This window comes from Sparus aurata, chromosome 12 (assembly GCF_900880675.1).
Source record: "Sparus aurata chromosome 12, fSpaAur1.1, whole genome shotgun sequence".
Lineage (NCBI taxonomy): Eukaryota > Metazoa > Chordata > Actinopteri > Spariformes > Sparidae > Sparus > Sparus aurata.
This window is the reverse complement of record NC_044198.1, coordinates 6,163,410-6,224,357: the sequence shown is the minus strand read 5'-3', so window position 1 is coordinate 6,224,357 and position 60,948 is coordinate 6,163,410. Positions and strand designations below refer to the sequence as shown.

At 43.9% G+C, this 60,948-nt stretch overlaps 2 protein-coding genes across 9 annotated transcripts; one reads left to right on the top strand and one right to left on the bottom strand.

The window, feature by feature from the left end:
- Positions 1-2,126: 2,126 nt before the first annotated feature.
- On the bottom strand, positions 2,127-19,868 carry LOC115592968 (uncharacterized). 4 transcript variants are annotated; one of them, XM_030436265.1, is made up of 6 exons: positions 19,732-19,868; positions 15,699-15,812; positions 5,814-6,339; positions 4,667-4,867; positions 4,138-4,248; positions 3,092-3,370 (listed from the first exon to the last, which is right to left on the bottom strand). In XM_030436265.1, the coding sequence occupies exons 3-6, from the start codon at positions 6,102-6,104 to the stop codon at positions 3,338-3,340; spliced, it is 636 nt and encodes a 211-aa protein (XP_030292125.1). In that variant the 5' UTR covers positions 6,105-6,339; positions 15,699-15,812; positions 19,732-19,868; the 3' UTR covers positions 3,092-3,337. The 4 variants fall into 4 exon arrangements, with proteins under 4 accessions (XP_030292126.1, XP_030292128.1, XP_030292125.1 ...); XM_030436266.1 differs by lacking the exons at positions 3,092-3,370; positions 15,699-15,812; positions 19,732-19,868 and adding an exon at positions 2,127-2,270 and having other exon boundaries at positions 5,814-6,424; XM_030436268.1 differs by lacking the exons at positions 3,092-3,370; positions 15,699-15,812; positions 19,732-19,868 and adding an exon at positions 2,127-2,270 and having other exon boundaries at positions 4,138-4,230; positions 5,814-6,424.
- Positions 8,548-25,675, top strand: LOC115592967 (zinc finger protein 227-like). Of its 5 annotated transcripts, none has more exons than XM_030436260.1 (6): positions 8,548-8,673; positions 13,404-13,609; positions 18,457-19,963; positions 20,727-20,880; positions 21,912-21,971; positions 22,872-25,675. In XM_030436260.1, the coding sequence occupies exons 3-6, from the start codon at positions 19,736-19,738 to the stop codon at positions 24,134-24,136; spliced, it is 1,707 nt and encodes a 568-aa protein (XP_030292120.1). In that variant the 5' UTR covers positions 8,548-8,673; positions 13,404-13,609; positions 18,457-19,735; the 3' UTR covers positions 24,137-25,675. The 5 variants fall into 5 exon arrangements, with proteins under 5 accessions (XP_030292120.1, XP_030292119.1, XP_030292122.1 ...); XM_030436259.1 differs by having other exon boundaries at positions 13,404-13,957; XM_030436262.1 differs by lacking the exon at positions 21,912-21,971 and having other exon boundaries at positions 8,549-8,673; positions 13,404-13,957.
- The last annotated feature ends 35,273 nt before the right edge of the window (positions 25,676-60,948 follow it).

The following is a 60,948-nucleotide window of genomic DNA, read 5'->3' as shown; positions in this document are numbered from 1 at the left end:
ACCGCTAATTTACAGAGTTTTATCAACCTCAGAAACGACCGCGCGACAACAATACACTGCAGTAAATGGATCCAAATATAAACCGCCACCAAAAAGCCACAAATGATGCTCAGAACAGCACCAAACTTCAGCAACAGTACAAATAGGGTCTCAGCACATAGTCTGGGGCATCTAACCTCCGCTAGCTTAGCTAGGGAAGCTATTGGGATGCTAAAAAAAGATTTCAACTCTACTCCATCAGCTTCCGGGTTGGGGAAGTCCCAACGCGACGATTACCGAGTGCGATTAGAAATGCTCAATTCCGTTCTTTCCCCTGTCCGCTCTCGATAATAACTGTTATAAACTGGCAGGTAAGACACATATGAACTTTGATTGCTTTTCCATGGAGTCATAATCATACATTTTCATCCAGGACTTCCTGTCAACAGGAGGCTGCTGCAGAAGAGTGGTAAATTTTGTCAGCTTTTCAGAAGAAATCCAGCTAAGCTAGCGGAGGTTAGATGCCCCGGACTATGTGCTGAGACCCTATTTGTACTGTTGTTGAAGTTTGGTGCTGTTCTGAGCATTATTTGTGGCTTTTTGGTGGCGGTTTATATTTGGACCCATTTACTGCAATGTATTGTTGTCGTGCGGTCGTTTCTGAGGTTGATAAAACTCTGTAAATTAGCGGTCTGCTAACTTGATCTCTCGAGAGGGAGTGTAACACAGTTTCATGGTGTGTTAGACATGGATTAAATTTACACCAGAATATTCCTTTAAACCTTTTCAAAAGTGCAGGAGCTGTTCCACACAAGACAAAATGTACAGACTGAAAATGTAAATTGAGTGACAGTCTGGCATAAAAATGACTTCTCAGACACAGTGCCAGTGTTTCCTTTTGACCTCTAGGGGGTGCTGTTGCATCTCTGCTACACCTGCCAACCCTTCCAGTTTCCATCTTTTATGTAATTCATCTTCTCCCACAAACAGTGACGCCGCTGCACGGTGATACTCTGGACACATTCAAGCTGCTGTGCACTGTGTTCCTGCACTGTGAATTCTCAGAGAAGAATTCACATTTTTCATTCTGTTTTCATTTTCATTTGCTCTTCCCCACTTTGTTTTTTTTAGTTCCTCATTTTTTTGCGCTCACTTTTGCATGATTATTCAACGTCTGTTTCTCACCCTCCGTTTCACCGCGGCCTTTCTTCCTCTTTTTTCCCCTCCCCTCTAAGTGGGCCAGAGTTCGAGTGGTTGGAGGTTTGTTTGGGAACACCAGAGGGGACAGGCTGCCTGTGAGTCGGCTGTCGAGGTGGTGACTTGAGGCCATCCGATATCAGCTCAGTCCTCCTGGATTCGACACATAACCTTCATCGTGTTTGGCAGCAGTACGGCTGTGAAGGTGCAGAGCTGCTGATTTGTGTTTGACGCCACAATATTTCCTGTTTCTCCCTACATATTAAATACTTTACTAATGTAGAACTAGAACTTCTGCTCTCAGGGTTTCGCAATGAGGATCCCCCATGGATCAAAGAATGTAAGCATTTGTCATTATGTAAGGCCATGGCTCTGACCCTTTTAGACCGCACCCCTTATGAACAAGCTGAACACATGTACTGTATGTACAGCGGTGAGCAGCTGAATCAAAAAGTGATTTGTGATTCAAGTACGGACGATGTCTCTGTTAGTTGAGCAAATTGAAAATGTTGTTTTATAGATGACGATTCTGTCTTTGGTCTTGGATCTGATAATTGGACTAATCCATCAACTGTTTATCTCCACAAGCGCCCAACGCATATTTATTCAATTAATCCTTTAGTCTATGAAATGGCCAAAAACAATCTGAAGAATGCTGATCACAGTTTCACAGAGCCCAAAATTACACCTTCAGATTTCTTCTATGGTCCAGCTAACGGTCCAAAACCCAAAGACTCTTCATTTACGATCATAAATGACGAGAAAAGCAGCATTTAGGAAGCTGACACGAACAAATGTCTGACATTTAAATGAATCGGTGACGCTAATCTTGGGTGTCACCTACAAACTGTTGGGATTGTAGAGATCTTCTGCGCTGTCAGGTTGTGTTTGTGTGAAGCACCAGTTTGTTGCATCTTTGTGTTCTATCAGAATCAGCTTTATTGACAAAGCAAGTGAATACAGACAGCACAGGCGATTTAACTCTAAATGGTAAAAGTCCAGCACGAGCTCACTGGATTTGCTGATATCGATCTTCAGGTGACTTTCGTCGCACCATGTGTTGGGGCTCGCTATCTCCCCTCTGAGAGAACCATCTGTAAGTGAAGACAGCAGGTTTCTATTAAATTTCTTAGGAGTCTCACTTCCCTCCCTATATCATTGATTTATGATGGTCAGTAGGGGCATACAACCACAAGGTAGTAATTGTAGTTTTTCTATAGTTTTCTAAAAAAAAAAAGTATTTATGTTTGCAAAACTTTGGAGTGAACAACATTTACGACAGCTCCACAGCTGGCCCTGAGCCCACGTGGAGTTGTACATGTCAAAAAAAACACGAGGTTATGTAACGGCTATCTCACATTCTGTCACGTCAAAATGTGTATAATCACAGAATAGATTTGTAGTTTTATCATAATCTACTAAAAGAAAACTCCACTACCTTTTCTGGACATTAAAGCAATCTTATGTCCCTTTTTTTTTTTTTTGCTGAAAATAACATCTTCAAAATCATATTGATGGTGCAGCATCTTGTAATAGGATGAATGGTGTCAGCAATGCCGCCCCCCCCCCCCCCCCATCATTTGTTCTTGTAACTTCAGTGAGAGGGTAGGTTCACACAAGTTTTCAACACAAAGACTTTCATGTAACTCATATTACTGTGTTCTTTCATGGTACACATCACCTAAGTGCAACCCATCAAGCTGAACTGATTGCAACGCAGGACGAGATAGACCTCGACGGGAGTATTTATTTTTGGATGATGAAACTCGGCTGTGCGTGTTGTGAGTCTGAAGGTTCCTCTGACTTCAGAGTGTGTGTGTTTATTTGGGTGTGCGTGAGCAAAGTGTCTTGACGAGGCGCTTCGCTGCCATCGTCAACCACAATATTGTGGAAGTCAGAGCCACAACATGACGACTCAGAAACAGGGCAGTTTTATTTTTGAACCTTTTTATAAACAGACTCGTACTGATAATAGATCTCAACGCAACCTCTGACACATTTTCTTGTTGCTGTAATTAACAGTTTGTGTTGTAAAGTAACCTAAATGCAAATTGGGACTGCACATTTGCTCATGGCGACGCACATCGTTTTTTTTTTAGTTTCAGAGCGGTTCATTCGGTGGTATGCTGGTGCAGCTGTGCTCATCGGACACAGTCGGAAGTCAGAATCTGCCCTCGGTGCTGCTGGGAGACACCTAAAGCAAACACACACAGACAGGTCGCAAATGAACACACGGAGAAAACTATGAAGCACAGCCATCAGAGAGTCCTGGGTATTGACACTGATTTTAAGGTGCTACTTCTCCTTACTTCTTTAGAACCGATGTTCTGCTGACACCCTGACATCACTTACAGTGACGCTGCCTTTAGTTCCCTGTAGAGTTGAGAATTTTACTCATCTAGAACACATGTCGTTATTTTATTCATTACTTCCACTTTACGCCTCCACCATGGAGGTTATGTTTTTACCAAGTGTTCCTTTTTTTGTTGACTGTCTGTTGGTGGGCTGGTTGATTTGTCAGCAAGAATCCATAAAACCTACTGAGAAATGCTCTTATCTAGTCACGGGGTGGTGGTAGAGGGATACAGGACTGTCGAGTTTAATATTGGAATAAGCTTGACTGCATTAAAGGGGACTGTTGGCAGCCTTGGCAGAGGTTTTCACTGTGTTTTGGAAAATCTTTTTTGGTTTGTTTTCAATGTTTTTGGTTTCGTTGCACGTTTCTTTTTCCATGTATTTTCTAATCTTAGCATCTTTGGATGAAATGTGCCATCATCATTACTTTAAAATGAGACACTAGTACCACAAAAATTATTACTTGCATGTTATAACTAATTTTAAATAAAAAAAATAAATGATAAATGGTAGAAATACTTTACTTCATGAAGCTCGTTTTATGGAGTTTGAAACCATACAAATACATGTCTAAAGTCAGAGATTGAGATGTACCGCACACTATACCTGTTTTTCCAGGTGGTCAATGCACTGAAGGCGTCTGTCAAGCAGTCTGTCCTGGGCTGACACCAGTGAGGTCAGACTGGCGAGCCGCCGGGCCTGTTTATCGAGGACAACCTGCGTCACAACAGAGACATCGGCCCGGGACAACAGTCAACTGTGTCAAGTCTACTGACAAACGTGTCTGCTACAGCACAGACGCTACAAAGAAAACCAACACAAAATGAACACAAAACAAGATTAAGCTAAAATAATTCAAAATACTGTATGGCCAAAAGTATGTGGACACCCTTGTTTTCGGTTTGCCATCTTCAGGTTTCAGTTAGGCCCCTTAGTTCCAATTACAGGAATTCTCCATGCATAAGCATACAGTGATATTTTTAATAGTGTGTTTCCAACTTTGTGGCGACAGTACATACCATACAAACTGCACTGAATACAGCTCAGAATCAGCAGTTTTTATATGTATTTGTGTTGGCGTCGCCAGGACAGATCCCTGTCTGTTTGATATTTAAGTTCTTGGGTCTTAGCTCACCTTCGCGGAGCTGACATGGAGCCGAGTTTGCCCCGCCGTCCTCGGCTCAGTCAGGCTCTTCACTTTCTGGACGATCCGGTTCATCCGCTGCTGCGTGGCTCCCTGCTCCGCCTCCAGATCCTCCAGGCCCTTCTGCAGATCTCTGGCTGCCCTCCACAGCCTGTCCCCTCTGGCATCCATTATCTGCAGGTCCTTTCTCACCTGACGCACACAACGTCACACCACAGTTCTCATCAAAATAATATTCTGCATAGCATGTACCTGATACAGTGTTCTTTCTGGTCATTTACAGTAGTTTTCTTTTTTCTTATGTTACAAACATGCCATCAGATAACAGTCTGGAACGCCTTCAATTCAACTCTGAACATCTCACATACTGTGACTAATAAGATTATTCATTAATTTACCTTACATTGCATTGTTTTTATTTTTTGCATTCTTTTTTTTTAATGTTTCTTAGTTCGTGTTTGTTTCACCTTCGCCGTCACATGTTTGATTTGACTTGAATTTGCCCTGATGTGCAAAAAAATAGACGCAATCCCAATGTTACAAACAGATAAAAATGTTTTTCATTGAAAGCTGCTTTCCGATGTCAGATGTGGACATCAGAGCGGTATGAGGCACTGAGGAGCCTCTGATTTTGTATGATGAGGATTAATTGAATCAAAAATCAATCACTTATTCTTATAATACATTTAGATTGATAGTGCATTTCTAAAATGAAGGAAAGAAAATAAGTTAAAACAATAAAAAAAAAAAAAATGAAAATAAAAAATAGATGAAATTGATATAATAACTACAAACCATTTAAAGATCAAGTCCGGCAAGAGGATACAGGATACGGTGAAGTGTATGTTAAGGTGTTTTGTGCAGCGATCTGTACTTTTAACACTGAACCTGTTGAGTTAAACATTAAATTGGGCAATAAGAAATAAATTATTCTAGAAAAGGGAACTGACTTCTAGAGTTAAAGTGATAAAAGGATTAATCGATCAGAGGATCATAACTGGCAGCTTTACTAATGAATATTAATTATTTAATTCCTACTTCCAAATATGTGCGAGCTGTGGAAAATCCTGTCGGCCTGTACGTCAGAAACCACAGATGTCTGTGTGTTTGTCTGAGCTACTTGATAATTCTTCCTCACCTGCCTGTGAGTCCGTCCTGCCTGTGAACTCTGCTTGAGGAGGCTCTCGAGACTCTTCATAGCTCCGTCCAGCTCTGCTGCCACCTGCTCTCCCTGTTTCTCCAGCCGCCCAGCGTTCTCCTCCACCCCCTGCAGCAGGTGAGCCAGTCCCAGAGAGAGCATCCTCAGCTGGGCCACCGGGACTTCACCTGCCTCCTGCGATGTGGACGGGTCACCTGGTGGAGGGGCTCGGTGGGCCTGACACAGTCCCACCAGCAAAACGGAGAGACGCAGCACCTGGCTCACCCTCATCCTCCAGGATTCGATCAGGTCGAGACTGAGAGTCCCTTTTGAGTCAGTCGAGTCGGACCTTAAGATCTAGATCCTAAAACCTGAGAGCCCAGGACCAGATCTGATCAACATACCAGATCTGTGGCTTCAGACAGCAGCTGCGTAAGAGCTCAGGAGTAGTGAGGAGGTGAATCCACATCTGCAGAGCCTCTCGTATCCTGTCGTGCCTCAGATGTTCCCTGAGGAGGTCTGGAGCCTGACAGTGGTGAAGTATAGAGGGATGAGGTGAGGGAGGAGAGGCCGACAGAGAGATGGGGGGAGTTCCCAAAGTGATGCATGAGCTGTAATATGGGAACATTTATACCGGAACTCCGATATGTCATTTGAGACATTATTTAACGATTACATGAAATATGAACAACATGTTCTGTTGCTAATAAAAGCTAATAAAGTGCATCATTTGAAGTGAGCGCTGCAGGTCCACAGTTGTCACTGCGACACTTCTCCCATCTCTCAAGCGAGCCTGTGTTGAATGTGAACATTAAAATGAAGCAAGAGAGACATCTGCTGGCTGTTTGAGGAGCTGCAATGAATTCCTCTCCTTGTTCTGGGTAGTTAAGAGACATTTTCTCCCTCCACACTCAGCCAATGATTAGTAACAGTTTACCTTTTAAAGTTTCTATTCTCACTAAAGCAATATGTGAATCAGAATGGCTGGTGGCTGGATGCATCACTTTAATTACTTACTTGAAAGATCCCCCATCTTATCACATTCCTAACTATATAACCAATTTTCAGCCCCAGTTTTTAAGACAAATATCTCTGAGGTAGATGCAAACCCGGACCATGTTCATGCTTAAAGTGGCTCTAATTGAGATTTTTATGTTAAAGGTCCAGTGTGTAGGATTTGTGTGTGTGGTGTATCCTCAGAATGTGCCTTTTATATATATATATATATATATATATATATATATATATATATATATATATATATATATATATATATACATATATATATATATACATATATACAGAGGGAGCAGGCCCATCATGTTGCACTGTTTCTACAGTAGCACAGAAAAGTCAAACTAAACACTGGCTCTAGAGAGTGGCCATTTTTTGCACATTTTCAGCTGTCATCACCCCAGAGGGAGGGATGAGTGGTGGGGTATTCAGCTGGTTGCAACCTGTAGCTTCCCCAACAGGTGCCACTAAATCCTAGAGTCCAAATAACAGTGGATCCGATGAATTCCTGTACAAGAAATGCTAAAAACACATTTAAACTCATTATTTAGTTTTTCAAGCCTGTAATTTTATTGTTCCAGTACACTCTCGCTGTTGCATTCCATTCGGACCAAGAATGCAGCTGTTTTCAACAATAAAGCTCAGAACACCAAGTTATGTTGACATGTTTAGTGACTACCTGGCTCACATAGCGAGGCATTAAGCAGCTGGAGAGCCTTCAACAGCAGAATCTGTGTTAATCTGTTGGACAGAAGCGCAACATTAAATCAGTGCTCATGTTGCTCCGTGTGTCTGCTGGGTGTGTTCACTCTTTCTAAAGTTTGCCATGTCAACTTGCTAACGTGAAAATGTGTGAGTTTTGTGATTGTGTTGCTTTAGGTTTGACTAAAACTGTCGTACTTGGCCTTGATGAAAAGTTGACAGAAAAAAAGTCAGCTAGGATGAGCCAAAAATGATGACGATTAAAGGGACAGTTCACTCTAAAATCAGCCTCTCAGCCATGATGAGTGGATGATGAGTGGATGCGCTCGCCAACATGAAACTGCCAACAACAAGGTCTGTAGATTATCTTGAGCAAAAAGGGTCATGATTTAATTAATCACAATCCGAGTGCAATCTAGTTTGATAGAGGGCAGACATCTCAAAAACTCAGCAACTTATATAGAACATGACATATTCTATAATAGACACAATACGCATTTTTGATTTTGGAGTGAACTGGTCCTTTGAATATGACTAAAGATCAAACTAAACTAAAAACAGCTGGCAAAAGTAACCCCAGTACTCTCTCCCACCCACAGGCTCTGATCTCCACAGTGCCCCAGAGGAACACGGATGAGTTCATCAGAGCTTGTTTGTTTCTAGTAACAAAGCTGATGACCACAGAGTAAATCTGCCACGTTCTGTTGGCTGTTTCCTGCTCTATCAATGTTAATTATTGGTTAACTGTATAACTCACTGTACTGTGTAAAAGTACATTTATGTTTTTATGTATTCGCTGTATTGTTCTTTTTTACCCAAAGCGCCACGCCAATAAAGCGTCGTTGAATTCAGTTGGATGGAGACAAAACACGACTTCCTACTCTCAGACTCAGGCTGACAGAGCTGCTTTGTGCCAATGAGGGACAGACCAACAAACTGTTCTTTGAATTGTTTTGGAGCCGGGGCAGGCCTAATGCACAAACGACACTATGTCAACCCATAAAGCCTGATTTATAAAGGAGAGAAGGCGTCAGTCTCAGCCCACTCCTTCTTCCTGGCATTCAGGATTCACGATAAAGCTACAGGGAGGCAGTGTGACTGGGCCACTGCAGGAGGGAGACTGTCTGCCGACCACCGTCTAACAGTAAGTCAGCATGCTTTTCATTCTAACAGACATTTGAACGAGTTCTTATGAGGATTAAAAGAGTTAAGGACTCAGTGTTTCAGAGACGCAATAGCAAATCTTTCAATATTGCCTTCAAAGTCACTTCTGTCGGATCTTTTGTTTCTCCAAAATACTACCTTTTCAAAAACGGAAGCTTAACCTGACTCCATTTCTCCGTTTTCTGTGTATCCAGTCTGTATTGTAGTTGTTTAAGTAAATCAAATCATCATAGAAATGTCCTAATCCGTACAAGACATTATAACCATTCAACTTAAATTGCAAGATTAAAGTAATGCTCAATGACGAAATACAAACTATTAAAAAACAAAAAGCGATGAGGACATAAAAGTAGGGGAGATGTAGTAAAGTAGCAAATGCTGGAACTCTCTGAAAAAAAGATTGCTAAAATCTTCAAAAATCATGTAGACTACAAAAAACTAAAAAAAGATAAGAGTGGAAATGATGAAATAAACGCTTTTAGTTACATGTTTTGCTTTTTTAAATGGAATATGAGAAGAGCTAAATCACCTCCATGTCTGTGAGCTCAGTATGGTGCTGGAGCCAGCAGGCGATTGTCCTAGCTTAGCATAAAGACTGGAGGCAACTGGAAAACACACAACACCTGGATCTGTCCAAAGACAAAAAACAAAACAAAACTGTACCTACCAACACAAAAAAAAGCTCACTCGAAAGTTCACCAATGAACATGTTGTATCTGTAAAGCAGGCATGTAACAACTAGCTAAAATGTGTGCTTTAGCTAATAGTTGGCACCAGGCTAGCTCTCTCACCCCTGCTTTCAGTCTTAATGCCAAGCTAGGCTAACTGCCTCCTGGCTTTGGCTCTGTTACCAAAATAACAGGTCTTTTTTTTCATACAATGTATAAAATGTATTATCTAAAAAGTATAAAAATCAAATCAGATGTGATTGGCTCATTCAGTCAGGCAAGCGACCCTTTACATCTGGGTCGCTGTATGCCACTGATGCCGTTCACTGACAACCTATTAAGTTGTGCTCAAAGTATGAAGGGCAGCCAGCTAGTTAAATATACGAACACTGTGGTGGAGGAGCTAAAGAGGGCTCGATCTAATGAAAAATAGTGGAAACATAAGGGATTCAGAACACGTGCACACACCTGTCATTCTGCTGGCCAGAGGCACTTCGATCTGGACTCCAGACCACCTTGTTTCTCACTAGGAGAGATTCATCTGAAGGGAGTCTTATGATTGCAGCCGGGGGAGCCCATTAACTCAGCTCTCCAGAAATGTGGCTTGACTTGGAGTACGCAAGTTTTTAGTTCTGTACCGGATCTGACGCTTCATACAAGGGTAACAAAAAGGTTTAACACGTCTGCAGTTTGTTGGTTTTCAACTTGACCAACTGAGGGGATCCAGAACAGCCGAAGCAAAACGTGCAAAGCTACTTCAGCATGTGTCATGGATATTCATGTCAACAGTTGTTCAGGTACGGTTCAGGAAGTGGATAAGTCTGGTCTACTTTATGTTGAAATGCAGACACATACGCATCAGTGCCGCTGCAGTTTAGCCAAAACTTTGTTGGGTGCCTGTGCATCTTACATGCGAGATACATCCATTTGTGTGTTTGAGTATGTGTTAGCTGTGTGAGCGCAGAGCGGTGAGGCCATCACACAGGCATGTCTGTGCTGATCAAAGCTCTGTCACATGATCTCGTGGCGCCCACAGGGGCTGCTGATGGCCGCAGGGCTGCTGGTGTCCTGAGCTCAGGTTGCAGCCTTCGGTGCCGGTGGAGAAGGAGAAACAAAAAGCAAGAGGAGCGTTTAAACATTGGTGTTTGGATCCAAAATGCTATGCAGTCTTGGGAAAATCACTGACCATCATTTTTTTAAAAAAGTTTATATAAATGTTAGTCCTGGGGGAAGTGTGAGAAAGTTTTCTACTGTTATTTTTTTTAGACAATATATTAATTTATGAGCTGCTCACACAAATGACAACAATTCATTCATCTGTTTCTTCACGATCCCTGGCAAATAAATCCAATTAAAACGGAGAAAATATTAAAATCTATATAATCCTTTGTATATTCCTCTTTCCTAAAAAGAAAAATTAGGTCAAAGAAAGTAAAACAAGCTCTGACAAAACCTGATGCAACTAATAAGCAAATGAGACACTTTTATTTAATTAGAACAGTAACTTTTACCTGCAGACGCATTCGGATTGGCGGTGTGTGCTGTGCGAATCCAGGAATTTGAACCTGCTCTTCCACCACAGTGCTTTAATGCTTGCTAACACAGCCCCTCGGTCACCAGGTCTCCACCTTCCATAAAGGCCCCACCAAGTCAAGCATGCTTTGACTCCCAGGGGTCAGGAGGTCAGAGGTAGGGAGGCTGAACAGCTGGCGGGGGTCACATGCCATGATCACGCTTGGTATGTCATGCCTCTGCGGATCAAGCATGTAAAGACTGACAACCCCAGCACGCAGGATCGGGCGTGTTATTGTAGTGTGATTCCCATTAGGCAGGCTCCAGCAGATACATGGCACCGCCAACCGCTCGGCAGACCGCAGGACTTCGCCTGGCGCGAGGCCTGTGCATGTCGTGCTCACTTTAGCTCGAAACACGCACAGGCTCCGAACACAATGCCTCGCAGGGATTGAGCAAGAGCTGGAAATTTATTATGCAAACCATTTATGTGACATGTGAAAGTGGGATGAGTGACGGGTTTAAGAGGCAGCGGGGGAGCGCAGCCATGACCCATAAATCATCTGCGATCGGCCGAGGAGATAATTTATTCACTGCTGGCACCTTAATCTTTACGTCCAAGACAGAAACAATCTGGATGTTAGTGTGCCGAGCTGATTATACGCGCACTGTCAGCCCTGCAGGATCCTGTCTTCGCGGGCAAGCTGCACTACACTTGTAAACGCCATGCATTTGGTTCAATACGATCTCTATATGCATCGAATGTGAGGTGCGCGCATCCATCATCGTAAGGGCGCGTAGTATATATATACGACTTGGAAAAAACTGTAAACCATTATTAAACCGTAAATCATCACTGATTAGCTCAGGAGATAATTAATTCACTGCTTGCTCGGCAGTGTATTTCAATAATGTTTACATCCAAGTCAAAGAGAGGCGATCACAAGAACCTACATGGTCGCCCGCTGATTGTGTAAAATGTCAGACATTTAGCCTCAGGCTCAAACCGATAGTGATTACAACGTGGTCTTGGCCTTCTCCAGGGAAAAAAACCTCTTAATTCACAGCTAGCTACTCCACTATGGTCTCTAGCTAATTGCTAGCTTCGCTTTGCTAGCGTTGGGCATGTAAAGTGTAAAACCTGGAGTCCAATAAAGTTGGGACACAGTATGAAACAAAACCAAAATTGAAATGGGCTAACCACTTTTTGACCTGTACTCAGTTGAAAACAGCACAAAGACACAAAATATGTCATGTTTTACCTCATCAACTGAATAGATTTTTGTAAGTAAATTCTTATCCTTGATTTGATGCCAACACTATCATGGTTTTCATTTCATTCTCTTTCTACCCCGTTAAGTTGAGTTTGTATTTAAGCCTGTGCTGGTTGGTCTGCTCTCGTCCTCGCGTCTCCTGCCCTCCTGATTTGCTCCTTGTGGTTTTCTGGTTTGCCGTCACTTTCTGTATTACTTTGTTTATTTCCTTTGCCTGCCAGCTTTTGTCACCTGCCTTTTTATTGTTCACACTGATGAACTGCACGGAATTTTGGACACTCAGCTAATTAAAGCCCGCCTTTTGTTATACTTCCTGCCTGCCTGTGTGTGCCTGCATCTGGGTCCACACCTCTGACAACAATAGCGTGGCGTCAGTGTAAGAGATCAGTGCACTGACTGCAGTGCAGACCTGTAACATTGAAAATGCGCATTATGAAGCGCCATATACAACATCGGAGACACCACTGACCTTGATGAGCAACTGAGGAATATCATTGTTGCATAGCAAGGAAAAATGGGTAACCTTAACTACTGGTGTCCTCAGTTCCCAAAAAACTTGGGGAGGTGACGTAACACAGTGGGACACGTGCCGCTGTTCCAACATGTCGGATCAAGTTGCAGGCATCAAATTCAGAGTGAGAATGGATTAACAATAAAAAAAAACAAAAAAAAACTTCCCTCATATATTCAACAGTGCCACTTGCAAAGTTGCATATACAGTCTAACTATAACAAGCAAAAAGAAAAAGAAGTGGAGCTGAGTTGGGATCAGCCAGCAGCAGCTCCCATAGATAACTGTGTCAGACACCTTGGTCACCTAAGTTAAAAAAAAACCCTGCCTGTGTCAGCTATATTCAGAATATCGAGTGGATTCACAGTGGCATGATATTGTGCAGGCTACTTTTTAGTTTTGCTCTGTCATGCTGGGATTTAGTGTTTTGTTTTGTGGATCATGAATACAGATTACTGCGTTAGATACTGTCTGTCACGCAGGCGCAAAAAATACAATATCAGCCGAAGTCTTTGTGGTATTTTCATCTGCAACTTTGAACACGAGCCACGATGTGAGGTTCATTCAGACAGTCTTTATCATCATCGATTTGACAATGAGGCTGATTTTCTCATTAGTTTACCGAGGACACAGAATTTTAAGTCTACAGCTGTCAAATACTGTCACCTGCAAGGCGGTTCCCGTCATAGTACAGCAACAGTTTTTTTTTTTCTCTTCTCATAAATTTCTCTTCCTTTCGCCCTCAGAGTGCAGCCTGGAGTAACTCCTGTTGGGAGCCTGTGCTGCCAAAAGCAAACTTTTGCTTCTAATTAAGTGAGTTCCCTGCCGGGACCGATAGAAGGCTGTGATGGAAAGCCAGGGCCTCGCTGACAGGTGACACTGCCTCTCTTGTGACTGCACGAGGAGGCGCAGATGGATCCGACCCGATGATGAAACTCTGGAGCTATTGCCGGTATGCGACAGCGGTTTGTCATTACACGGACAGCCCTTCTCGTCATTGTCATTTCATATTTCACAGTGACCAACAGTTCAGGATTCCTGCAGAATATACTTGTTTGTTCAGATTTAATGCGGCGACCTGTTTTGGCCCTACATTATGTTTTCTTGATGTATTACCAGCCGAAGCCTCAAACCTGACCTGTCATACCTTTCTGCTATGGAACTTTTGCCTGAAGTAGGGGAAGAGGGTAGAATACCCCGACCCCTGACTTAACCCTAGGGATTTTTCTTCCTCGATGTGAAGGAGTTAGTCTCTCAACTACAATGTCACTCCATCATCAAGTCATCTGGTTGTTCTGGGGTGAGTATGACCTGTTGTTACTTCAGTCACTTTGTCTCTATGCGAGGACTAAATTACTGCCAGTCTGGGAAAAGTGAGGCATGGTGTAGACACCTGAGAAGGTGAATGGAACATGAAAACATAACATGAAAATAATTGTATTTTTCAAAGTAATTGAAGTACAGCTTAAAATGAGCTAATATTTAAGCGCGCCATTTTTAAGTATATTTAAACACAGGTATAATGAAGTTGAATTAAAATACACTTTAAAAAGGCATACTAAATGTGTATTACAAAGGACATTAAGTATATTTTGCATCAGTACTACTACAAGTATACACACTTAGAAAATGTACTCTTTGTAGAAATACACTTAAATACCTCTGACAGTACTGCGGAATAAGTACATGTTTAGTACAATGAAGCTGAACTGAATGACATCTATTTTTGAGGAGGTAAAAGTATATTTGCAATATCTCGTGTATTCTTAAATCATATATTTCTGATACAATAAAGTATGCTAGTCTTTTGCGGGAGCCCCTCAGTGGTTAGCCGGGCTGGTTTAGGTTTACTGCTCTTTGTGGCCGGTGGGGGGGAAAAAAAAAAAAATAAACACCCAGTGGATGTATCCGGCTGTTTATTGATGTTAAGTTAATGTTAGCGTTCACTATATATAGCTATATATCACTATATCTTTGCGGGCGGTTATGCCGTTTACTGCCGCAGAAGAGCAATAAATCTCTCGTTCATGCACAGTGTCGTCTCTCCAGCAGCCTTTTGTGGAGGACTGATAATGTGTGAGGGGCCACGGTCAACCAGTGTTCTAACTATTTATACCGAAGAACAGCAACTGCTACCACAGTCGAGGGGTCAGCTAATGAAATATACTATACTTCAGATTCCTAGCGGACACTTTTTACCAGGGAACTGGCAGGGCTGATTCGGACTTTTGAGTTCCCACATGCCGCTCCTCTGGGTAATCTCCAGAATGTTTTGGGATATCAGTGCACGTGTGGAAGGGGCTTACTGCAGCACTCCTGTTAACCTCTTGTGTTGATTATGAAACCAGTTCTGGTTGCGTTCAAGCTGCAAACTTTTCACAGCCACCCTGCAAACCAACTTGAGGCGAATGTTAATGTTTTCTAAAAAATATTTCATGAACTTCAGTTGATCGAAAGTGAAATCCAGGTCTATCCCCCTCCCGCATTGAAACGCCAAACAAGGCGAGAATAGGGACATCAAAGAAAGGATTGTGTCATTTTCTCTCGACTCCTCGAGCTTTGTGTCCCAGAATGCCCTCCCACCTGCCGTGGGACTCGGCCACCCAGCAGACGGGGTGATTATCGTTAGTTACTATCAGAGGAGCACGCTGTCATTTTTATTTCAGAGCCAGACTTCCTCGGGCCTCTCTGGAGTTCCTGATATAGGCGTAGCAGTTAATGAGGGAAATACCCAAAGTTAAACCGAGCATGGGAGCCTGAGAGAGGAGAGTGGGGGGAGGGAGGACCGGAGAGAGTGGAACGTGAGGGGGGAAAAAAAGTAGCAGGAGAAAGGAGAGAGATGACGAGAGGAGAGGAGAGGAGAGGAGGGCAGAGCGGTGAGCGTTCCTGGAGGACGGCGAGGTGTCACTGCCGTGGCCGTGTGGGTCTCTGGCATGATGATTTGGGACAGATAATGAAAATCACATTGCCAGGGATTACTACACTGCTACGGTGTCCGCTACTGCTGCTGCTGCTGGAGCTGGAGGAGGATACGGACATACCTGCTTCTTTTTTTTCAGCCAAGGAGAGTGTCACACTTTTCTTCACCCCGCTCGTGGTTCGCTTCACACACGTCTAAGAGAGGAGATCACCAGGCTGCCGGTGTGCGGGTCAGTCTGAAAGAACGAGAGTTTTGAGGCAAGATCGGCGGATTGTCGTGTTTGTGTCGTGTGTCTCTGCTGTTTCTGATCAGGTGCAGAGCTTAGTTGACTGCTGAACAGTGAGTCATAGCAATGTGTTCACAGTGGCTAAGTTCTGCACTTGTGCAGAGATGATAAGGGTGTGTGACAAAAAAAATCTGTTGTTCCCGTCTTACTGAAGACCGATGCAATCTAACTGAGAAGAAAAAGCATATTCAAAACGATTTAAAAGTTTTTCACACACAAACATGAGGAGGTCAGACGATTCTGTGCTCTTAAATTACTGACGTAAATTAAACAAAGAAAAGCAGAAAATCTAGAGAATTAAATAGCAAATGTTTGACTTTTTGCTTGGAAATCACTTAAATGATTAATCGGCTTCCAAAAGGGTTGCAGATTAATTTTCTTTTTTCATCAACTAATTGATTAATCGACTAATCGCTGCACCTCTAACCTAAAACCTTTCGCTCTTGTCGTCACTGAAGGATAAGGCCGGCAGCAATCCGTAGCTTTTTTTTCATTGACGACTTCTGAAAAAGTCCGACACCGATCGCGAATGCGCCCCACTAGTTAAAGCCTGTTGCATCTTCTTCCTCTGTGCTATGGAGCTCCATTGTTGTCCTTAAACCTATTTAAAAAAAAAACTGGAAGACGAGTTCCTGTATTACCATGAACACACACACACACTGGAGTTTACTTTGGCTCGATCCCACAAACACTGCCCTGCTGCTGGAAATACTCAAGTGGAGCACCAAGTATGTCTCCAACCACAGCTGAAATTAGTCGCACGCAAATCCACGATTTCCTCCGAGAAACTGCTGCGCCCTGCTGTTTTAAAACATGACAGAGCCTGTTTTAAAGGCGGGGGGTACTTAAAGATCGGGCTCGGCGCCGAGTGCCATAAACAGGGCAAAACTAACAGAAATTCCCACATTGTACTATTACGTTGCCGGTTTTGGTCCTTCTCGGGGGTTGTTGACAGTAAGTATAATGGAGCGTGACACAGAATAACACCGGCCGTTCCCCCGCCATTCAACACTCTTTCTGTTCAGTGATAGCCCCGAGCTCATGTTAGAGCCCCATGAAGGCTCGATGTAAGCCTCCTGGTAGTCAAGGAGTTAATCCAATCCTCTGGTTTATTTGAAGTCGAGAAGTTTGAGCAGCTCCTAAGTGAAAGGTGTAACTCAACCAATTTTAACACATTAAAGTGTGTATACAGGTCTTTGGGAGTACTAATAGTGCATATGTGAAAAATGTAGAATAAAGCCTTTTATATGTGATCGAATCAATTGCCTTCATTGATGTCATTTCTTTAACTTTCCATACTGGGTCCAACAGCGTCGTAGATGACCAGTGGACTGCTTTTCAAAACCTGTCGCCAACATTACCCACAATGGGACTTTCCCACTGAGTGACATCAGTGAGGGCAATTTATTACATTACATTCAGCTTCCACTTGAGCCACAACCAATGTATGCTACTCTATCACACATGCAGTAATACTTTCCAAGACTTGTAAATACACGATGTGTAAAATTGGTGGTGTTAAACATCTTTGTGAAGCAGAGAATCAAAGGGCCCACGGAGAGAAAACTGTTTTTTAGGTTCTGTATTTAAAATATTGGAGGTTCACTGATAAGGAACAATGTTGGAAATAAAAAAAAATATATTGTATATTTGTCACGTATTGCTAATGAGAGTAAACCAGCCAAACACTGATATAAATGTTTTTCTCCGTGTTCTCTTTGTACGCTCTTTTGTTTTATGAATCTATGTTTTATACAACCTTTTTCGAATTGGGATTCTTCTAAAAAAAAAAAAAGCCAGAAATGAAACTTTGCCAATTACAGATGCTATAACGATTGTAAATTCTAAAATATATTTATGTTTTCAAAATGTATCATTGATAGAGCAGTAACTCCCAATCACGGGTACGAAAATATGCAGTATATCCACACAGCTGTGTTTCGGACGAAGTAATCACATTCATTGGTGTAAGGTAATTTATCTTTAATGTAGCAGAGGCCAAGTAAATGCCAGAACGCCTCAGTGTCCAGTTAGACAGATGCAAAGTTAAAAAAAAAAGTTTTCTGAAGTCATTTAAAAAGGAAATCATTTAGTGCTGGATAACACCCAATAACATCCAATCTAATACTGTATCAATGCCAATGAACTCATCTGGACCATAATTGGTTGGTGTGCAATGCATTCATATTCTCATGATGAAACATTCTGTATAGAGGTATTTGTTATCATTATCTGTCATTATCATCAAACCACATCCACATATTCTGCCAAAGTTTTTATTCCTGCCCTCTGTCTGCCTCTGTTGGCCACATGCGGCATTTCCCTACTTGGAACATCTACGGTTTTGTAACCCCTCTCCCTTTGTTGTGCTAAATTAGATTTCCCTTTTAACTATGAGAAGATTATATTCAAAAACGGGGTTTCTGTTTTTTCTTTATTGCAACTGATGATAACAGATAACATAACATCATAACGCGAAACAAAGTTCACTGGAAAACATTCTGACTCTTTCATGTTTAATTGCCTGCACGATAAAGGAAGTGTGTTTTGCGTGGAAATTAAAAATTCCCGCTGTGTTTTGTTTATTGTGCAGACTTCAACGCGTATCTCATCGGCTTCGAGCGGAGCCAGCAGAGGGCCACGTGTGGAGTGTTCCGACCACAGTCTTGATATTATTCCGTGGAAACATCTGGCCTCCCTCTTGTGCCTTCTGAGCTGACAGCAGTTCGATCAGACACACTGGCTCAGTTCAGCAGGAACAGGAGTCAAGTCAACGCACAGCGTCGCGTCGGGAATACAAAGCAAATGATCTGTGGAGTTTCACTGAGTCTGACGCTCCCGCTGTAGCACTTAAGGAAACATTTACATTTAACAGAGGATCTTATTTCCCTGAAGCTTATGTCTTTGTAACCGTGAGCTTTCACTGTCCTCTAGTGTGTACAATGAGGAATTGCAACCGCACATTGAAGCCTGGATTATACTTTTTTATGATACTATATAATAAAAAAACAACCCCCTGCCTCTGTAAACATAAAAGCCTCAGTTTGCGGTAATGATCGCTTCTTCACACTCTCATAATCAGGTGATTATACATGGAATGGAATCATAAATACACAGTGGACCTTTAACCAAACCCAAATGTTGAAATCAGAAACATACTAATAAACGGACAAAAACAGAATAAAATATGTATTTCTTTGACTTTAGTATGTATGTATATGTGTGCAAAGTCACAAATGTGGTGCTGAACATCATTTGTTTTAAAGTGAGGGTTGAAGGAGTCGCTCAAGAACATGAGAGCTTGACTGGTTATCTCGTCTAAATGAAAGGGGAGAGAATCAAATTTGAGAGAGGAAAGGCCAAAATAACATTTTAAAAATAACGATGTAGATTTGATCAGATTAAAAAGAAAAATAGTGTCTAACCTGTAAAGCTAGTGATTTCAATGTGATAAAACAATATACCTTTTCATTTTTTCTCTGCTTCATGAGTTAAACTCTAGAAAGGATCATTATGTATACAAAGGTGCAGAGAAAAAAAAGGCACCTTTTTTCTCTTAGTTTGTCTCCTAACTAATAAATGAGCAAATTAACCCACTAATAAAATGATCAGAGGGCCAGAATGAGGTAGGTAAAGGGCCACATTCAGCCCAGGGGCCACCAGCTGAGTGTGTCTGTAGGCTGTTTGTTGTTAGGACCCGTCGTGTCCTGTAGGGGGCAGACGTCTTTCTAAAATGCATCTGCTCTCGGCCGTGAAACCCACGAAGAAGATGACAGAGTAACAGGACAGTTGACAACTTGCCCCGCGGACAGAAAAGACTTCCATGTAGGAGCCCCGTAAAACAACTCAAGACTGTCAAGTTACTCACAAGCATGCTCAGCCTGGAGACCTTTGAGAATCAGGTGTCTGCAGTGATGGACACTCTGGTGAAAGCGGCGGTGACGGAGCTCGGCACGCTTCTGGATAAGTGCTCGGCTAACGCCATGGCCGCTCGGCAGCGCTCTGCTCCAGCTCCGGTGACTCCGCTGGAGACCGAGAAGGAGGAGGAGAGCGAAGCGACTGCACCGGAGGGGAGACGGCAGTTTAATGAAGCCATAACGGTAACACACACACACACACACACACACACACACACACTGTTGTCGAGCGCGAGAACGAGCACTTGGCTAACCAGCTAACTAGTTGTGCAGCTGCTAAAAACTGCCTCACTTCAAAGCATGTGAGAAACCGCTGTGCATTCTCGCCTGTTTGGCTTATTACGACACTCAACACTACTCTACCCATGAGCCTTGTCGGTTGTTGCCATGGAGAAGACGCCAGCGGAAGACAGCAGTGCAAGTGCAGAGGACTTGTGTGCAAAGTACTTTTGTGCAGAGGACTTTGGTGCAACAACACACTTTTGCTCAAAGTAATTTCTATTCAGTTTTCTATAAGGTCAACACGTGTTGTTAACTGTTTAGTTTTTCGGTGTCAAGGCTCTCAGACTGTAGGTATTTTCTCTCACAAGAAAGCTGTTATGCCTTTCAAAGTCATAGTTGAAAAAAGGCTGAAAATTGTGAAAAAAAAACCTTTAGAACATGTCCCCAGAGTGAAACACATTACCAGTTATGTCCAAACAACATCCCAACTCACAAAGATGATCCGTAAATGATGACTCAAACAGGAGTGAAGCAGCACATGCTCATATTTTAGGAGCATGAAACACGTCTTTCTTAATAAATTCCCTAAATCACGACGTGTTTATTACGATTGGGGAGACTATTGTACGGCTACTCAATAAAACAGCTCACTGACTAGATTGTTAAACATGTGTAACTAACCACTCGTGTTGCTCTTCATTCCACCTCACCCATGTCTTCACAGACTCAGTTTGCATCCCTCATGGCAGCGTGGGCCAAAGGTGCTGTAGAGAAGATGCTGATGATTTTGAAAGTGTCCATGTGTGAGGCTGAGGACGTTCCTGCTGCAGAGCAGAGGCTGAGTTACAAGACGAAACAAGTGGTCGGGTCCAAAAAGCGTAAGTCAGTTGACGGCTTGAGTGGCTGTGTGTGTGTGTGTGTGTGGGGGGGGGGGCTTTTTACGTTCGCACACTGGCGTGTTTTTGTTCATTAAAATCAAGGTTTTATGATCCTGTTAAGTTACAGAATCAGCATCCAAAAATCCAGGAAGCAATAAAAAAAAGGAGAATGACCATATGTGTCGTCGAGGTATTCAGTCAGCTGATATAATTTCTTCATTAATATCAACAAAATTAACAAATCAGGAAGCTCAGGGTTCTAAATTACTCTGAATTGTAAAGGCTACTTAGTAACAGCTTCCTCTAAAACACATTTCCACTTTCATAATCACAGTAATAATGATGTCACACCAATGTCCATGGTGAAGATTAGAGGTGGGAATCTTTGAACACTTCTCCATTCAAGCTGATTTTGAGTCATTTCCAGTCATGATGTGATAATGAAACGATCACTGGTGCATGTTGACGCATCACTTGCTGCTTACAAAACATATTGTATTTCTAGTGATCACCAATTAAAAACAACTGATGAATCTACTTTTATCACCTTTGCTCATGCTCAGTCACCCTCACCAACACTCAACAAGTAGTCTAGCATAGAACAACAACACAATGTGCATGCTTATGTTGTTTGTTTTACCATCAGAATGTAGAGCCCGGTGTTTGCAACAGGTGACCATGATGACGAGAACTAGTTTTAAAGTTTCCGATTATTTACATTTCTGCCCTGAGATATAATCTTTCAAGTGGCAACGGCAATGCGGCTCTTCCTCCACCTGTCGCTGAGATCCTAGCCTCATTCTGTGTTCCATTTATAAACAGTTAGCAGAGCAGATGTCTTGCCTGGCAGTGGTTCTCATTGTACAGACTCTCATCTGTTAAGCACCATGTTTCCGACCAACACATTGTAGCTTGGAGGCATGCACAGCTTTCTCATTTTCGCTGTAAGATATCTCTGCTGTGCTTTAGTGCTCTAAAAGAATATATCTTAAGGGACTCTCTGAACGCGATTCCATGTTTTGTGTTTTTAGAGGAGCTACATACTGAAGAACCAGCAGCAGCAGCCGACCTAAAAATAGTCATCATACCTGGTAACTAACTGCGTTTTACAAACTAACAGAACAGATGCATCCTGTGTGTGAACTGATCATTTTCCTCCTTTTTCCCCCTTTAAGCCAGGATGTCTCTTTAGATGCATTATTCATTCGACAAGGGAGTCCCTGACAAAAGCAGTGTGGCATAGAAAGCATGTCTAGTTCCTGTACCACATTCACATAATTTGCAAGCACAATAAGACAGGGCCTGTGAGACTTAAATGGCCACGGCCACATTCTTTGTGAAACACGTTTTGAATGTGGTTTCTAAATGCCCAATGTATTAACTGATGTTGTTCTTATAAATCAGACATACTGAACTAGTTGCCCATGGACTGAACGTGGCGATTAAATAAACTCATTCTGGCCGCTTTGGTCATTTTGTTAATAGTAGGCTAATAAGCCTTATAAAAGCAGTTCAATAGGCCTGCTGTAAATTATTCCAAGTCCAGGGTCCTTGGTACAAATATGCAGTCTTGCAGAGTTGCATGCACACATTATACTGGAACTGTTTTTGCCCTTTGTAGCTGTTGCTGCTCTCCTCAAAGTCACTCTGAAAACTAAATCCTCTGTCGTTTTTGTAGTTAATTGTCGTGTTCCACACTGAAGCACTGTTGCCTCCTGAAAACAAAATCTGGTAGTGGTTGCTCCATTGCTGTGTGTCAGCAATGTAAAAAAAAGCGAAGTCAGTGAAGAGGTTCTAAATTGCAAAGGTTTCTTTTTCCTTTACCATAATTAAACTTGTTTCCCTTTTTTATTACAATTGAGTTTTTCTTAATGAGCAAAAGAAAACTAAAAGTGTATTTAAATTGGTTGTGAGTGGCTGAGTTTGTCTGGGTTAATTAAGTAAACCACGCTTTGTTTGAAGTCCCCTAATGAAGCCTGTTTTTGTTTCAGCTGATGCAGCCACACATGAGACTAACTCTGGATCCCCAGAGCTGGCCTCTGATGTAAGTGAGGAAGACGTCGTCCAGAATGATGCAGACGCTCTTAGCGCCACATCCAAGATTAAAAAGAAGAAGACCACAGGGCCATTCAAATGTCCGTCTTGTGACAAATCCTTTGCTCTGAAGTGTTTGATGGACAGACACTACTTGACTCACTCCAAACCTCACCTTTGCTCCGAGTGTGGCAAACGTTTCTCCGGGCTGCGGGGGCTCGCCGCACATTCGAGGCGTCACACTGGAGAGAAGCTTTACAAATGCTCAGACTGTGGGACAGAGTTTGCTTACAAGTCTACATTCAAAAGACACATGCACCAGCACAGCCTGCAGAAACCGATCACTCACGTGTGCAAGCTGTGTGAGAACCAGTTCACCGGGCTGCTGCCACTTCAGCGGCACAGGTGCTGCGCCTTGAAGAAGACGTTCGTCTGCTCGCTTTGCCCGGAGACCTTCGAGTGCAGACAGAGTTTGGCTGATCACGAGAACCTGCATTCCGGGGAAAAAGATTTCGTCTGCGAAATGTGCGGCGAGAGTTTCTTCTCGTCCCCGTCCTTGGCCACTCACCGGGTGACTCACACGCAAAAGGAAAACTGCTGCGACGTTCTCGGCTTCGGCTCCAGCGACTCGAGCGTCCTCAGAAATCACATGAGCAAACACACCGGGGAAAAGCTTTTCTCCTGCGAGGTTTGCGGTAAAGGTTGTAGCCACCAGAGCGCTCTGAAGCACCACATGCTGACCCACACGGGAGAGAGGCCGTACATCTGCGAGACCTGCGGCAAGCGCTGCGGCCACGCCAGCGCGCTGCAGAACCACATGAGGATCCACACCGGCAAGAAGCGCGGGCAGAAGCCGGTCTGCGACGTGTGCGGCAAGAAATTCCGCTGCATGGTCAATCTCAAATATCACATGAGCGTCCACACGGGTGAGCGGCCTTACGCCTGCGATCAGTGTGACAAGAAGTTCAGCAACCCCAGCAATCTGAAGTTACACACGATGATTCACCTGGGGAAGAAGATGTACGGCTGCAACATCTGCGGCAAGAGGTTCACTCAGTCCACCAGCCTCAAGGTGCACAGACGGATCCACACAGGAGAGAGACCGTACCGGTGTATGGTCTGTGGGAAGGGATTCATGTACTGCAGCGAGTTTAGGAAGCATGAGAGGAGTCACCTGCCAGACGGACACGGACCGTCTGAAAGAACTGCAGTCAAAATCTAAAACATTTCGCCTCGGTGCCGTCACTTTCTGCACGATAACACACCGTTCGCTAGAGATCGGGCTGAGCAATGTGAAGATAAACACTGTGAGATGATACAGATTTTTCAGGTCTGTATATACAGAGTTGTCAACCCCTCTGATATCCCTGGCTGTATGAGACCCTTTCAGGCTTTGTAGCCTGCACATCTGGCTATATTCTCTTTAAAAAGGGTCTATCAGTCCGGATTCTGTATCACATTTTGGAACCTGGCTTTAGAGATTCACTCTCAGTTTGACACGAGAGTATACTGAGGTCCAACACTGACGATGGATGATGAGTAGGGTTAGGTACTGTTGACATTTGAGCTGATAAGGTAATGATACCGATATGTGGAATTCAGTACTTGTACCCAACAACTTTTTCCAGTACTTACCTCTCTCTGTAGTAACCGTAGTAACAAAAATGTATTATCAGTTGTAAAATATAAGAAGCTAGCAAAAAAAAAAAAAGCCAAATCCAGTGCAACGCTGGCATTTCCTTGACAGAGGAAGCTGTCAAAGACCTGGAAGTGGCTGGACAGACTGTTTTTACTCTGTGCACTTTACTCAACCTGGATAACTGGACTACAGTGTAGACACTGATGGAATATCAGCACAGTGTTGGACCATTAGCAAAAGGAACATTCCTGCGTTGTTTCCTCAGCCTTATCCAAAGTAGAAGAAGAAGCACCGGCCCTGTCTATAATGTTGTTGTAGCACGGCTTGAATACTATAATAATTGCCAGTAAGCAATTATAAGCTATTACAGTACTATGCAGTTCATGTACTATTGGTTTCATATTAAGGTATCTCACGTACTGTTTTAACAAGCTAAACAGCACGTTGGTGTGTAACTTTGACATAGCCTTTAGCTAAGTTTTGACTAACGCTAGTAGAAATGCTAAGATAATGTCAACCAATACAGTAGAAAAGCCCAGTTATCTTCATTAACAACATTTCAACCTATTAACTGTTTACCTCAAGATGTCAATAAAGTTTTCTGTGCCTCACTTTTGGCCATTCTTGAATGGGCTTACCTCTCCAGTAACACTGTGCACGCTTCTGCTTTTGAGCTGGTGTTTCTTTCAGTTTAGACGCGTTGCCTTGGTCAGCTCTGTGCTCGACATTACAAATACTGTAGCGAGTGTTGGCCTGACTCACTGTGACTTGTTGCAGCGGCGACGTCTTGCCCTTTCTCCTCCTTTCTGCACTCGGAAGGTACCCTTGGAATGACTTGAGAAATGACTGAATTCAGAAACCCTCGCGACGAGGCCTGGATATGGTCTTTCCCAATCCTCTGCCACAAGGATGGAAGCACCCATTTGTCAAGAAATATGACTGTATGCCGAAACACACCTTTTCTGGTCCAGAGTGTCCACTTACTTTTGGCAATATTGTTCATAACAAGACAAGCTAAACAAGATATATTTATATTGCCAGTTCTGTTTGTTGCCGCACTCTGTTACAAGAAAACGACAAAATCAGACTTGCTCAAGCAATAAAGCGTTCCCTGACAAACGCTCCGGTCGGCGTTTTGTGGATTCATTGATGAGTCGACTTGAATGCCTACAGAGTATGAATAGAGTAATCACTGGGTTCAATCTGACTTCTCTGAAGTTGTTTGCGCGTCTTTACAGTTCGTCGCCCACTGCCGACTTGACTGCTGCTTGTGAGTTGTGCTCGCTTACAGTTTAATGTTTCTGTTACTTGCACTTGATTGGTATTCATTGTAATCACGCAAATGACTTACATGTGGGTAATTTCCTTTGTCATTAAACAAAGGAAAGGGGAGGAGGGGGTAAATGAGGTCAATAAAGAAAACAGAGAAACCTACGGTAATTAACACTTCCTTGCGTGTCTGAGACCTTGTGTAACGGTGCTGTGCAGAGTGCAGACGCAGTTGCATAGAACAACACCAGGATTTTGGCACGAGCTGCAGTCAGAAGTGGAGCTCAGATTGTCGAGCAGTAGCTACGTTTACATTGGATGGATAGCCCGGAGGGAAAATAATTACAACAGAAGCGCAGAGAGCACGTGTTGATTACGACACCGAGACCCGAGGCGAACCAGTCACGGATCTCTGAGTCATTTCAAACGTATCCTGAGAGGTGAGTGACCGGTGTTGCTGCACAGTGTGGCGTGCACAGCGCTGCACCTGAAGTGCACTAAAAATACACCCCCTGATTAATTACTCTTCCCGCCCCTTTAATCCTCACATTTCCTCCCAACACAGCCGAGAGCTCACAGTTGGGAATTAAACACATTACCACCGGGCTCAGAGGAGACAGTGGGATTTAAAAAGAATGGTGTTGCATATTTGGAAATATGCTGATCTGCTGCAGCCATTTAGCTTTTCTTTAACCTGAGGGCAGGTAACGGGGGGAGGGAACATCTACACTGGCTCTCACCAAAGGTAATTCATTCTATCTCCTGTTATTCTACCTAAAGATCACTAATTAACAGGTGAGATACTGCATGTTACGGTAGAAGTTCCACCCAAGATGTTTGGGACTGTAGAAGTCACAGCACCTGGTCCAGAAATAGTCCAGCAGCTCATAACCCCTCTTTTTTTACATTTGATAAGACTCCGGATGGCGGTTTTCCTCTGCTTCTGGTCTTTATGCCGAGCTGAGCCGAGCTGAGCTAAGTGAACCGTCTCCTAGCTCCACCTCATGAAACTCTTCGCAAGAAAGGGTGCGAGTGTATTTCTCAAGATGTCAAACTGTTCTCCTGACTTAATATTAACTGTTTGGAATCCAAAGTGGAGAAAAGAAGGGAGAAATACAGTTTGTTAAGAATTCGAATATGACTTTCTACAGATAAAAACTGATTCAAGTCATTCCTAGTCTTGGGTGAGGTATATGTGGTCGAGATTGTTCTGTCGTTTAGGTGCAGTCAGACCTTTTACGAATCTGTGATGATTTGACCTAAATCCTCCACAGCGTCCCTGAGGAGATCACTGGGCAGAAGCCTTTGGAGCATTAAAATTGATTGTGTTGTAATGAGGACGACACTTGAGGAAGGCTCTAGAGCAGTGTTTCCCAAACACCTTCATCAGAACACTGACAGATATATCTTGTCACGTGTAGGCCTGATAATCTTTTTGTATTTAATAACCTGGTGATGATCGTGGACCGAATATAATTAATTTTTGTCCATCAGACATTGTTAATCCAACCAAATCTTTCATACTAACATGTCTTCTGACAAGTGCTCCACTAGGTGGTGCTAGAGGATCAACATACGTGAAACTGCAGCATTGACATTAAGCCCAACGCCTAGGCTGACACCACAGAGGTATACAGTACACTCTCAGCAGCTGGGCACAAAGACGGCCATCCTTTATTTTCACTTTATTTGGGGGAAATGCAGGAAACCTTTACTGCCGCAGATGTGATTTTTCAAGAGACGAGAATTTGGAGATTTGGAGAGGTGAACTTTTAAAACGAGAAAGACAAAAATCCCAACATTTCCCCAGTTTTTTTGAGTGGGAACAAAAGACACGTTTGACACCAAAAACAACATCACCACATGAGCAAAACAAGACAAAGGAAGTACAACTGACACGTAATTTAACATCAATCAAGAATGATCGCTACAAAATTGCATTTTGAAAGGACCCTTGGAACTGGATTGGACGTGATCAATAGTCATCACCCGTCACGCATCTCCAAAAAGTCGCTGTATGAAGAAATGGAGCCACTTTCAGACGCAGGAAACTCAAAACCTCTGTCCCCGCGTAAACCTCGCTCTCTGAAGAGCCCGGTGTTGCTGGCGGCGGTGCCGGCGGTACCCCTGTGTGTCTGCGTCTCATGCTGCACTAAGCAGGTCACACACTTCTAATACCAGTTTATTGCATTTAGTATAACCTCTGGGCCAGCTGTGCTTAATGCTGCTAAGAATTCAGTGTTTTCATGGAGATTAAACTCCCACCGACGCTGAGGTGAAGTGCTCCGTGCGGGAAGTTTGTCAGAAAATAACTCTGCAAGTCACGCACACACACACACACACACACAGATGCTATTTATTAGAACTGTTAAGTTAAAAATCATGCAAAATCAGGATGGCAGATATAGAGGGTGAGAGAGCTCAGTCTGGCTTGTTACAGATGGAGTGGATATATCTTAATTTGAAAAGTATATATTAAAAAAATCAACGACTTCCTTTTTACCCCCTTAAATGTAACGTTAGTGTTGTCAGAGAGGCCGGTAATGTCTGATATCTGATTAAATACTGGACAATGGTTACTCATGCACGTTTCTTGCTGACAAACTGGCAGGAACGTCATTAAGCCAGTGTAGTCGGGTGACCGTCCGTGTTGCTAATCCGCGCTTGCTGACTTTTTAAAAACAGCGCGCAGCGAGCGGTACCGCTAGTTAGCCAAATGGTCATTAAAGCGGCGGCTATGTCGAGCACATCCAAAAACATGAAGGGAAATTTTTTGTCCGGGGATCACGATCCACCAGCCTCTCGCCAAATCTTAATCAGCCAGAATTATTCAGCTGATGCTTTTTTCCCCCAACGCTTCTGAAATAAAACAACCCTTAAGCTTAAGCCTCGGAAAAAAAACAAACTCCAAAAGAATGTGTGCCAGGGTTAATCAAACGGCAGTCCAATGTGTTCCCTCTGGCAACAGGTAGCTCTGGAACCGGAAGATGGCATCAGATGTCTGGTCTGAGTCGCCGTTTTCAGTTAAGGCAGGTACCGAAAATCTCTAAAAACCGCTCTTGACCCGCCCATAAAGACAGCCCGAAGAAGTTAGACCCTAGCTGGTTGGACTAGTGGAGAATCTACCTGCTGAAGAGCCCGATGTTTCCCTCAGGAGTTGGTTGAGAACAAAAGCAGAGCTGAAAAGTGACGCACAGCTCCAGATAAATGCCAACAGAACTGAAAAGATGACACAGCTTTGTTTTGCCGCTGGCCCCGACAGGTGAACAGACCCAACTGAAACATCATCATATCGCAGCTTTGAAAGGACGGATGAAAAGCTTTTGGTAATTTCCTAAGTCCAGGTATCAGTATTGAAACATTTCAGACAGCACAGCACCCAGTCTTTAGGTTGGAGGCCTGGGTACAGTGTTCACCCTATTCACCCCAACAAAAGCTTTTTATCTGGCAAAAACACCCACAAGTGTTTTGCAGCCTCTGTGGAACATGTGTTTTAGAGACTCCTCCTGGCGGAGCTGACCGACTTCCTGCTGGCTCCCTGCACACATAAATGGCATGAAAATAATTCACTGATTTTATTGGTTTGGGCTGAATTTCATTGGATTTAGAGCGAGTGTAACTTTCAGAGGCGTTTATTCATCATTTTTACTGCCGTTCCCTTTGAATCATCGCGTATGTGGCGGAGGCTTTCCCGGCAAGCGTTCGTCACGTCGTCCCGCAGCACCGAATACGGGCACCGCGCCAAAAAAAAAAAAAAATCACCTCGCAGCCCCCGACCGATCCTGGAGCCCTGATCCCTGCGATCGACCGTATTGATCTGTTTGCATACAGACAGAAGTTATTACTCAAGTTCACCTCAGGAACGGCAGCAGCGTTGCTACCTCCAGGCGATCCGGCCGCCGCCTCGCCTGACCGACCTCCGGCAACTTTCATTTCTCGTCCACCGCGGCGCCCCTGCGTGTCGTCTCGCTGTGATTAATGGAAGACAGTTTCAGGGGTCACTACCCTGACGGTCAGCTGGAGCCGTGCGGAGACGGAGTGTCACTGACTGCAGAGTGATAAACTGTAGGGACGGAGAACAGGTAATCAGCATGCGGAGGTGCTTTCCTCCCGATCGTTCGATCCAAGGTCCAGATTTAGTCACAGTGGTAATCATAGCTTCGCCGTCGGAGCTCCTGGACTCCGCAGGGGCCCGTCTGCGGAGATCAGCTGCACGAACACGCTTTCTTTTTCAAACCTTCTTTTATTTAAAGACTCCCTTCTACAAGTGAGTGTGGCCCTTTTGCTGATGGGTTACTTGCTGACTTTATTCTGCTGTTACAGCCTATTTACTTTTACCAGACCACTATAATCTTTTTTTTAATGGACTATTTTCGCTTCTTGGTAATTGTTTTCATTTACACTCTGACTATGTTTCAGACAGTGATATTAAATAAAGTCAACACATCTATCCACACATTTTCAAAAAGTTCACAGACAATACTGTATAAGTTGGACGTGACGAACGAACAGTTGGGCGGATGGATGGATGGTAGGACGGGTAACGGGGTGGATGGATGGATAGATTAACTGTAAACGGTGGGATTGGAAAAAGAATGTATGTTTGTATTGATAATGAAGGAATGAATTGATGGCGATTGGTTGGAGGGAGGGATGGACTGCTGGCCCGGCTCGATCCGGGAGTAGCTGGAGTGCTGTCACAGGCCGCGGAACCGGATCGATGCGCGTCACCTGACCGGACATGTGACTGCGCGGGCAGAATGTGATCAATCAGTTGCGGGGGCCACAGCTCGGTGACGTGATGACTCTGACCTTGGACAGGCACCATTAATTAAACTCTGGCGAGCTCTTTATCACTCACTGCTCCCTCTCGTGTGGAAGGCCCCATCAGTCAGCGGCAGCAGTCCGGCTGTCAGCAGTGAGCCGGATCATGTGAGGAGTTCAGCCTGAGCTTATTATTATGTGCATTATACGGCGTTATCAGGCATATGTGGGTCAAGTTGTACAGAAGAGCCGGAGCTCAGGGCCGGACTGGTGTCAGGGATGATGTGAACTGAGCTCACGCACGTTAAGTCTATGCTGAGTCTGCAGGAAGTGCCATCAAAGTGATATTTTTAACTCTATTCTTGGAGTTGGGAACACTTAAAATGCTTTACTATTCTTATTATTTTGAACGTAGCCTTATTACAACCTAAATAGCATTAAAGCTGTGCCTTGTGGGGACAAACGAACAAAAATCTAATGAAAATAAACACTGGCGAGACAGATCAAGCTGGATCAGACAGAAAGACAGAAAGAGAGCCAATATTAAGGGACTTGGATTATGATCAAGATGAAAACAAAACCACAAGCTGCTTTCCATTGAGCCCTGTGACTTTCCAAAGATCAATGTTAGTATGTCTCTCTGGCTTAGGGGCCCCCTTAACCCTCTTGGGCCCCTTGGCCGGGGCCGGGTAAGCCCGTTCTGTAATCCATCCTCATATTAGAGTAAGTGTTATCGGTACAGTTTGAATTAAGTATCCCAACTAATATGAAGTACTGACAGCAAGGGAAGAGGTAAACGTCGTGCTTTCTCATTTGTTGAAAAGGAAAGAAAAGGAGGAGAGAGTAAAAAAAAAAATTAAAAAGAAAAAACTGATCAAACAGGAGGAAAAGAGAGAAAGAAAGCATGTTTTTATCCTGTTTTTTTAAATACATTTGTTGTCATTTTTAAGATACAACTGCATTCATTCCGTGCGTTATGTGGAATCTGAGTCTGAAGATGTAAACACTAACTCCAACTGACATATCCTCCTAACTACCAGGAAAAAAAATATTGTCCAATCATATTTTTTTTTTAATTCCCCAATCTTTGTAAGGTAATTAGAATACTGAAAACATTTTCTTTGAAAAAAAAGCTTTTATTTTTGCGATATCATATGTCCATGTTACGACCCTCTAGTAACAATCCACTACAGTGGACATTGGAATGCAATACATGTGAAACTGAACCTTGATGGCAACCAAGGTGCTTCTGAGAATGACTCCCTTTCTTTTCATTTGAAAAAAACAGAACAAAGTGGAGGAAATAACTACAAATGTCCACTACAGAGGACATTTTTAAACACTTAAATACTATAATAAAATACAGTTAAAAAATTCAGATAATGTTTTAATGTGTTGTTAAGAGACTTATATAAAATATGCCAACAACATTTCAAGCCAAAATTTGCTCAATAAAAAGTATTATGTGCTTACTTTTCCTCTTCCCATGAAATGTGCTTGCCATTTTCCTAAACGAGGAAGAGAAAGGTACCAAAGCCCCACCCCTTCACATTTGGTATCATTGAAAAGCCCTACATGTCCTCTGTAGATAGCAAAAGGAGTTAATTTAGTAGTATAAAGTGGGTGGGAGATATTCAGGTTTAGAAATGTCCTCCACAGAGGACAAATTTGAACTACTGGTAGTCAGGAGGATATACAGTGTGTAGGGGACAGAAAATGTCTCCTACACATCCTAGCATCAACACATTATGTACAATTCCGCATCATCACAATACACACCTCATCTGTTAATGGTCGTTTTATGGTTCATACGTGTGCGCATTGGCTTTTATCGTCTCGAACCCAATGGGAAAATTATGCTCCCCCCCCCAAAAAAACGCCATCATAATCAGAAGCAGCGCCTAAGTGGTGCAACATTTAACAAAGGCACTCCGCGGTCTAGCGCAAACCAGCGGCGGAATGCCGGCGATGAAGCCGTCCAGAATCAATGGTTCTACAGCAAATGTGCGGCGGCAGCAAATGATGCATTAATTTTTCCTGCGAGTCCTCCTGATGAAAGGAGGGTTCATTTTATTGACTGACAGAGAAAGGTCAGAGTGGGGGAACGGCCCCCCCCCGGGCCTCCGAAGATGGAGTGATATTTCGTGTGAAGAAATCAAAACAAGGCATCTAAACGGAGCCAATGGGGAACGTGGACCCAGCTGCACTATCGGCAGGAGGAGGAGGAGGAAAAAAAAAACAGAAGGAGCGCTCTCGGAGACGAGAGTCACAGAGGGATCAAGTCTGACATTCTGCCTGTCATTTAGCTCATTTCCCACTTGGTTCATACTTCGCTCTACCTGTGGAAGACAGCTGAAGGGTTCATTTACAAAAACAATTATCTCTTATTTTCCCCAAATCTTGTTTTTTTTTTTTTTTTAATTGTGCGCTCCAGGGACTATCAATCAAACCGGTATTTTAATAAATTGGTTTACTTTTCCTTGTTTTTTTTTCGCTAATCGTGTTTTCCATTCAGTCTGCAGTCAGAGGAATATCAATCCAGCTGAGAATAGATCTTATCTGCAGCCCCTTCATTTCATCAATCATCCGAGCGAACACATAAACGTGATTTATGACCGGCGGATCATTTACAGATAAAAAAAAAAGTTGTGTTTTCAAAAACTTGAATCATTAAAAATTTAAGAGAACTGGATATGTAGCGACTAGAATATGGCTACAAAACCCAACTCTAGGAATGATGAAAACACAAGCATAACACATCAGGACAAAATACAAATATTTCATGAGAACGCGACTCATGAAACCTTCTGATCACGTGTTATAGAGGCTGGTCTGTAACTGAGGGACGGCTAAATATGTTAAATGCACCAACTGGAGCAAAATCTAGCACAAAACAGCACAGCTGATGTTTTGCAGGTCCGTCCTCATCAGAAAAACAGCCGTGTAGACGGACTGTGCTCGGCTTACTGGGACCGACATCCGGGTTTACTGTGAGCACGAGAACTCCGGTGGCCGTGGAAATAATAGTGAAGGGGAAGAAGCAAAGCCTGGCGACGTGAAAGAGCACCGAACACATACAGAATGTTCGACGGCTTGTCACGTGCGACTGTGCGCGTGGAAAAGAGAAAGACAGACGGTGTTTTGACAGTGTCCAAGACAACCAGCACTGTGTGTGTGTGTTCTGATGGCAGCAGCACGCTCCTCCGAATGGCAGCTGGAGAGAGGCACATCTCCAATTTTCTGACTCTTCTACGGCAGACTAATGGTAATCACCATCATCATCACGTTTCCTTTCTTGGAGAGGCTGGATGGAAATTTCAGAGATCTCTTTGACAGCTTCAGCGTCGGTAGGCCAGCCGCTGCTCAGCGTTAGATCTCCGTTTTCGGGGGAAGAATATCGCAGGGTTTTTAAGAGAGGGGCAAGTGCAGCACGTCTGCAGAATGGAACGGACTGACCTGCAGGAGAATGTGGCTTTGGAGGAAGGAAACTTCGAAGGTGGGTCCAGTTGAGAGGCCGTCCTCATGCTCGCACTGTTTCCATGCGGCTTGACCAGTGAAAATTTGGATCCAGTGTTCGTACACATTTTTCAAGGTCAAATTCAAGCACTTTTCAAGCACTTTTAAGGATCATTTTTAAGATTTTCCAGCACCTTACTGCTGGGGTAAAATACGTATCTAAAGGGATATATATACTTGTGATTTTTTTCTTCACTTTTTATCACAATTATGTACATTGTATTATGCTGTAAACATCTAAAATTATATTCTATAATAGCAAAAACTTCAGAAATTAATTATCCAGTCTGATCCCAATTTTGTAAAAGACACAGAGTTATAATGTCAAGCACTTTCAAGCACTTCAACTAAAATCCAAGCACTTTTCAGACCTTGAAAACGCAACATTGAAATTCAAGCACTTTCAAGGATTTCAAGCAGCCCGTACGAACCCTGTGGATCGGCGTCTTCGTCTGGTAACTGCACTTTGTGTGTCTCGGCTGCAGGGGAAAGGAGCCGTTTCTCCCAACACGCCGGACTGTATTTTGAAATTCGGTAACACTTAGTGGTCCCCCCCGACAGCGACGTCATCGTCCATCACGGTGTTTCCGTGGACAGTACCAATTCATTACACAACAACCCAACCCCGTCACATACGCTGGAGACCATTTATAAGCTCTTTGTTGTCCATCTGAGCACGTCTGTCCCAACCACCTTTCATTACAAACTGATACTCACCGGACGAATTCAAAGTACGACCCGGGTGGCTTTGAAATCAAGTGTCCGGGCAATCCATCTGATGTTTGTCGAGATATTTCAGTCTGGTGGTGGACCAACGGACTGACATCACCACCATCCCCTACAGCAGTGCAAGTATTACGGCCCAGACCACTGTCAGAAAGAACAGCCCTACTCACCGCTAAATGGTTACATCAATAAGCATGTCTTCAAATGGCTAATTTGTCTGCCGGTTATTCCACTTGCTCTGTCTATTACTCTGCACCCTCCAACAACCTCCGTCCAACATGGAAATGAAACTGTGCTAAAACCCAATCGGCCCACCGCTGGGTTTAGCGCAAGGGAAAAAAAAAACACTCTGAGCTATTAATTTTAGGGAATTAATTAAGTCATTTGAGATTTAGCGGGGAAACTGCTTAAGTCGAGCACATTAGAGTACACAGAGTTTTGCGAGAAAATCTGCAGGACGGATCTACGGGGAACAAATGTGTTGCTTGGAGGAACAATGAATCAAAAACACATTTCTCTCTTACGCCCTCTTGCTTGATTACGGGATCATAATAATACGACATACACATTCTGAAATGGAAAGGAAAGGACGAGATCTGCGAATTAATTAAGGCTTGAGCGGTTGATGGCTTTTGTGTTTGACATGCGTACGGTTTCTCCCTCTCTACAGGCAGCGGCGGGTGCAGGGAGCTCCGGCAAAGCTCCCGTCGCAACTCCTTTCTCCCATTATCCGTCATTTTTTCCAGCGAGCGAGACGGACAGCTTTATGATGTCTTTATATTGAAATGCTTTCCAGGGGCCAAGGACAGTCGAGCCTTTTCGCCTATTAAAGCATTTCAGCGAAAAGCCTGGAAATCTCACTTTGAGTTCCCTGACATTATTTCTCTGGGTGCTTCATAAAGCCGCGTGTAGCCTCACTGTACCGCAATCGTCTGTTGATGCGTATTGTCCTCTGGTGTTTCGGGGCTGCTTCATTCATACGTGTTATATACCATTCCATACACCTGCGCACATCACAGGACTTTTCTAAAAATAGACGGAAAGTGAAAGCAGGTTTGGCTCTTTGCCCTCAGCGAGCCCGCTCTGGGGAAGCACGAAGCTCACAGAATCACCGTCATCCTCTAAATCACTTCCCAACACTTGTCTGCATTTATTTAATTGTGTTTCCATCTCCACCGCTGTTAATAAAAGCTCCTCCATTCTTCCTGTCATTATTTGTTTCCTCTGCCTCTACTGTTCAATTACCTCGGGCTCAGTCGATAAACCGCCTCCCATTGATCCAGCAGTCTTTCAGGTTCACTTATTTCAGCAGTGCCCGGTATAATTCATACTGGGCCTGTCAACCTGTAAGTATAACCCGCGCCTCACAAGTCAGGACTTTCTCTGGAATGCCTCTAAGTTTTCTTTCCTCGCTCTCTTTCTGAATGCATTCACAGCATGAACGTGTAACTCGGTGTGAGCGCATGTGAGCTCGCCCGCATGTGTGACTAATCTACCTGCTCTAATGGCACCATTAGAGTGTTTCATCGGAGCCCAAATAGGCTGAGGCCTGCTCTTAATGGAGCCTGCGCGGCTCTGAACTGAGAGCACAGTCCGGTGGCTGGAGGAGGACATCTCGCTCCAGCAATAATAAGGCATAACAAGATCTGCAAAGTGTTCAAATGGCAAAATCAATACTAAACTGAAATGTTGCCATGGACACGTGGAAAGCTAGCGGAGGAGAGTGGAGAGGCGCCGCTGATCTGGAATATTGGGGTTTATTGAGGTTGAGTGTTGCATGGTTTTATCTTCAGTGATGGAAGAGGAAAAATGGCTGAGCCGAGAGTGCAAACGAGAATTTCTGAACAGCTAGCCTCATCAGAGCAAGAAGAACAAAGAGGTTCACAAGTCTGTTAAAGATGGAAAGACTTCTTCTGCCATGTTGACACAGTGTTTTCATACTGTCATATAGTGTTTTCCTTAAGATTTGACGGCCTGGACTTCAGTTACATTCGCCAGGTAGTTTATGTTATGTTAATGGTTAATTCATGACTGGCTGCGACTGCGTCTGTTACCAGATTGACAGCATTGCCAGGTAATGCTGAAGTGTCATCATGTTAGCATGTGGTCCTGGAGACACCTTCTATAGAGAGATGGGGACTCGAGTTTGAGACCAGTGCTGTGTTCCGATATCCATACTTCCATGAGTACACTTAAACGTAGTACACTATCCACACTTACTTAGTACGCAGATTTCAGCAGGTGAGTATTGTTCCAAATCTAATACTCCGTGGTGCACTTACCGGAAATTACGATCGCGACAGCCGCCGCAGCGGCAAAAACATCCCGCTTTGAGCGGTGAACATAAGACATCTACGGCTTTACTTTTTAACAATTACAATCCTACAATCCTGCAATATGGCTCCGCTGCAGGCGCTGTTGTCTCAGAAGCTATTTAAAAAAAAAAATCCGAGCGGAGCGCCTCTGCCTGGCTCCGCTTCTTCCGCTACGTAGACAAGATGGCGGCTGTTGAGTGCGCAAAGTGTACATCGTTGCACACTCAACGATTTTGCCGTTATGAGTGCAACATCCGGGTCCTTTAAGTACACTTCTTTTCACCGCGATCGATATCGGAACACCCTACGTACTCAAACTAAGTATAGTAAGTACGGAAAGTATGGATATTGGAACATGGCACTGGACTCAAGTCGCTCTGAAGTCGCACGCTCAGTGACTTGACATCGGAAACAAAGGCAGAGCTCAAAAGTGTTTGTGGCCCAAGCCAAGGTGCCAGAAAGGGGCAATGGCCACCCACTTTACACACGTGGCCCAAATTAGTTTGGTGCAATATGTCAAAACAAGCAGCGGGCAGCATTTCACCAGAGTAACTGTTAACTAGGGGTGGGCAATACTGCAAATTTTGGTATCAATCCGATACCAAGTAAGTATAGGGCCAGTATTGCCGATACCGATGCTGATACTTTTTACTTTAAAATTCCTGATCAATGAATGATTTTGTACTTTTGCCTTTAATTAGTTGACCATGATAATGATAACGATAAAACACAGGACAAAGATTTTAGCCAAATAAGAAAATTATATTTAACATGATTAAATCTATAGCCTATCTGCATGTAGCCTAAATAGGAATACTAATGTTCCTTCAACAGATAACACAAAAGGGTTATTATATTCTTGAGGTAGGCTATATATCTAAATATAAGTATATATTTTTGAGTTACAGTTACAGTGAAGCTGAGTGAGAGAGGTGAAGAATAGCGCTGCGCTTTAAGGACTTAGAGAGATGCTGCGCTCACACAAACTCTGTGAAGAAATACGTGTGATTTGCTGACTTTATAGAAGAGAAACTACAACAAAAATATCGATCTCATCACGCTAGTATCGATCCGATACCAATACTCACCTTGGTACCGATGCTATCGATATTTGGATCCATCCGCCCACCCCTACTGCTAACTGCTGCAAACTAGAGCTTATCTAGTTAGCTCGGTTAGCCATAGTGGCCTGGACTGGGTGCTCGGAGCACCAGGGGCTAGCACTGGAGCTTTGGATTGGTCTAGGCTGGGGCTAACTGGTTAGCATACTAACTTCTGTAGATATCTCTGCAGCACAATACATAGACGTCACAACGTAATAACTGTTATTTCCTCACGTTCCGTTGATAATTTTAGTTCACTGTTAATTTTAACTAAATGAATGCTATAAAACAAAATTTCGGGATAACGGGATCCCACCGTAGCGCAGCTGGAATTGTTTTCACCTTGTCTGTCTGCCTCTGGACAAATTCTGTCGACACAATAGCGTCACAACTGTCCACGGGTAATGACTGCTGAATAAAAATAACAAAAAAACCTTAACGCTGGACCAGACACCATGCTGTTTACAAGCACCTCATGCTTTGTCTCATGTCTCCAGTTTCAAGCTTTGCTCGTTGACATACAAACAGATTTTCCACTGTACTGGCAGGTGTGCTCACCTCTTTTTCAAGCATGGTTACTCATTAAGTGGCTGAGCATCCTGCTGCCAGCGCTGATATTCTTTGTCTGTTTTGGGTCTGTTCAGGTCGACAGCACTTTGGATCAGATCTAATTATCCCTGTGTCTGTTCATTAGATTCGGAATTGCCCAGGGCAGTGAGAACTGACAGGAAGACGTGTCCGTGCGAGTCTAAAACTTAGTGTCCCGGGGCTTCGCGGATCTACTTTAGAAACGCACAGGGACGAGAGGAGAAAGGAGTCGGGCTCTGAGATCAGTCGCAGTCTGAGCCTCCAACACAAACACACGTAGGTGGCCGCAGCTAGCTTTGCTACGCTTTTTTGTCCAAACGCGCTTGAATAGTTCCAAACGGGGATTTAGACAGCATCAGCCAATCAGAACGGATGAACCTTTGAGATTTCTAAACATTTCCTGTGACTAAAATAACCACATCATACCTGTTGTGAATGGGATGACGTGACCGCAGATGTCAGGTGCAGCTCCGCCCGGTTCCGTCAGCGCAAAGACACTCTGAGACGTCCCGAGGCGCACTTCATTTCAAGCATACCGAGGCCTTTACACGGCCTGCTTCATGTTACAGTTGCAGAGTGACTTTGCATATTAATATGGATTATGTATATCGAAACATCCGATGACAGTAACCATGAATGCTTTCCGACATACTTCAGCCGACTGCTCCATGTCTCAGGTATACAGTAGGTGGTACAGCTGAGAATTACATCTGTATCTGTATTCTGGGTAAAAAAAAACAAACCCTTTGCTTTAACAGGCGCACAAGGGTCGGTTGCAGAAAAGTCCACGCAGCTCTCGGACATAAACAAGACCCGTGCCACTGTAGAGAGATTAATACTGTTGACAAAAAAAATAACAAAGGGATGAGGAAAGAAGCTGTTCTGTCTGTCAGCCTGACTGTGGACTGGATTTAGAGGTGATAGAGAGTCACTAGAGAGGCTTGTTTTCTCTCTCTTTCCTGCTTAGAATGTCAGGTACTCCGTTAATGAGAAAAGCGTGGATGTCAGAGTCTGAACTCTTGGGCAGTTTCTGCCCGTCTCCTAGGAAACAATTAAGACTCTCTATTCATGGACAACCACAACCCCTCCCCTTCAGCATTCAGGGTACCTCGCCGTTTCTCCCCTCCGTGTTGTCTGTTAGGGCTGTTTCTGAGAATTTGGGGAAGCATAATTAGAAAGAGCAATACATGTTTTTGTTGTCTTGGTTTATATATTCCAAAACCACAATCCCATTGCCTCTGCGGGCAGTGAACGACACCCTCTGTCATTAAGACCCTCGATTCAAGTGAGGAAAAACACGCTGTATTTAAAAAAAACAACCTTTTAACGGGGAAAAAAGATGGAAGAAACCTCAGGAAGAGCCACTGAGGAAGGATACCTGGCCCACGATGGACAGATATGAAATAGAGGATATATAATAGAGGATAAACGTGAAGTGTGTGGATCCAGGAGGACAAATGAGCAGGCCGATGCGTCGCCAAGTCGCGCCTGAGTGATATAGAGTCCACTCCCCTGGGGCGACATGGAAGGTGACAGGCCACGCAAAGTAATTAGCTAAAAAGATATTAGAATGTAATAGATTTCAATTTCACAGTTTTACAGTATTACAGATAAAAGGAGACGGTCAAACAGAAGAGAGCAGAGATCCATGGGAGCCTGGCTCAGGTTCTGACAATCCAGATCCATCAATATGTGAGGCAGCGGGAGCCAGGGGACAGAGAGATGTACCCAGGGGGGGCCGTGGTCCAGCAAACTGTTCCGTGTTTGTGCGTGAGGGAAAGGAATAAAACAGTGAGCTGGTGATGGTTCCTTTTCGGCCACCAGCGTTCTGGAAGTTAAAGCCCTGCTCATTTGCTCACAGACGGTGTTAGCTGACTGACAGTTGAAGTACTTCAAGGCCTGAATGGACATAAAACTCCCCTGGCTGAACTGTTAGTTATGAAGGTTCACGACTCTGTTAGGATATATCTGGTTCTTCGATGAGAGTCAGAAGTGCAAGTCGGTGTAAATAAAGAATAACAGCTTCAACAGCGGAGTGAACCACGTCGGCACAACACATCCAGTGATGGAGCTGATGTGACTAACGATTGCACTTTGTAGAAAAAACCTGATGAAACATTCAGTATTTTATCAGTTTACTCTCGGGCTCTGGGTCAGTGCTGGATGAACGTATTTATTTTGATGGAGCGCTGTTATCGCAACACCGACTCCACAGCTACAGCAGGGCAGTGAGGAGCCATGGTTATCTTTATGTTTAGAGTCATGTTCCACACCAAACTGACAAATAACATGTCTCATTTACAAAGTTTAAATAATTAAGACAAAGGGACACATATAAACATGTAGTATTGTTTAGTTAGAAACCCATATGTTTCTATGTTGTTGGCAATAGGGTTAAGGTTTGGGTTAACCCTATATTAATTCTAATAATAATAATAAAAAAAAAACAAATACATAAGAATGTAGCGAACTGGGGCAGCGATTATTAGAGCAGGCGTCCCATCTACAGAGGATATTTCCACGCTGCAGCAGCGCAGGTTGGAGTCCCCACCCTGTTTCCTGTCATCTCTGAAGCTGACCTATCAATAACGCCATAAGAAGGCCAAAAAATATTTTAAAAGGAATATAGCAAACTGCTCTAGTGTAGTGTTACCCAGCGTCAATAATAATGACGTCTGCTAGCTCGTGTTAGCAACGTTACCTAGTGCAACAAACATGCAGCTGCTTGAGGGGCTGATGGTTGGATTGTGTTGTAATGTGAATGCAGTGGTAGTGGGGAGGTGGAACGCTTAATTTAAAGGGATATTCCGGTGTAAATTTAATCCATGGTCTAAATCCCCGTGAAACTGTGTTACACTCCCTCTTGAGAGATCAAGTTAGCAGACAGCTAATTTACGGAGTTTTATCAACCTCAGACACGACCGCACGACAACAATACACTGCAGTAAATGGATCCAAATATAAACCGCCACCAAAAAGTCACAAATAATGCTCAGAACAGCACCAAACTTCAGCAACAGTACAAATAGGGTCTCAGCACATAGTCCGGGGCATCTAACCTCCGCTAGCTTAGCTAGGGAAGCTATTGGGATGCTAAAAACAGACTTCCACTCTCCTCCATCAGCTTCCGGGTTGGGGAAGTCCTGATGTGACGATTACCGAGTGTGGTTAGAAATGCTCAATTCCGTTCTTTTCCCTGTCCGCTCTCGATAATAACTGTTATAAACTGGCAGGTAAGACACATATGAACTTTGATTGCTTTTCCATGGAGTCATAATCATACATTTTCATCCATGAACCACAGAAATCTACTGCACTCGGTAATCGAGTCGTTGGGACTTCCCGTCAACAGGAAGCTGCTGCAGAAGAGTGGTAAATTTTGTCAGCTTTTCAGTGGAAATCCAGCTAAGTTAGCGGAGGTTAGATGCCCCGGACTATGTGCTTAGACCCTATTTGTACTGTTGTTGAAGTTTGGTGCTGTTCTGAGCATTATTTGTGGCTTTTTGGTGGCGGTTTATATTTGGACCCATTTACTGCAATGTATTGTTGTCCTGCGGTCGTTTCTGAGGTTGATAAAACTCCGTAAATTAGCGTTCTGCTAACTTGATCTCTCGAGAGGGAATCTAACACAGTTTCACGGTGTGTTAGACCATGGATTAAATTTACACCAGAATATCCCTTTAACGGCTGAATGTTATCAACAACACTTTTTCAGACAGAAATATGTGAACAGGAACAAGATGAAGTGCCTCCAGCTCTGGTGCAGAAATAAACTGACCCTACGCTAGACGTGCAGTCTTTGATGTGTCCAGTACTGATTTATAACCATGCTTACAGATGAGTTTGACTAACATAATACCTGCTTAACGTCAGCATGTTAGCATTATGACTGTGAGCACATTAGCGTGCTGACACAATCTAAGTACAGTCCGCGGTCTCACAGAGCCACGAGCACGTCTACAGACTCTCCATGTTATTTTCTGCACTCCTCTCTCTGGATTCCGCTCCTCCTCTGCTTCATTAGTATCTGCAGGGTTCTCCACAGCCACAATGGACCAGCTGTTCTGTAAAGGAGAAGCCTGGGGAGCAGCCGGACCGAAGTGAAAGCCATTTTCGCTCTCCTGTTCTCACAAAAAACCCCCAAAAAAACCGCTCTTTCTATTCCTTACACTTTCTATTCATTTGACGCCATTGTGGGACCTGTCTCAAGGTTATCCTTTAAGTGCAGGTGTGTGTTTGTGTGTGAAGCTCAAAGAATCTGTTGTATTGATTGAGGCCGCTGGGTGAACCTGTCAGTGGCCTTGAGTCCTGGTGAACAGCACAGGGGCGTGCAGGTAAGAGGTGATGGATTTCTGAGTTACAGCTTACACTCTATTTATCCAGGTTTCTACTGTGGACCTGCAGTGTTCAGCCACATGAATACAACCTTTTAATGCTGCCATTATTGTTCAGATTCCTTAAAGGGACAGTTCACCTGAAATAGATACATACAAAAAATGTTTACTCTTACCTTCGATGCCCTTAATCCACCTAGGTTGTACACGACAACAATAAAAACTGGTGAGTTCTCTGGGCACATATCATGGTCGACATCTTTGCATCAGGAAATCGACATCTGGTCACCGATCTCCATCCACTTTACTTCGCTGTAGCACCAAGTAGCACCAAGCGTTATTAATGTAGACACGTAGCCTTCCTTGGATGGGCCACATACAGGACTTTCCCACGAGAGAGTCAAGAGAGATTTGTTTTGAAGTTATGTTATGGTTGTAATGTAATGTGTATGTTGGACTTATTTAATATATTTGGGTCAAAATAATATGGTTAAGTGACGTATAATTTTTTTCCCTAAACCTAAATTTGTCAGCAAGCTTTTTAAAAAAAAAATTGAACCAGACGTGACATGTAACGCAAGATGGACGAAGCTGCTGTATTTGACGATTAGCGAGTGAGAATGTGTTGGACGCAGCAGAGTTATTCTCTGCCCATCTTACCTCAAAGGCGGGCCAGTTTGGTTGCAAATGATGACAGAAATACTTCGGCTTCCTTTCTTTCTTTTCCCTCTTATAGTGAAACTCTCGCCAAAATGCAATCTAGGGTCTTTTTCTGTATGTACCCGATGCGGCGTAACATGGAGGTGAGTTAAGGCGGAGCGCTCCTAAAGCTTAGTTCCATATAAATGCACGGATCATTTGTTGTTTTGTTGTTAGCGAAAAACAATATTGACCTTGAAGCTGAAAAAGGAGAAAGAAACTATACTAAAATCAAAAAGTTGGGAAAGTCACGTGAGATCTTGCGTGGACAGTAGTTGCCGTAAGACAGTAGTTCCACCTTAACTGTCCTCCATGTTACGTCGCATTCTGACACCGATACTCCGGCTAGCGGACCAAGCTACTGCTAACGTGAGTTGTTCAAAAACTTTATTTTTAGTAAACTCTGTGTACACAAACAATGTTCTCAATGCTTGTGTTCATGTGTAGAGACCCTGGTGATACTACAAGCTAATTTTCATGTTGTGTCGAGCCTTCTAAGTGTTTGATGCTAGCATAAAAGTGCCCCTAGCACTACCACTGAAAACGAAAATATGGTAAATCTTAAAAGTGCCTCTTTCGTCGTAATTATGCTTTTAAACTAAGGTTTGACTCGGGTACATTCACAAAGTAGACGACACATGTGACCTGAAACTCATGATGAACAATACGTCGATTTTCGATATACAAATATGATGTAATACTTTCATGTGAAATGTAAAGACTCCAGTTTCACGTGTTAAAAGTTGGTAGAGGATGAACGTTATCTACTTACCTTCTCACCTACTGTTCACTCTTCTGTATCGGGGACAAGTGCAATGGAAGCGTTGCAGTGCAATAAATGAATTGAGCTCTAATGAGTGCATACTGCTTCATGCTGCCATCAACAGGATGAGTTTTCCCGGACTAATTCAAGCACTTAAATCACAGTGAGACAACAAATTGCATTTTTACTAACCACAAGCTCATGAGCTCATCATCTAATTAGAGTGGCCGATTATTCTGATCACAGGCATCAATTACCAATGATTTAGGAAAGTTATTTATAGCCGTCGTCGTTAAAAAAGTGTTTTATATTAAAGGATATTAAAGAAGAGCCGGGAATACAAATGTAAAAAAGCATTTGGAGGGACAAAGTCTGTGAAGGATGGTGAATTTATAGACGTCGAGATATGCAGCCGAGCTATTTCTCCAAACTTCCAAGAAATGTATTAGGGGGGGAATCTGAAAAGCTCTGGTCCAGCAATTCATCTTGGCAACGGTTTTCTCTATGAATCAGCCGAGATTACATCAAGTAAATCTACTTAGACAGCAATCTGTGTGATGACCGCTGTGTCTTGTGCTGCTGCAGTGATTCAGAGGTTGGCAGATTTTTTTCTTATTTGAAAAAAAAAAAAAAAGATGTATAAAAAGGTGAAACATTCATTGCGTCGGTTAGCCGACGGCTGACAGTGGGTGCGAAGCGAAGCATCTGTTGTCTTGTCAGTTTAGGTGTATGTATGGAAACATGTGGGTGGACACACGGGGACGTAAAGTGTGAGACATCCTGTACAGAGAGCAGTTCACTTCACAGTAATATGTAATGTATATTTCACTTTTTAATTGTTAGTAGACTAAACTGGGCTTTGCTAGCTGGGTTGCAAGTTTGAAAGATGACATCATGTATTTGTATGCACTTTAAATGACATCACATATTCTCTATAGCACTCATATTAATATATACATAGCATTAGTGGACATTTTAGGTGGGTTTGTCACTTTCCTGTCATGTTTCAGTTTGTGATTTTGCGATGTCCTGTTTTATTTTGAATTTTTGCCCTCGTGTGTCGTGTGTTGCTTTTCATTTCCTCCTTTTGTGTGATTTCCCGCCCTTTTTCCGAGTTCACCCCGTGTCTCATTTGTCGATCAGCCCTTGTATGTATATAAAGTCTGTGTGCTCCCTTCTGTCTTTGTCAGTTTGTCCTGTTTCGTTCCCGTGGCTTCCTGTGTCTCCTTGTTGAATGTTTCTGTTTTTTTTGTTTTTTTTTTGTTACCAGCATTTTTTCCTAATGCTCTTCCTGATTCGTACTTTGCGTCTGGTTGTATTTTGGTATTTGCACTTCTTGGTTTTTTTAGGATTTCATTTCCAAATTTCGGCAAGTTATTGACGCTAGCTTTTTTGTTTCCTAATCCTGCATCCTCCTGACTCTCATTGCATTCGGGTTCCCCACCATCTTGCCTCACCTGACATTCCCCTTGAACCTAAATTTGATGTGATAATGTGGCGAAACAGTCAGGCTACAGTGTTCCCCTCAGATCCACATCACAGTAATGGAGTAAAACAACTCATCAGCAGTGATGGCATAAAATAAAGTGTTGTTTTTATGACACTGGCGCTGTGGTAAAACAATTCCACTGAGGCCTCTTTTCAGACAACTCCATTGTTTATTCTTATTGACATATTTTGGGGAGATTGTTTTGTCGTTTTTTACATAAAGGCCGGCATGTGGCGAAGCGGATACACTAGGGTGTTTTGCTCTCCCCGTCGTGCTTGCCGACCGTCGGGGATGTTTTTTTTTTGTTAATCCATACATCACAGTGGGACACAAACACGGCTGCTGGCTTCAGGAGAGGGGAAGACAGTCCCCCGCTGCCTCCGAAATGAGAGATGCAAAGTGATGTTGTCTCAAAATTAAAAGACAAATCGTCGGCGCCTTAGCAGGAGATGGATAAGCCGGTTAAACAAAACAACGGCGGCACGGTGCGCCCGCGATGATGACGAGCTGCGCCGATAACAACCGAGGGAGCGGACGCGATGTCTATCGAGGACGGTGTCATAACTGAAGTGCTGTCTGAGATCAGCCACAAGCACGTCGTTTGGACGTGTGTGTGTGTGTGTGTGTGTGTGCGCGCTGACTCGTTTTATCCCTGCGTGTGTGCGAGCGAGGAGGCAGCGGCGGGGTTCAGAGAGAGAGAGAGAGAAAGCAGGCCCGCCGTTCATTTTGGGTAATTCATTTTAATTACCGTGCAGACAGGCGGAGTTGTGATAGCAGATGGAGGAGTCTGGTGGCCCGACGTGGCCGCGATCCACTCCGGCGACTCGTCCGACTCCTCCGCTTTCCTCCCTCAACACCTTGCCCTCCGCCTCCCCTCTCGCGTCAACCTCGCGGGGGGTCGCCGGGGTCGCGGTCGGAGGAGACAAGCGCGAAACGTAAGATGGCGCCGTTATACTCCGGCAGAGGACTCCTCTATGATGTGAAGATGTAATCAACCCCTGACAGCTGCTCAGAAAAAGACAAACAGTAGGTTCTTAAATCTTCATTAGTCAACAGTAAATGAGGTTTGTTTTACACTGCGACACACACACACACACACACACACACGCCCGCGCACACAAACCGGCCGCGTGCGTATCCATTACACCTCGACTGAGAAGCATGGTAATGGTGTCTATTGATTTCCTCTCTCCCCTCGACTAGTCAAGCATGTAGAGTTTGGATGCTGGGTAATGAAATTACCCTCACTGTGGAGGATGTCAGGAAAATGTTACAGCTGGAGAGAGGCCCCTCAGTGAGCGCGTGCCGCAAACACGGCACCTGTTTGCATCGCCTTAATTCAAAGCCAACGGCGGAGCTTCCTGTCTCAATCAACTCTCTTTTTTTTTATTTTTCTCCCGCCCCTCCCGCTCCCATCAGGGCACTAATTCATTTATTATTCATCTCATCAGTAGCACTAAATGATGTAAATGACCTTCTCTGAACTGTATGGGAGTCCATTTGGACACTGTCAAACACCATTAGACATTCAGCGCCCGGCTGCTCGAGAGGGTCAGCTCTCTTAGCTCAACGCTGACAGATAAAGCGTGACTGGCCTGTGTGCTTATGAATGGATCCGGGAGCCCATGGTCATGCAGGTACGGCAGAGTCTGAGTGTGTGTGTGTGTGTGTGTGTGTGTGTGTTTGTGAACACTCGACCGCCTGACGTGTGCTCTCAAATCTTATTAAAGCTTTTTGAGTGTGATCTGTAATGGAAACACGGAATGATGAAGTGGAATGAGTCGGTACTGAACCGCTGACATACGAGTACAAGGTTTCGCATGCGCCCGGGATGTTTGAGTCAACAGGAAGTGTGTGTGTGTGTGTGTGTGTGTTTGCCATGTTTGTGTCTCTCAAAAGCTCACCGCTCTGAGTCAGTAAACACAATGCCGCCTTTAATTAGCTCGGCGGTTCTAATTGATTAAAATTCCCCGCAGCGCAATTATGCGATTTCATAGACATGCTTCCCTTTTTCTTTCGCTCGACTTTCTGCCTCGCTGCGTTTTCTTCTTTGCTGCCATCCCCGCGTCTGGGTTCATTATTATTAATGCCCGGACGGATCGGATGCTCGCCGCTACCGCCTCCGCTGATCACAGGTCCTGGCGTTTCTGCGGCGTTAAAAGGGTGAAAGGTCACCTGACCGTCCGTCCGTGCGCGTCCACCTGCGGATGACAGTCAACGTGTTCTCAGCAGGCCTTTCACACGCGCATTAGGGAAAATTAAAGGTCAGAACTGTCAAGATGGTTCAAGGTAGAAAAATGAGTGATTCTACGCTTTAATGATATTCTCACGAGACAGCAGACCGAAGACAGTGGTCTGCTCTGTCCGATGTCTTCCCGTTCTTTCCACTTCTGGTAAACATGCGTGATAAAAGTTTGAAATAGGATGACATTGTCTCAAAACAAATCTGGAACTGCAAAGACTGATCCATTAGTTGTCAGCTACTGTCAAAACTCATCAAGTCCAGCTCCCTAAAAGTGAATATTTTCTTTGGGTTTTTTTTTTTTTCTGACCGTCTGACCCATTCTTGTGTACGCGATATGTCAGGAACGCCTTCAGGGAACTTCGTCAAATTTGGCACAAACGTCCACTTGGACCGACAAAGGTCAGATGACAAGACCATTGTGCAGCAGGTCTGTAAAGTTTATTTCTTATTTATTTCTTTATGAAAGTAAAGTGAATATGTTTGGGCTGTGGACAAAACAAGACATTTTTTTAGGGTGTCCTCTTGGGCTTATCATTTTGTCTGACATTTTATGCTGCAAGGAACTTATCGCCTTAACAGAGAAAATAATCATCAGACTGACGGACAATGGAAATTATTTGTATGACCAGATTTCCGATAAATGTCAAACCGCCCCACGACTCCTCTGTCCTTCTCAGCATGTTCTAAACAGTGTTACAAGGACAACATCAACATTTGTTGCATGTGAACCGTACTAAAAGTCAAACGGGAGCAAAACAGTGAGGAATGGTTTTATAAGTCTCCATGAGTGGCGTGCACAGACTTTTTGAAGGGCAGGGGCGAAAAGAAGGGCACTTTAGCGCGCGTTTTGGCTCCCAAGAGGGCACCTTAGTGCGCATTATTGCCACCCAAGAGGGCAGTTTATCATGTTTTACCAGCCAAGGGGGCAGTTTAGTTTGTTTTGCCAACTAAGAGGGCACTTTAGCACGTGTTTTGGCTCCCAAGAGGGCACCTTAGCGTACGTTTTGGCGCCCAAGAGGGCACCTTAGCATGCGTTTCTGCCACCCAAGAGGGCTTTTTATCATGTTTTAACCAGCCAAGGGGGCAGTTTAGTTTGTTTTGCCAACCAAGAGGGCAGTTTAGCGTGCATTTTTCAACAACTGGGCCACGAGGGAGGGCAACTGCCCCCCCTGCCCCCCCCCCCCTGTGCACACCACTGGTCTCCATGGACGTTTTGGCCAGGGCTGCATCCTATTTTGGATGGACTGCTCCTTTAAGTGTGGCAGCTGGAAAGAGGCTGAAGTGTGCCGCCAAAGTCAACCACATGAAGGCCTTCATGGAGAGACTGTTATCCGTTTTGTACAATTCATTTTATTGAGACTACAGAGACGGAGAGAACGGGGAGGCAGTGGGATGCAGCCACAGTTCCCTGATAAGCGCTGTGCAGTGAAGCTGGGATTGTACATTGGATGCAAATCACATGCAATCCTTGTTACCATCTGTTTGCAATATATTTCTGCTTCGCAAACAGACAAAGCTAATCCCATGAGCTAATAAGTATCCCGAAATATGACAGACCAACCACAGACTCTCTACGATGTCGTGCATGAGGCGGCGTCTTCGCCTGCCTCCCCTCCTGAAGCTGTCCGTGGGGCTGACTTTGTGTTTAACGACAGATAAAATCATTACATTCCAACGGAGGCTGATGCCTGGCGGTCACACTGCACGGCTTTCAAAGTTGTTCGATCGCTGATCCGCTCACGTTACACAGCCTCTCGTCTCGTAATCTGGAATCTTGAAGTGGTGGTGGTCTGCACGCTGCGTGACTGATCAGAGTCCGTCCGAGAGTGGCACAGGAAATGACGCAACACCGTGCCGGGCTCAGGGCTCAGGCATCTTTGTACCAAAACGGATGTCAGATAGAAACACTATAAATGAAGTTTTATAACTAGGTTCGGGAACAAAGACCACGCCTCGAACTCATCTCATTTCCGCCCGAAATATATTTAAGCACACCTCATCCATTCACTCCCTCTTTGACTGATTCTCTACATCCCTCCCTCCCAATCCCCTTCTTTCCTTTTGCTTTCTCTCTCTCATCCACATACAGGAACCAGGGGGCTAACGAAGAGATCGGAGACGGCTCCCCCACTTCTCTCCCTTCCTGTCAACCCTCACCCGTCCTTCCTAAACCCCCTCATCCCTCGACCCTCGACCCCTTCCCCCATCCCTCCATCCTTCCATCCCTCGACCCTTTCCTTCCCAGTATCTAACATATGTCATTACGTGTAGTAAATTCCTGTTTTCATTCCATACAGCCTTTGGCGTGGTCTTTTTGGTGGTCTTTGTTGAAGTTGTCTGCGTGATGATTTGCAGTAAGAAAACATCACACCCACAGCAGCAATACCATACGCACTTTCGGCTGTCTAGTTAATCAGTCCGTCTAATGCATTACATTCTGATTTTACATGATATACAGCTGCATGTTTATTATCCAGTGAACTAACAGTTTTCCTGCACATGTTGTAGGCTGTTGCTCAGTCTCAGTTTTCTTTACCGTATATCTTAGGTCCAGGTTTAACACTGTTACATTTTTTTAAACCCTTGTGATGAAAAAAAATACATGGACATTTCTTGGTGCAAGCTATCTGTTGATGCATGTTTAACAAATTATGTAATTTTGAAACTGATGGCAACAAAATCATCCGTTTTGAAAAGTGTCGGGGCCACGTCCCTGACACCTCTGAGCCAAGATTAAAGATTGCTGCTTGCCCTTCTGTCTCTTCCTCAGCTCCACCCCTCCTCCACCCCTCCTCCTCCTCCCTCCCTGGCTGTAGCTGGGTGCGTGGCTCTCGCTGACCGGTCTCCAACACAGCCACATATTTCGCCGTGTTTTTTGAACAGCTCACAGGCGGCGATCCAAGGGCCAATTTGTGAGCGCCAAGCCGACCCCGATTTGCCTTCGTCTGTGATGTCCAAAACTACTGAGTAGGAAATCATGGCTGCTATCCTGCTAGGTGTGAGCAGGCCTTTACCCCGATATGTCTGGTTGTAGTGGTTAACGGGCCAAATGCACACTGACTGACACATTCTGCACTTACGTTTGTATGAATGGCGTTCTCATGTGAGCGCCGCGGCCGCTGTGTACTCGGACTGCAGGCTGACGCATCAACAAGGCTCACGGGCTCCCTGTGAGCTCATGCCTGCCGGTATGAACCCCCTTTGTGTGCGCGAGTGTTTAATCATGTGCGTCAAACAGCCACCTCATCACGATTCTGCGTGGTACACGCATGTGCCCAGCAGCGCGGCGGCTAGCCAGCCGGCCGGGGCATTATTGGCAGGGAAAAGGCCCATGATGAGACACCATTTCACTCCATTGAAATAACACTCAGGAAAATTACTCTTTGAACTTGACTACGGGCTTAAGAGCCTCATCACAGAGTCATTGCAGCCAGAATGGCAGAGTAGCAATAAAGAATCCTCACACATGTCGAGACAGCTCATGAATAACAACGAGGGGCAGGACACAATCAGGGTGACAGAGTCTTAAACAATGGGGAAGGGAAGGAAGTCTTCACGCGACGCCTTCATTTGTCTTCTGTGTTCCTCAGGCGCGTACACAGATAATTCATGCAGTCGGCGCGCCATTGGCTGAGCGTCGAGGTCAGGAGGTCAGGATCAGTGTGACGCCTGATCGCGCGGGATTAAAAAGTCTTTAATTAGATTTCAGCTAAATGACAAAATGAATAAATAAAAGTGGATGAATGAATAGAATAGAAAACACCAACTATGGGCAATGGGGCATATAAATATAATACAAGATGTGAATTTAAAATAAAGAGGACAAATACGCTGAACAAGCTTCACATCGGAAAAAAAGCTATTTTCATACGTCATGTTACCGATCTCGACAAGGCCCGACTTGGTCCTGAGGTGACAGTCCCTTCATAATACAAACTTCAATAAATACTTCATTAAACTTGAAGTCATTTCCTTCTTTTAAAGTGGCAATCTCCAAGATTTCCGGAAGCGACAATTGCAGGTGTATTTTTGGACCTCGCTGCTTCCCGGAGATCCAGCGTCGCCTGTGGGATGTCAGTCAACTGTCAGTCGGCAGGCTTAACCACGCCTCCATTACAACGCCACATGAAAGCGAAAAAAAAAAGGGAATGATGCCTTCTGAGACAGTTACTGTAACACTTACTATTCACTGAATAAATAATGGTTGCTATAAAAGTAACGTCATGTACATGGGGTTGGGCGATGTCTGCCGAAGTGGCATAATGACGATGATGTCTACAGTGAAGCATTGTGATGGACGATGACAGGCTTGCGTATTAGCTCACCACTGCAGCCACCGCTGCTCTGACATGAATCTCTGAATCAACTATCTCCCGTTACCACCAATACACAAGCCTGTGCCAGGTTTAAGGTTGAAACAGTGTGCTCACAAACATTTGTCTCTAACATCGGCAGGATAAGAGAGGTCGAACATGTATTTTACACTACAATGGACCACGCGATGTGTGTGATTGTAGTTTTAGCTCCCTTTCATGTTGTTTTACGGAAGGACTTCAACTGAACTCGTTTCGGGTTTGGCCGCAGTTGCGAGACATCGGCGCAGCCAGCTTGGAAGCGGGGTTGGGCGTGGCTTGGCCAAACTCCAAAGCAGGTCCACATTGGGGAGCCGCTTGGCTCAACTCGGTGCAGTAAAACTTGTGATGGAAAAAGAAATCGGCGCCGTTCAGTTTGACTTGGCGTGGCCAAAAGTGCTGGCGGAAAAACGCCAAACGCGGTCACTCGCAGGCCAGACCACCTCTGTGATTGGATCTCAAACAAGTCCTTAATGTGTCTTTGGAGTGTTCACATCTGTACTTAGAGCTGTTGACTTGTGATGGGATGAATCAGGACACGTGTTAATACAGGTCTGAACAGGGCCATGGTTCAGCATTGGGCCACAGACCAGGTTGCCTTGTCGGATGTGTTGGGTTTAAGACTGATTTGCGTATTTCACTCTGGACTGACTGACTTACAGACCAATATGTCCGCTAAAATGAATATGCAATACCATGCATATTTAATCTAACAATCTATTCTATTTGTGAAGTCAAATAAAGTTTCAGAAGTCCAAAGTCACATCAGACATTTCCCAGCATTACATCATCTGCCATATGTCACGTTGATGACAGAGATTAGTGAGGTATAACCCAGACAATTACTGAAATCCTCTGCAAATGTCTTTGATGATTAATGAGATGCTATGATGGGCAGCGCTGCACAATTGTCCAGCTATGACTCAGAGGAAATTAAAGTGGTCTTTGACAACTGAGCCCAGTGACCACTCCCCTCCGGAGCCCTTTGAACAGACGTTTGGATCCGCTTCAACACAAAGCATTCCTTTCATACACAGCCAGCATGCTTGGAAACACTTTTTCCAAATCATCTCTCGATTCTCCACTCTAAATATTGCTTTTGTCAGCGCTCATTCCAGCTGAGTAATTCCACACACTTAGCTTCCATTGTGGGGGGAAGCTGTCTGTTTTCTCCCCATAATCAGCGAGGCATGTGTGGGAGACGACATGCAGATGAGAGTGATCGGCGTTTGTGTACAGTATCTGCCCTGAATGACCTTGTGTTAGGTCGGAGGTAGGGGGTGGCTAATCTCTTTTATGAATCTGCATGCAGACACACAGCTGGGCCAGCCGTATCCCAGCATGCCTCAGTTCACATTTTTCTGGCCAAAACCAACTGATTCTGCACGTAGTCAGGAATAACTCAGGCACAGCTTGACATTTGGCATAGGGAGAAAAGATATTGGATTTATAATTGAATTAGTGTGAGGAGGAGGGGAAAAAAAAGTTTTCGGGAACTATTTTGCTGAAACACAATGACTCAGTTCAGCTTCTCTTTCCCCCCATTTTTTAATTTGACATAAAAAAAAGAAGAAGAAAGAACCTACACAACTTTATGAACACTCGCCTCAGGACATCTTTGTGGTTTCACATGACTGGAATGTGGCATTATCAAAATAAAAGGTCAGATTAATGTTTGGAACACTTATTTATTTTTCTGTCTTGACTTCATAGCCCATATGCATTGCATTGGGCCTATTACAGTATACTATTACCCGTTTAAAAAAATTGATACATCAAATATTATGCTATGTATTTACCTTTCATTATTCTGTAATACGTAGCTGCATAACATGGTCAAAAGTGAACATTACCCCTTCATGTTATTGTTCAGCATCTCAACCCGTGACCGTGCCAGTCAGCTTGCAGTGAGGGTTTGATGAGGACGGGCCGAGTTGGATCAAGATAAATAATATCATTTTTTCCCGTCTCCTTCGTGAGAACGTTATAAATCCCCTCCCCGCCCTTGTCGAAAATTTAAACACACACACACACACACACACACACTGTCTGCTGAGATTTAAGGTGAGCAAAGCAAAACTTTCCCCCTTTGGCATATACGACAGGAGGGTGGCTTTAAAGGTATAATATGTTACAATGTTAAATGTTATAAACATTTCTGCATTTTTAGAAAGAGAATGGAGCTACACATTTTCTCACTTTCTTTAACCTTACAAGATAAGGCCTTATTTTTTATTTTATAACTTTCGTTATTTTCTCAGGGACTAATGCATGGATCTTGATGAAAACCAATTTCAGGCGTGTTTGGATGGCTGGTATCTCTGAGTGAGTGCAACGATGCCAATCCGAACAAAAACATGGGTCGAGCGGATTTAAACACGCTTTCATGGATGGCCGTCTTTTTTCAGCAGCTGTACGGTAACACATTTGGGTGGAAACCTGCGACTGCCACCAGCACTCCGCTTAGAAAATGGGGATTCAGAAAGGTACCGACGATGGGCTCGATTAAATGACGGATGCTGCTGGGCCTTGGCTGAGGTGCCATTCTAGTTGAACGATAAAGACTTTAGATTGAGGGACCCTCGCTGGCAGAAATTACATACTGTGCATTTAAAGGACAGAAAGAATTCCGTACGTGATGATTACTTTTGTTGGTAAAGTTTTGTTCCCGGGGAAAAAAGTGAACGGACCACAAAGTCTCTTCTCCTAAAAAAGAACAAAAGCACTACTCGTTCTTTTTTGTCTTGGTATTTCATGTGTCAGCAGATGGCGGACCCTGAGGGAGCCCAGTGTGCGCCTCTGAACGACCTGTAGCATTTCCTAACAGCTTCATTTAGTTCCAGGCATGGTGTCTGGCTGGGTGCCTTAACCTGGCTGGGCCCTTTAGGGCTGCCAAGACCCACAGCACCAGCCTTATTATTCCCCTCTTGCTCCGACTGTGTAATTTGATCAAGTTATTCATAACATTTCAGCTGACGCCTCTCCCTAGAGTTAGCGTGACATTGCTATTTGCAGAGGATAAATGCATTATGGGATGGCCCACTGCTAGGAAATTGAGCATTAATATTTGCTCTTGATGTGATGTATATAAACAGACAGATTTGCAGGCTCTTGGCTCGTCCATTGACAACCCACGAGGGAAGGTGGTTGAATAGTTGGGGCCGATTTCAGAGACGGAAGATAGGATAATAATAATAACAATTCATGTTTGTGTTTTTATCTGCTGGGAAGGAAGCCTGCTGCTTCCCGTCTCGGCCGTTTGCTTCTAGGTGAGGTTGTTGGCAGCTATCAGCGGGGTCCCAGTGGCACATCAGTTGTCACATTGGGCTAATTTCACTCGGAAAGCATGCAGATGCGGCCGGAGAGGGAAAATGCAGATGAAAGCAGCGGTAGAAGGACACACCACTGGGACCGTCCCTGGAATTCAGTCGGGCCTGGTTAAATCGATGCAGCCATTTCCCTCAGAACACCGAAACCTGCGTTGCGCTGAAAGCATTTTCTTTTTTTTCTGAGGGGCTTTCAAGGCTCCCAATCTCTCTGTGAATCCATTCAAATACAACAATAAAAGCCTAAATACGTCCCCCATACATAAGAGCCCTCCCTATGGCCTGTGAGGAATAGAAATGGCTCAGTCCTCGGGGCCTACACACCAGCGTCGCTCGCTGCAATCTACATTTTTCATTTAACCCCGCCTCTCGCGACGGAGTCCCTCAACAAAGTCACAGTGTCAGGTTGGCCTTGCAGTGCAAATGACGCTGTTTGACACAGGTCTCTGCTGGAGGGATGCAGTTGAAAGTGTGCTGAGGTGCAACAAATAGCTTCAAACAAAAAAAAAAGAAGTAGCCAGTGCCGACTCTTCAACCCGCGCTGTTGTGTCGTCAATATGGAATTCCGATTCGTGTTTTTGTCCTGAATTTGAATTGGACAAGGTCGTGCAAATGTCGAGGACCAGAGAGAGCTGAGGGTCGAGTTCGACTTGTACTTGATAAATCAATAAACTAATCAACAGAAAATCAATCTGCAACTATTCTGATAATGGATTGTTTCAGTCAAAGCAATCCCTGGATCACAGTTGTCAAATATGAAGGTTTGTTACTGAAAGTAAACTGAATATTGTTGGGATTTAGACTGCTGGTTGAAATAAAACAATCAATCTGATAACAGATCTTTCGGCTTTGGGAGATGTACACAGATTTGTTTTTCTACTTTCTTTAGTTTTATAGACAAAACGATGAATGAAGCAAGAAAATGATCAGACTGTATCATAATTATTATTACGTTGGATCACTGGTTGCATTTGGCTCTGGCCGTTCTGTACGTCGCGGGTCTGTTTCCCAGAGATTGAACGCCGCAGATCTCCAGGCCGGCTTGTGTCGTCTGACAGAGGCAGCCAGTGGAAGCTTCATATCCTGTGCAGATCTCCACCTGCTGTGCTGACATTCATACTTGTTCTCTCTTCACTAGCCTCGGTTTAACCCCGTGTTTATTTCTTTTAAAAGTACATGAAGATGTATTATATGTCCTCGGTTACATGGCACGTATGATATGATTTCTCGAGGGAGTTGAGGGGGTCGGTAATGGAGGAAGGTATTTCACTTCTTCTGTAGGCTGAAGGAAGGATAGTTTTACCTTTTCGGGGAGAGCAGCTCTTCTATTCTTGTCGTAAATGGCATGTGGTCTTCTCTCTGAGGGAGGCTGCACTATATTTAAAACACCACAGATGTCAACTACAATCATGCATTTGACTGAAAAAAAAACAAAAAACTGTATCAGTATCGTATCAGTTTCAGGCTTTTAATAAAACTTACTGAACAGATAGAGATAAAGTTGTTCTTGCACTAATCACTAATTCTCAGATGGCGGGTGCACTCTGAACCCAGATTTAGAATTATTTAAACTCTCTAGCGGTCATTAATTATTCTTCTGTTTGTTTCAGTATATAGCGCTGGGCAGCAATTGACATACCTTCGGCCACTTTTGGATCTCGGCGCTGCTGACTCACACCGCAACACTTTGATAATGACTAGCTTCTAGCGGTTTCATCTTTATACCAATATTGGAACGAAATAACATGGATCTTCAGCCACTGCATATACAAACAAGTTAGGGAGCTGAGTTGATACATTATGTAGACTAAAGGATGGTTCTTCTTCTAGTAGTGTTTTTTTTTTTTATGAACGTAAATAGTTAACTCACACAGCTCAGACCCCCGTAAAGGAGTACCTTAATACTAAAGCAGACTTGAAACGTCCGCCACATGTGTAGTTTCAGCCTCCCATCAGCCTCAAGGATTGCGAACTGAGATCAATAAATCACAATTCTCAGAAGTTTTTCTGCTGCTGTGCATTGTTAGAAAGCATTATGTACTTATTTGTGAGTACTGACGTCTTCATTTCTTTCATTGTCAAAAGATATAAAGAACAGAGTAGGTGATTGGGAAAATGATTTTTTTTTTTTTTGTTTGTTTGGTGTAAAAATGTGTATTTCCTGGTTAAGTTGCAGCAGGGGAAATTCACTGGATGTCATCTCTCTGGTCCCTTGTCAGAAAAATCATCCAAAAACAGAGTAGTATGGTTCGGGGCTCTTGGCCTGATTGACAGGTGTTGTAAGCTACCACAGCTCCGTCTGTCCGTCTGTCTAGTTTTTGCTGCTCATCCATTCCCCGGGTCATGACGGGCTACAAAAAACCCCCCAAAACCCAGTCATCCTCCAGCTCTTCCCACAACAGGTAAAATACATTACACTACCAGCATGTCCTGGGTCTGCAACGGGGTCTTCCCCCAGTTGGTCATGCCTGGAATCCTCCCACAGGGAAGAATCCTAATTAGAAAACACCCCAATAGACCCCTCTCTGCAAGGAGGGGGCAGCAGTCCTGCTCTGAGCCCTGACACCCTGTGAGGGAAACTCATTTCAGCTGCTTGTATCCACAGTCTCGTTCATCTGTCCATTACTAAAAGGTCATGATCATAAGTGATAGTTGTAACGTATATTTACTGGTTGATCAAGAGTTTCAGCTTTTCCCTGAGCTCCCTCTTCACCACAATGGTACCTAATTAAAGGGGCACTGTGTAGTTTTGGGTTAGGCATTTTAATCAGAAGAGAAAGATCTTCATTGACTGATTTATTTATTTTTATGCCCAAACAAACTAAATAAACAAACCCTCTTTGTGTTCACGATTGAATGAAGTGAATAAACAAACCGACCTTAAAGGACAACACAATTTCATACTTTGTTTATATGTGGCGGACCCTGCCACCTTTCTAGCTTCAAACAATCTTCCTGGAACTTATTTTCCTCTGAGAACAGCTAGTTTATTGTTAAATACATGTTGAATACATATTTCTGAATGTGTGTTATTTCCTCATTAATATTCTGAGTTTGAAGTTCTTCTCCAAAATTACGTAATGCCCCTTTAATGCCCATGCCAGACCTTATGTAACTTGAACATAGTCCCCAGTAGCAGCAGCTTATAGGCCTATACCAGCTTAATTGTATTGCACACAGTTGGATTCTCACACTCGAAACAGCTGGCCATCAAGCATATCATAAATGAATCTATCAAGTGTTAATTTGGACAGTGCTTTGGGTCTCCTCAGGCCAGCCTATGTCACTGTGCCAGCCCTTGCTCTGTTCTTTAGGCTGCTTTTGGACGTGACTAGCTGGGTCTGTCAAAACAAACTCTGCTGCATCTTTTCTGCTTAGTTTGGTTCATTCGGCCGGTGTGAAAGCTGTCGATCGAACTCTGGCGTGGACTAAACAACAAGGCAGACACCGCCTGAAGAGAAGGCTCTTGATCCACTCCCAGGCAGATTCTGAAGCGGCAGATGTGTTATTTTTAGCATGGAGGCGAGGCTAAGCTACAATTAAATCTGTTGATTGTGATCTTTTCAGGAAGGGATGCTAAGCGACTAAGTCAGTCCATTAAAAGGTGACTCACATCAAGATTCCACGGTAATACCCCCTCTTTTAGTCATGATGTAAAGTTGAATTCTAGAAAATACTAATAATGCTTATTATCAGTTATTTTGAATTCTTTGGGACACGAGAATACATAAATAAACACACGCTACAAGCATCTGGGCGCTGTGTGCCCTGCTGTCAACCTCCAGAATTTGCTTTTCTTCCATGGGTCCCGATGATTCGCTGATGATGCAGGATGACAGTCGCCGAAGCTGTCCGATCCATCTCCATTCTCCAGTCTTCGCGCCTCCATCTTGACTCATCTTGGTTCATTTGTTAAAATTCAGCCGAATATCAATCGACTCCTTAGAGCTAAAGGAGAAAAACATGTTTCTTTCTTCCCTTAGTCCAAACTAAATGAACTGAACTACAGGTGTCGGGGCAACTTCAGGGTGTTTTCACACCCACAGTTTGTGCGCTCGGGTCTGAGTCAGTTGATGGATTTGTAGAGTCGGAGTGTTTTTTTTCTTTCTTTTTACGCACAGAAATAACCAAGCAAACCAAAGTGCAACAAAGCATGTGAGAACATTCACTCCGCTTATTAGCCCGATGTGCCTGAGGTGAGAGGGAGAAAGCAAATACAGGAAGAAAGTCCTGTGGTCTGGACTAATGTACATTTCCGTGAGAGAAAAATTGCTGTGCAATTTAAAGGCACGGTATGTAATTTCTGCCGCCAGGGTTCCAGAATGAAACAAATTGATGTCAGTGTGACTCTCGCTGGAGTAGTCGGCTTCAGTGTTAAACAACCACCATTGCTGATAAAAAACGTATCCATTTGACTCTGGCAGAAACGTTACAGACAGGTAATGTTTTACTCATCAACCGATACTATACACTACCAGTTGAACTTCCCAAATGAATTGCACCAAGGGGTAAAAATGAGTCGGACTTAACCAAACTAAAAACTGCAGATGTGAAACCACTCTTGTATCTATGCCTCCTGCAGTCATTCAGTGCGTTTACATGCATAGCTTAGTCAGATTACCGCCATAGTTCGACTATGCTACTCAACCAGACAACTGCAATTATCCGAGTATACATGCAGGTGAGAAAATCCGATTATTGGGCCGGGGCTTGTCATACCCCGGTACACTAGGTGGCGCTGTACCCATTTCAACTAGTGGTAACAGAGCCACCTCAGCTGACCTCTTTACGTCACCAGCTGCCTCTGCATTTGTGAAAGATGGCGTACAGAAAGCGGGACGAAGCTACATCTTTGTACATTTCGTCTATGGTGTACAATGATAATTACACAAACCAGGGGCACAAT

What these genes read in the sequence shown, in the direction of transcription:
- LOC115592967 (XM_030436260.1), top strand. Translation starts at nt 19,736, where the DNA reads ATGCTCAGCCTGGAGACCTTTGAGAATCAGGTGTCTGCAGTGATGGAC. An exon ending in AGTGGTCGGGTCCAAAAAGC is followed by an intron (nt 20,881 to 21,911) that starts GTAAGTCAGTTG and finishes TTGTGTTTTTAG; the next exon opens with AGGAGCTACATACTGAAGAA. An exon ending in AAAAATAGTCATCATACCTG is followed by an intron (nt 21,972 to 22,871) that starts GTAACTAACTGC and finishes TTTTTGTTTCAG; the next exon opens with CTGATGCAGCCACACATGAG.
- LOC115592968 (XM_030436265.1), bottom strand. Translation starts at nt 6,104, where the DNA reads ATGAGGGTGAGCCAGGTGCTGCGTCTCTCCGTTTTGCTGGTGGGACTG. An exon ending in CAGGACGGACTCACAGGCAG is followed by an intron (nt 4,868 to 5,813) that starts GTGAGGAAGAAT and finishes TGTGTGCGTCAG; the next exon opens with GTGAGAAAGGACCTGCAGAT. An exon ending in TTGACCACCTGGAAAAACAG is followed by an intron (nt 3,371 to 4,137) that starts GTATAGTGTGCG and finishes TGTTTGCTTTAG; the next exon opens with GTGTCTCCCAGCAGCACCGA.